The sequence below is a fragment of the Mobula hypostoma genome, chromosome 22 (assembly GCF_963921235.1).
Source record: "Mobula hypostoma chromosome 22, sMobHyp1.1, whole genome shotgun sequence".
NCBI lineage: Eukaryota > Metazoa > Chordata > Chondrichthyes > Myliobatiformes > Myliobatidae > Mobula > Mobula hypostoma.
The window spans coordinates 28,021,931-28,094,019 of NC_086118.1; the positions used below are offsets into that span (position 1 = coordinate 28,021,931).

General features: G+C 40.9%; 2 protein-coding genes across 5 annotated transcripts; both read left to right on the forward strand.

Moving 5' to 3' along the window:
• Positions 1–28,582: 28,582 nt before the first annotated feature.
• On the forward strand, positions 28,583–44,681 carry LOC134360238 (butyrophilin subfamily 1 member A1-like). Of its 3 annotated transcripts, none has more exons than XM_063074338.1 (7): positions 28,583–29,054; positions 34,471–34,549; positions 34,640–34,966; positions 35,970–36,221; positions 38,793–38,933; positions 42,203–42,247; positions 43,965–44,681. In XM_063074338.1, exons 2-7 carry the CDS (start codon positions 34,480–34,482, stop codon positions 43,979–43,981), a joined length of 852 nt encoding a protein of 283 aa, XP_062930408.1. In that variant the 5' UTR covers positions 28,583–29,054; positions 34,471–34,479; the 3' UTR covers positions 43,982–44,681. The 3 variants fall into 3 exon arrangements, with proteins under 3 accessions (XP_062930408.1, XP_062930409.1, XP_062930406.1); XM_063074339.1 differs by lacking the exon at positions 28,583–29,054 and adding an exon at positions 29,136–29,466; XM_063074336.1 differs by lacking the exon at positions 28,583–29,054 and adding an exon at positions 29,484–29,604.
• Positions 44,682–50,496: 5,815 nt separating this feature from the next.
• LOC134360239 (uncharacterized) lies at positions 50,497–59,142 on the forward strand. Of its 2 annotated transcripts, none has more exons than XM_063074341.1 (7): positions 50,497–50,679; positions 51,382–51,467; positions 51,552–51,875; positions 52,764–53,048; positions 54,462–54,608; positions 57,484–57,518; positions 57,620–59,142. In XM_063074341.1, the coding sequence occupies exons 2-7, from the start codon at positions 51,386–51,388 to the stop codon at positions 57,623–57,625; spliced, it is 879 nt and encodes a 292-aa protein (XP_062930411.1). In that variant the 5' UTR covers positions 50,497–50,679; positions 51,382–51,385; the 3' UTR covers positions 57,626–59,142. The 2 variants fall into 2 exon arrangements, with proteins under 2 accessions (XP_062930411.1, XP_062930410.1); XM_063074340.1 differs by lacking the exon at positions 50,497–50,679 and adding an exon at positions 50,692–51,006.
• The last annotated feature ends 12,947 nt before the right edge of the window (positions 59,143–72,089 follow it).

Here is a 72,089-nt window from a genome sequence, read left to right on the forward strand (position 1 = left end):
CAAGGGAAGGGCATTAGGGCCCATATGGCTTGGCACCGGTGTCGTCGCAGAGCAATGTGTGGTTAAGTGCTTTGCTCAAGGACACAACACGCTGCCTCAGCTGAGGCTCGAACTAGCGATCTTCAGATCACTAGACTGACGCCTTAACCACTTGGCCACATGCCAACAAATGACTATATGCTATATATTTATCTCCATTAGTACCTGCAATCAAGATTATTTACTGGCAGCCTGCAGATTATATCCTTTGATTTCTAATTTGAATTCAATTAGTAGTGTCGGTACACAAGCCTCTAGTTGTGCCCCATTTTATTTCCACTTTAACCACTCATCTTTGATCTTTCATCCAGTTCCTACCAGGGGGTGTATGGGGTGTCAGGGAGGGGTAGCACTTCTGGTGGGGGAACATATCGCGTCCTTTTCAGGGCGGTTAGCCCACCTTTGGTTCCCCCCCCCCGGCACTCAGCTCTCACCTGTGGCTCCCTGTAGCTGTTTGCATGTGACAGTTGCCACACCCCGGGCAACGGCTTCAACAAGCCGGCTAAACCAGGTGAGGGTAGCTGACGGGTCTCAAACCCTCGGTGAGATAGGGAGTTGTCTATCCCAGCATGTGAAGACAGACTCCGGCGGCTTGAGCGGACGAGGCCAATGGAAGGTCCAACGGTCAAGAAGGCGGTCTCTGCAAGCGTTGTGGAATATGTAGAACAGGACAAGATACAGAAGACATCCTGGTCATCCACTGCGCCTAGTCCCATCTCCAGTCGTCTCGACACTTGTCTTGCCACTGGATCCAGATGGGAATTGGGAAGAAACAGTGAAGCTGATGCTGAGCAACTCTCCCTCACTTAAATCCAAATCATGAGCTAGTCTCGACACCATCATCATGGTAATGGTGTCGAGGTCCTCATCGACGATGATGATGGACAAACAGCCAAGCTTATGGAAGAGCACTGTGCCTTTATTCTGGCTGTGTTATAACTCTCAGGATTTTACACCAAGTTTACTTTGAACTATGAACTTCGAGCCAGTGAAGACTCAATGGGTCATTTATAACGTAATTGTTGATGCTTTTTCCAAAGTAAAAGGGAAAGAAAATGTGATATTATCCTCAACTATTTTGATCCCATTTATAATTGAGTATAATTTATTAGACTCATTTAAACTGCTCTAATATACAGTTTCCTTTGTGGAACAAGATTAACATCAGGGCCAAGGAATTATACAAATCATTTTTAAGATGCACCGAGATGAATGCCGGAAGTGTTTGACTTCCAGCTGCCAAACTTGAGTGTCATAGCAGGAAAGAACCATGACATAATAAGATTAATTTAAGTATATTGGTCAGAATGGATGAGATGAGTTGATTGTATAATGCCATAAAAGTAAAAGACAAAAATTCAAATAGGAGTTTATATCACAAGCTGTCAAATCAGAATGAGTACACGAACAGAAACGTACAAGAACAGAAATGCATGAGCTGAGATCACAGGACTTCTTTACCTAAATGTGAATGCCCATGTGATTTCATAATTTAGAAATGGAATCCTTCATTGTGTCAAATGCATCTTGGGCTGTGGTTTGCAAAACTTCCAGAATCTATGCTCCAAATGAAATTCAGAAAATGTACGTAATGTGAGTTCTGGCAGAAGCAACATTCATTCGAGCCAATTTTATCTGACCTAAAACTTGACATTGGCTTAGATCTAAATATTGACAATTTTAGGAACTGGGCCATTTATTCTGTAAATGGGAGCTGCAGTGATGATTAAACTAACTCTTCACTTATTCCTTAGCTGATGGAAAACCTTTTCAGATATTCATGACAGATTCAAATATGCAAAAGAATGGAAAGTAGATATAAAAGGAGTCATTTTAAGTGAACAAAGGAGTCAAATGAAGTGAAATGGAAAGTATAAACTCTAAACTGGCACAGGAACTGTAAAAGTTCTGCTGAACCTTCTACTTCTACGCCTCTGGTATCAGATTTCTGCAATGTTCATGAATCCATGGACATTGCTTTAATATTTGTCTTCTGCACTATTCATCCATCTATCTATCTACTTATTTATTATTGTAACTTATAGTTTTGTATGATTTTCTCTGTACTTATGCCATAAAACAAAGGATTATTAAGTATCCATTAGGAAGGAACCCCATCACCCAAGATATGCCCTCTTCTCATTGTTACCATGAGGAAGGAGGTACAGGGCCTGAAGGCATACACTCAGCAATTCAGGAACATCTTCTTCCCCTCTACCATCCAATTTCTAAATGGACATTAAGCCCATTAACACTACCCCACTTTATTTTTTTTAATCATTTTTTTTCTCTTTTTGCACTGCTATTCTTAATTTACCTATTTAAGTTCCATATCTATACTTACTGTAATTCATTTTCTCTCTGTATATCTATTTATCTGAAACTTTGATGAACTTCTATAGTTGCGTGGTGGAGAGTATACTGACTGGTTACATTATGGCCTAGTATGGAAAGACTAATGCCCTTGAATGGAAAATACTACAAAAACTAGTGGTCCCTCCCCACCATTGACCACCAAGGAGTGCTGTCACTTGAAAGCAGCATGCACCTTCAAGAACCCCTGCCATCAAGGCCATGCTCTCCTCTTGCTGCTGCCATTGGTCCGAAGGTAAAGGAACCTTAAGTCCCAGACCATCAGGTTCAGGAACAGTTATTATATCTCAGCCATCGGATACTAAGCAGAGAGATTATTCCAGAAATTTGAACAACACTCTTTAAAAATGCAGCTTTGTTATTTGTACGCCTGTTGCCTCCTTCCCTGCTGGCCAATTGCAGTTTAATCACATTCTTTATATGCCACACCTTCAAAGTTGTGGAACCTAATGTCTCTGCTGTAACTTGGATCCTTTCCCATCTATTTTCCCTAATATCTTTTCTATTCTCTGCTACACAACTAATTAAGTATAGTACCTCCAGCAACTAGACTTCCTTACAAGTACCATTACTTTAGCATGTTATTCTCGGCTTTCTGTTGCACCCTCAATATCCTCTGCTTTCGCGTTTCCATCAACTGTGGTCAGGTCTGGTGCAGCCAGCTGGCGTTCATTTCTTAGGTTCTCTGTAATTACACTGATGTCCCACTCTCTCTGGGTGGGCTACAAGAAGGTGAGTTGTACGGTTTAATTTGAGTCCAGTGTTTTCAATGATTAACTTGCCGAGCCTGCACATAGACTAAGAGTCATTTGTTAAGACTACCGTCTGCGGTCCTAACCATCTGGGAGCAAACCCTGCCTTTACAGGCTGCACCATCACCAGGATTTGGTCACTCAGCTATGAGATGACTACCTCCTTTCTTTCTGGATCTCTCTGATCTGTAATGTGCTACTGTTGTTTTGCTCGGTCTTTCAACACTTTACCCTGATTACAGTGGTCCTTCACATCCCCACGTAATCTTATTAAATTGGTAGTTGCGGTTTCTTTCTATACACTTGTAACTTCTGTTGCTTCTTGCTTGTCTGCTGCCCTCCTCACACAGAGGTCTATCCACTCGCTCGCTTTTGGCTCCTTACTATCTCCTTTCTGGCGAGCCTTTACTGTAATCACCTCAGGCAGCTGCACTACGTCAAACAGCTCCTGACTGTGCTTGGCTCCTCCCCTGGGGACCTCCTGACATGATTCCCTCATATCGCCTTGTCTCTCCGCCCTGCTTGGGGCTGCTCTCTCTCCGTGGGCCATGTTAGCTGCTTTGCAGGTCACACACTTTGCTCTCCCTCTCTTGTCCATGTTATTTCTCCTTTTCCTAAGTCTGTGATCGCACCTGCTTTACTCAGTGCTTTGATTTCCAGGGTGTTGCTTTTAATGTTTGGGCACACCCAGAAATCTACAGCAAGATGCACTCTCTCAATGTCAAGTACCCGGGGCTGACTCCTCTTCACCCTCATTGTTTCGCCTCCTGCACTGGTAATGTAATTCACCTCTCTAGTCGTGGGCAAGGGTAGATCATGTTATTGATACTGACGACCCTGTGTCCACTAATATTTCACGTTGCTAGCCCCCGAATAAATCTCTTGTGTATATCCGTGGATAACCATCACTGGCAACAGAGGCTGTCACCAGCCATTTGTTTGATCTCACCAACTCTATAATCCGGTCAGCAGTCAAATCGAAAAGAGAGCGTGCTGCTATGGATTCTGCCTGCTTCGGTGAGTGATTTTCATACTTACACTGTTCCTCAGAGCCCTACGTCCAACCTTGGTCTGAGAAGCCACAGCTGTAACAAATCATCTCCTTTACCCTCCCACGTCTATTCCAGCAGTTCCCTGCAATGTGCCCTGGCTGCTGGCATTCAAAGCAAGTTCTCAGCAGCTACATTCACTACAGCCACTTTACGACTTCCCCTGCCCCTCCTCTGGTCTCTCCCACTGGTCCATGACACTATTGCTGAGTAGGTCACCACTATCCTGAAATCTAAAACTTCCTGTTGGCTGTGCTCAGACACAGATTTTCCTTCAGTATTTTCAGGAAGACTGGGTTTTCTCTCCCTGGGATTATCCAACCCTGAATCATTCCTCATACATGTACACACACACACACACAAACTTTTATAACTACCAGTTCAACTCCCACCATGTTCATATTACCTAACGATCCTGTAGCCACCAACCTGAACAGTCCAAGCGCGAGTGCTAATTTTAAAAATACTCACCCACTTAGACTGCTGAAATTGCTGATCGTACAATGGGTCATGAAGGCCTTACAGACGAGCCCCCAACATCGCTGTGTGAACAAAGTCACCAGGGAGAAGTACTAATAGCTATGAAGCAGTCACTTTATTCATCAAAATGAGGCACAGCAGGTATCATATGGAGATCCTTTCAGAGGAAAAGACCTGCTCGACCCAACACCTCACAACATTTGATGTGCTGAAGATCAAAGGACAATTCCGTATTTACAATGCATCCACAATGCTTCCTTTCAACTACTCACAAACTTCAAATTTGCCCCTTCGCACCCACACCACTGACATTTAAATGCATTTTAATCAGCATTGTCTGGTCTTCCCATGAACCGTGATTCAGGGTTTTCAGGGACCCATTGTTCAGAACAGCATTTTAAATTTAATCTACAGTCTATGTCCACATTTGAAGATTGGTGGTGGAAATCAGTTGCCGAAGTTAACAGAATCAGAATCAGAATCAGGTTTATTATCAACGGAATGCAACGTGAAATTTGTTAACTTAGCAGCAACAATTCAATGCAATACATAATCTAGCAGAGAGAAAAAAATAAATAAAATAAAACATAATAAATAGACAAGTAAATCAATTATATATATTAAATAGATTTTTAAAACCGTGCAGAAACAGAAATAGTCTATATTAAAATAAGTGAGGTAGTGTGCAAACATTCAATGTCCATTTAGGAATCGGACGGCAGAGGGGAAGAAGCTGTTCCTGAATCGCTGAGTGTGTGCCTTCAGGCTTCTGTACCTCCTACCTGCTGGTAACAGTGAGAAAAAAGCATGCCCTGGGTGCTGGAGGCCCTTAATAATGGACACAAAATATTCTGCAGATGCTGGGGTCAAAGTAACACTCACAACACGCTGGAGGGACTCAGCAGGTCGGGCAGCATCCGTGGAAACGATGAGTCGACGTTTCGGGCCGGAACCCTTCCTCAGGACTGTAGAGGGAAGGAGCAGAGGCCCTATAAAGAAGGTGGGGGGAGGGTGGGAAGGAGAAGGCTGGTAGGTACCAGGTGAAAAACCAGTAAGGGGAAAGATAAAGGGGTGGGGGAGGGGAAGCAGAGAGGTGATAGGCAGGAAAGGTGAAGAAGGAATAGGGGAAAACACAATGGGTAGTAGAAGGAGGCGGAACCATGAGGGAGGTGATAGGCAGCTGGGGGAGGGGGCAGAGTGACATAGAGACAGAGGAAGGGAGGGGGAGGGAATTACCGGAAGTTGGAGAATTCTATGTTCATACCAAGGGGCTGGAGACTACCTAGACGGTATATGAGGTGTTGCTCCTCCAACCTGAGTTTAGCCTCATCATGGCAGTAAAGGCCATGTATGGACATATCTGAATGGCAGTGGGAAGCAGAGTTGAAGTGGGTGGCTACAGGGAGATCCTGTCTGTTTTGGCGGACGGAGTGGAGGTGCTCAACGAAGCGGTCCCCCAATCTGCGTCGGGTTTCACCGATGTAGAGGAGGCCGCACCGGGAGCACCGGATGCAATAGATGACCCCAACAGACTCACAAGTGAAGTGTTGCCTCACCTGGAAGGACTGTTTGGGGCCCTGAGTGGTGGCAAGAGAGGAGGTGTAGGGACAGGTGTAGCACTTACGCTTACAGGGATAAGTGCCAGGTGGGAGATCCGTGGGGAGGGACGTGTGGATCAGGGAGTCGCGGTGGGACCGATCCCTGCGGAAAGCGGAGAGGGGTGGAGAGGGAAAGATGTGCTTGGTGGTAATAATGGACACTACCTTTCTGAGACACTGCTCCCTGAAGATGTCTTATGTGCTAAGTTATATGTGCTAACCGCAAATATATCCTAACAATCACTAAAATATTTGAATTTGAATTTATTTAAATCTTACATCCATCCCACAATGTGAGGGAGTAAAAATCTTTGCGTGATGACTCCGTTGCAATGTACAGGCATGTGAATTTAAAAGTCTAATGGTTTGTAGAAGGAAGCTGTCCTGTAGCCTGTTGGTTCTGGCTTTAATGCTGCGGTACTATTTGCCAGATGGAAGCAGCTGAAACAGTTTATGGTTGGGTTGACTGGTGTCGCCAATGATCTTCCAGGCCTTCTTTCTGCACCTGCTGCCATAAACGTCCTCAATGGAGGGAAGTTCACATCCACAGATCCACTGGATTGTCCGTACCATGTTCTGCAGTGCCCAGCAATCAAGATTAGTGCAGTTCCCATACCAGCTGGTGATACAGCCAGTCAGGATGCTCTCAGTAGGGCCCCTGTGGAAGGATTATGGGGATTTCGGGGATTATGCCAAATTTCTTCAATTGCCTGAGGTGGAAGAGACGCCGCAATGCTTTTTTTTTGCCACAAAGCCTGTGTGTACAGTCCAGTTACGATCTTCAGTGATGCGTACACTGAGGAACTTGAAACTACTCACCCTCTCAACTGCAGCCCCATTGATGTTGATCAGGGGTGAGCCTGTCTCCGTTCCTCCTGTAATCACGATCAGCTTCTTTGTTTTTTGGACACTGAGGAAGAGGTTGTTATCTTGGCGCCACTGTGTCAGCGTGTTAACCACTTATCTGTAGGCTGTCTTGTCACCGCTAGAAATAAGACCAATCGATGTCGTGTCACCTGCAAATTTGATCGGCAGATTGGAGCTGTGTGTGGCAGCACAGTTGTGGGTGTAAAGGGAGTAGAGAAGGGGACTCAGGACACAATCCTGGGGGCATCTGTGTTGAGGGTCAGAGGGGCAGAGGGGCAGAGGTGAGGGAACCCATCCTTACCACCTGTCGGCAATCCAATAGGAAGTCTAGGATCCAGCTGCACACGGCAGGGTGCAGGCCGAGGTCTCCGGGCTTCCTGTCGACTCTGGAGAGAATAATGGCGTCAAGTGCTCAGGAACAGCATTCTAACATGCACATCCCTCTTACCAGGTGAGTGAAGACAGTGTGTAGTGCTGTGGTATGGTGTAATGGGTAGACCGGTTCCGTCAGTAGGCAAATTGTAAGGGGTCCAGTGTAGCTGAGGGCACGCTGCAGATATAATCTTTAAACAGCCTTTCTAAGCACTTGCTTATTGTTGAGGTGAGTGCAACAGGGCTCACTTTAGCGTGAGAGAGCTGGCAATTCTAAAATTTAAGGATAAAGCCACATAATAGACATGGTTTAGTGTGAAATTTCTTATTCTCATTGGTTTGAGTCGTGGTATGGTATGGTCAGGAAAGGGAAGATTTATCTCTCATAATGACTAACTGGAGGTTTGGAAGAGGAGCATTGGATCCTCTTCAGCAGCTGATCGGTGAGTTCAGTGTGTCTGATATAAAAAAGGTATTTTTGAATGGAACATGAAGGTGGAGATGGCCCAATCTGGAATGTTTACCATGCTATCAATTGAATGGGATAAGTATCAATTAGCTTCTAATAGTGCAACCATACAAGGTTGCATTAATAAAAATCTTTCTTATTGTCTACATGCCTTTAAAATCAAGCACGCACGCAAAACTCACACAAATAAAATCATGACAAGCAGGTGACAGCCCGCTTCAGGGCTCTACTGACATACACCCACACATGTCTAACAATCAACTGCAGATTCACACCTTTGCGCAAATGACAATACTCATACAACTAAATAAATATCCTCCATCTCGGAAGAGGGCACCAGACACATCATCCCATTATCGTCTTTGTGCTCATCCTGCACACTTCTGGATTACATAAAATGGTAAATAAATATAAGTAGAGGTCTTGTGTTTAGAAGTAGAGGGACTGGGTTGGGTAAGGAGACCTCTCAAGATAGAATACCGCATGAGGGTCTTTTGTACTGTTGGTCTGTAGGAATGTAACAGAACCCTACTTGAAGCATTGACTATGAATGAAGGAATAAAAAGGCTTTGCATGGTATACTTCTGTAAATACTTTTTATTATGAATAAAGTTTGTATTGACATTAAAATTTCTATCACTCATGAACTTTTCCACTCTCCATAACGTCATGCATGATCCATTCTTCACTCAACAGTCTCCCTTGCTCTACCTGTAACACTCATTGCCATGCTGTAAAAATCTTTTTGCAGTTCATTTGAAAGGTCACTGCTCCAAATGAACGTTTTGCTTGCTTGAAGCTCCAGTTCAGAGAGTTCAAGCAGTAAAAAGGCAAATAAAAAAGTTGCAGATGCTGGGAATCCAGAACAAAAGAAGGAAAAAAAAACAAGACTATTTGATTTGAAGGCAGTTTGTACATGTTTTGTTTGTATTTCTTTCCCCACGTTACCCATGCAGATCTACAGTACTTTGAGCCCTCGAATTGTTTAAGGAAGGAGCTATTCAAAAAATTTACTTTCAAGGTGTGGTACAGTAGTGTTGCCATTAACGTAATGCTTTACAATAGCTGTGACCTGGGTTAAATTTCTGCTACTGTCTATAAGGAGGAGTTCATGCGTTCTCCCTGTGAATGCATGAGTTCCCTCCAGCTGCTGCAGTTTTCTCCCATATTTCAAAGACATACAGGATAGTAGTTTTAAAATGCAAACAACAGGAATTCTGCAGATGCTGAAAATTCAAGCAACACACATAAAAGTTGCTGGTGAATGCAGCAGGCCAGGCAGCATCTCTAGGAAGAGGTCCAGTCGACGTTTCAGGCCGAGACCCTTCGTCAGGACTAACTGAAGGAAGAGTGAGTAAGGGATTTGAAAGTTGGAGGGGGAGGAGGAGATCCAAAATGATAGGAAAAGACAGGAGGGGGAGGGCTGGAGCCGAGAGCTGGACAGGTGATTGGCAAAAAGGATACGAGAGGATCATGGGACAGGAGGTCTGGGAAGAAAGACAGGGGGGGGGAACCCAGGGGACGGGCAAGGGGTATATTCAGAGGGACAGAGGGAGAAAAAGGAGAGTGAGAGAAAGAATGTGTGTATAAAAATAACGGATGGGGTACGAGGGGGAGGTGGGGCATTAGCGGAAGTTAGAGAAGTCGATGTTCATGCCATCAGGTTGGAGGCTACCCAGACAGAATACAAGGTGTTGTTCCTCCAACCTGAGTGTGGCTTCGTCTGTACAGTAGAGGAGGCCTTTTATATATTGGCGAGACCCGACGCAGACTGGAAGACCGCTTTGCTGAACACCTGCGCTCTGTCCGCCAGAGAAAGCAAGATCTCCCAGTGGCCACACATTTTAATTCCACATCTCATTCCCATTCTGACATGTCTATCCACGGCCTCCTCTACTGTAAAGATGAAGCCACACTCAGGTTGGAGGAACAACACCTTATATTCCGTCTGGGTAGCCTCCAACCTGATGGCATGAACATCGACTTCTTTAACTTCCGCTAATGCCCCACCTCTGCCTCGTACCCCATCTGTTACTTATTTTTATACACACATTCTTTCTCTCACTCTCCTTTTTCTCCCTCTGTCCCTCTGAATATACCCCTTGCCCATCCTCTGGGTCCCCCCCCCCACCCCGTCTTTCTTCCCGGACCTCCTGTCCCATGATCCTCTCGTATCCCTTTTGCCTATCACCTGTCCAGCACTTGGCTCCATCCCTCCCCCTCCTGTCTTCTCCTATCATTTTGGATCTCCCACTCCCCCTCCAACTTTCAAATCCCTTACTCACTCTTCCTTCAGTTAGTCCTGACGAAGGGTCTCGGGCTGAAACGTCGACTGCACCTCTTCCTAGAGATGCTGCCTGGTCTGCTGCGTTCACCAGGATAGTAGTTTTATCGGTCACTTGGATGCACTGTGCTATATCTCTAAATAAAAAATAAAATGTCAACACGAGGAAATCTGCAGATGCTGGAAGTTCAAGCAACACACACAAAAAACGCTGATGAATGCAGCAGGCCAGGCAGCATCTATAGAAAGAGGTACAGTCGAAGTTTCAGGCCGAGACCCTTCGTCAGGACGAACTGAAAGAAGAGATAGTTAGAGATTTGAAAGTGGGAGGGGGAGGGGGAGATCCGAAATGATAGGAGAAGACAGGAGGGGAAGGGATGGAGCTAAGAGCTGGAAAGTTGATTGACAAAAGGGATATGAGAAGGGAGAGGATCATGGGACGGGAGGCCTGGGCAGAAAGAAGGGCGGTGGGGGGGGGGGAGACCAGAGGATGAGCAAGGAGCTATAGTGAGAGGACAGAGGGAGAAAAAAAAGGGGGAAATAATTAATTAATTAAATAAATAAGGGATGGGGTATGGAGGGCAGGTGGGGCATTAGCGGAAGTTAGAGAAGTCAATGTTCATGCCATCAGGTTGGAGGCTACCCAGACAGAATATAAGGTGTTGTTCCTCCAACCTGAGTGTGGCTTCATCTTGACAGCAGAGGAGGCCGTGGATAGACATATCAGAATGGGAATGGGACGTGGAATTAAAATGTATGGCCACTGGGAGATCCTGCTTTCTCTGGCGGACAGAGCGTAGGTGTTCAGCGAAATGGTCTCCCAGCCTGCGTTGGGTCTTGCCAATATATAGAAGGCCGCATCGGGAGCACCGGACGCAGTATATCACCCCAGCCGACTCACAGGTGAAGTGACGCCTCATCTGGAACGACTGTCTGGGGCCCTGAATGGTGGTAAGGGAGGAAGTGTAAGGGCATGTGTAGCACTTGTTCTGCTTACAAGGATAAGTGCCAGAAGGGGGATCGGTGGGAAGGGATGGGGGGAACGAATGAATAAGGGAGTCGCGTAGGGAGTGATCCCTGCGGAAAGCAAAAGGAGGGGGCACTGGGAAAGATGTGCTTAGTGGTGGGATCCCGTTGGAGGTGGCGGAAATTACGAAGAATTATATGTTGGACCTGAAGGCTGGTGGGGTGGCAGGTGAGGACAAGGGGAACCCTGTTCCTAGTGGGATGGCAGGAGGATGGGGTGAGGGCAGATGTGTGTGAAATGGGAGAGGTGTGTTTGAGAGCAAAGTCGGTGGTGGAAGAAGGGAAGCCCCTTTCTTTAAAAAAGGAGGACATCTCCTTCGTCCTGGAATGAAAAGCCTCATCCTGAGAGCAGATGCGGCAGAGACGGAGGAATTGCGAGAAGGGGATGGCATTTTTGCAAGAGACAGGGTGAGAAGAGGAATAGTCCAAGTAGCTGTGAGAGTCCGTAGGCTTATAGTAGACATCAGTAGATAAGCTGTCTCCTGAGATAGAGTCAGAAAGATCAAGAAAGGGGAGGGAGGTGTCAGAAGTGGACCAGGTAAACTTGAGGGCAGGGTGAAAGTTGCAGACAAAGTTAATGAAGTCAACGAGCTCAACATATGTGCAGGAAGCAGTGCCAATACAGGTCGTCAATGTAGCGAAGGAAAAGTGGGGGACAGATACCAGAATAGGCTTGGAAGATGGATTGTTCCACAAAGCCAACAAAAAGACAGGTATAGCTAGGACCCATACGGGTACCCATGGCTACACCTTTAGTTTGGAGGAAGTGGGAGGAACCAAAGGAGAAATTATTAAGAGTAAGGACAAATTCCGCTAGACGGAGGAGAGTGGTGGTAGAGGGGAACTGGTTAGGTCTGGAATCCAAAAAGAAGCAGAGAGCTTTGAGACCTTCCTGGTGGGGGATGGAGGTATATAGGGACTGGACATCCATGGTGAAAATAAAGTGGTGGGGGCCAGGGAACTTAAAATCATTGAAAAAATTCAGAGTGTGAGAGGTGTCACGAACATAGGTGGGAAGGGATTCAACAAGGGGGGAGTGTCGAGGTATGCAGAAATGAGTTTGGTGGGGCAGGAGCAAGCTGAGACAATGGGACCACCTGGACAGGCAGGTTTGTAGATCTTGAGTAGGAGGTAGAAACGGGAAGTGCGGGGTGTGGGAACTATAAGGTTGGTAGCAGTGGATGGGAGATCCCCTGAGCTGATAAAGTTGGTGATGGTGTGGGAGACAATGGCCTGATGCTCTTTAGTGGGGTCATGATCAAGGGGTAAATAAGAGGAGGTATCCGCGAGTTGTCATTGTGCCTCAGCAGTACGCCAGACTACAAAAGCACCCCCCTTATCGGCGGGTTTTATAGCAAGGTTAGGATTAGTGCGGAGGGAGTGGAGAGCAGAGCGTTCTGAAAGAGTGAGGTTGGAATGGGAACAAGGTGGTGAAATCGAGACGGTTGATGTCCCATCGGCAGTTAGCAATAAAGAGATCCAGAGCAGGCAGAAGCCCAGAGTTGGGTGTCCATTAAGAGGAGGAGGGTTGAAGACGGGAGAAGGGTTCATCGGTGGGGGTGGGAGAGTCATTGCCAAAGAATTAGGCTTGAAGACGGAGCTGGCGGAAGAAGAGTTCAGCATCATGGCGAACACGGAACTCGCTGAGGTGTGGGCGAAGGGGGACAAAGGTACAGCCCTTATTGAGGATAGAGCACTCTGCATCAGAGAGTTGAAGGTCATAGGGGATGGTAAAGACCCAGCAGAGATGAGAAGTGGGATCAGAGGGGGGAGGGGAGGGAGGCTGGTAGTGTCAGTGGAGAGGGGAGGGTTGGGGTGAGAGGAAGAAGGAGCCTCTGAGGGCCCCCTCCCCCTTTCTTTCTCCCTGGGCCTCCCGTTCCATGATCCTCTCCCTTCTCCAGCCTTGTATCCCTTTTGCCAATCAACTTTCCAGCTCTTAGCTCCATCCCTCCCCCTCCTGTCTTCTCCTATCATTTTGGATCTCCCCCTCCCCCTCCCACTTTCAAATCTCGTACTATCTCTTCTTTCAGTTAGTCCTGACGAAGGGTCTCGGCCCGAAATGTCAACTGTACCTCTTCCTATAATCAGCGACATGTCTGTAATCATGTAAGTCAAGTCAAGTCAAGTCAAGTCACTTTTTATTGTCATTTCAATCATGACTGCTGGTACAGTACACAGTAAAAACAAGACAACATTTTTCAGGACCATGGTGCTACATGAAACAATACAAAAACTACACTAGACTATGTAAAACAACACAAAAACGACACTAGACTACAGACCTACCCAGAACTGCAAAAAGTGCACAAAATAGTGCCGGCATTGCAATAAATAATAAACAAGACAATAGGCACAGTAGAGGGCAGTAGGTTGGTGTCTGTCCAGGCTCTGGGTATTGAGGAGTCTGATGGCTTGGGGGAAGAAACTGTTACATAGTCTGATCGTGACAGCCCGAATACTTTGGTGCCTTTTTCCAGATGGCAGGAGGGAGAAAAGTTTGTATGAGGGGTGTGTGGGGTCCTTCATAATGCTGTTTGCTTTACGGATGCAACGTGTGGAATAAATGTCCGTAATAGCAGGAGGAGAAACCCCGATGATCTTCTCAGCTGACCTCACTATCCGTTGCAGGGTCTTGCGATCCGAGATGGTGCAATTTCCGAACCAGGCCGTGATGCAGCTCAATACAACCTCTGTAGAATGTGGTGAGGATGGGGGGTGGGAGATGGACTGTTCTCAGCCTTCGCAGAAAGTAGAGATGCTACTGGGCTTTCTTTGCTATGGAGCTGGTGTTGAGGGACCAGGTGAGATTCTCCGCCAGGTGAACACCAAGAAATATGATGTTTTTAACAATCCCTGAGGAGGAGTCGTCGACATTCAGCGGAGAGTGGTCACTCCGTGTAAGAGGTTGTCCATAGAGCTCCTTTGTGGTAGGGTTATGGTTGGGCAAGTTAGTTCAATACTCTGTTCGTTGTAGGAAAGAGGCTGTTCAATGAACCTGCTCATGACATTGAACATACTATAAGCACCACCAACTAATCACTTGGCCTTCAAATTTCCACTCACACTAAACAGTTGCAGCTGCTACCATCTGGGAAACAGTACCGCAGCATAAAGTCCATGACCAACAGTCTTCGGGACAGCTTCTTCCACCAGGCTATCGGACTGATTAATTAATGCTGATACAATTGTATTTCTATGCTATATTGACTGTCCTGTTGTACATACTACCTATTATAAATTGCTATAAATTGCACATTGCACGTTTAGACAGAAATGTAAGGATTTTTACTCCCCATGTATATGAAGCATGTAAGTAGTAAAGTCAATTCAAACTTCAGAGTTCTTGATCCAGATTTTTAATCACATGCTCGCTTTTCTCCAAACTCTTGGTTCTTCCACAATTCATGGCCTCCAGTTGACACCAAACCCCCACCCCTCAATGATGATGTGATGGTTCATTTCCCTCCCACAAAACCAAAAAAGATGCTTGGTCTCCAAGCATCCTTTACAGAACACACTGTCTGACTCCACCCTAAAGTTTGGAAAGATCACTATACTCCTCCACTCGTAGCAGTTTGTTGATTCCAATCTCTAAACTTACTGATTGCTTCTCATGGTATTCCTGTGGTTCAGCAGAGAACTGGTAAACTTGTCAGTAGGACTTGCGCGAGGTTAAAATAGATGTGGGAAAAGTGAGTGCATTCATATGACTGGTAAACTCTGTGTTAGAATCTATGCAAATTCTTTCAAAAAAATGTCAAGAACTGATGAAGCATCTCAGCCTGAAACATTGATTCTTTATTTATTTTCATAGATGCTCATTTCCTCCAGCATCTTGTTTGGGTTACTCTGGGTTTACAGCGTCTGAAGAATCTCAATTGTTTATTATTTAAAATATTTGTTTCTGAATTGTTAGTAAACATAATTGTAGTTTATGAATATTTGGAGATGTCAGAGATGTCAGCAGCTTTCACTGTCTTACAGCTGGTAAATTTAAAGCTAGGAATTTGATCAGGCCAGACTACATGATGCTAGATACTAGTGAGAATGCTTTTGTGCCTACTGAATCAAAAAAAAGCTATCTTTTGACGTTCACATGTAGGAACCTAGCCCAGGTAAGAACTGTTTTACTACTAGAGTAGGTTTGCTGTTGAAAATAAAATCAGTTGGGCCCATATACTGCATTCCAAATCCTGTGCACTGTTTCCATAATTTGTTTCATTTAGCTTTATCTCTGCACTAAACCAAAATTGATGCCATCATCTCACCCCAGTGTCCTTATAAGCAATTCACAAGGAGCCCGTGTAATGGTGGTAAATATTGGTAGGTCAGGTTGAGGTGCCTGATGTTGATGTATTTGTCAAGCTTGGCAATTAACTTGCAGACATCCTCAGCGATGTGCACAAAATGTCAGCTCGACCAGTGATGAGACATCTGCAAGCTAATTGCCAAGCTCGGTGAACACCACAACATCAAGTAGATATAATATACTCCCTCATAATTTACCATAGTGTTATGTGTTACCCGTCTCCACTTGTCCTTCCTTCATCCAATGCATGCATTCTTAACATTTCAAAGTGATCCATTTTACACAAGTGTTATCCAAAAACCTTTTTACATACTTTTCTTCGCTATTACATCCTTTCTGTGATTTTGTGTCAAAAGGACTATTTCTCCGAGGCTGCGAAGAATGGTGAAGAAATGTGATTTAAGTGACTTTGATCTTGGAATGCTTGTTGGTGCCAGAAAGGAGGTTTGAGAATCTCAGAAAATGCTGATTGCCTGGCATTTTCATGTACAACACCAAACCCCCACCGCTCAATGATGATGTGATGGTTCATTTCCCTCCCACAAAAACAAAAAAGATGCTTGGTCTCCAAGCATCCTTTACAGAACACACTGTCTGACTCCACCCTAACTCTACAAAGTTTGGAAAGATCACTGTAGAGTTGACAGAGACTGGTGTAAAAAACAAAACAAAAAAATCCAGTGAACAGCAGTTCTGTGGGTAAAAACACTTTGTTAATGAGAGACACACACAAAATGCTGGTGGAATGCAGCAGGCCAGGCAGCATCTATAGGAAGAGCGCAAACAACAGGAATTCTGCAGATGCTGGAAATTCAAGCAACACACATCAAAGTTGCTGGTGAACGCAGCAGGCCAGGCAGCATCTCTAGGAAGAGGTACAGTTGACGTTTCAGGCCGAGACCCTTCATCAGGACTAACTGAAGAAAAAGATAGTAAGAGATTTGAAAGTAGGAGGGGGAGGGGGAGGGGGACTGGGAGATCAGAAATGATAGGAGAAGACAGGAGGGGGAGAGATGGAGCCAAGAGCTGGAAAGTTGATTGGCAAAAGGGATACAAGGGTGGAGAAGGGAGAGGATCATATGATGGGAGGCCTGGGAGAAAGAAAGGGGAAGGGGACTGCCAGAGGAAGATGGAGAGCAGGCAAGGAGTTGTGAGAGAGACAGAGAGAGAAAAAAGAGAGGAAAAAAAAGGAATAAATAAATAAATAAATACATACATACATACATACATACATACATACCTCTGGGATGGGGTAAGAACGGGAGGGGGGCATTAACGGAAGTTAGAGAAGTCAATGTTCATGCCATCAGGTTGGAGGCTACCCAGACAGAATATAAGGTGTTGTTCCTCCAACCTGAGTGTGGCTTTATCTTGACAGTAGAGGAGGCCATGGATAGACATATCAGAATGGGAATGGGACATGGAATTAAAATGTGTGGCCACTGGAAGATCCTGCTCTCTCTGGCAGACAGAGCGTAGATGTTCAGCGAAACGGTCTCCCAGTCTGCGTCGGGTCTCACCAATATATAGAAGGCCTCACCGGGAGCAATATAGCACACCAGATTATTCGCTAGACCCATTCTGATATGTCTATCCATGGCCTCCTCTACAACACCTTATATTCCGTCTGGCTCTCGGCCTGAAACATCGACTGTGCATCTTCCTATGGATGCTGTCTGGCCTGCTGCATTCCACCAGCATTTTACGTGTGTTGCTTGAATTTCCAGCATCTGCAGATTTCCTCGTGTTTGCGTTGTTAATGAGAGAGGTTGAAGTTGACAGGAAGGCGACAGTAACCCAAATAACCACGCATTACAACAATGATGTGCAGAAGCACATCTCTGATGGCACAACATGTTGAACCTTGAAGTGGGTGGCCTACAGCAGCAGAAGACCACACCAGGTTCCTCTCCTGTAGCTAATGAAGTAGACACTGAGTGTATTTCATATCAAAAACTCTTAAAATAAATATCTCCCCAAATGACCTAATGGACAGATAGTGAAAAGGTGACAGATCATTATTCATGTCCAGCTTTCTCATTTGTGGAATGAGACCCACAAAAATATATGTCAGAATGAATTCTTGCCTTGAAGGACGTTGCTGAGTCTGTGAGTCATATGTGAACATAAGAACAGTTGGTGATATTTAGTTATTTTTGCCAATGTATTTAATGTTATGATAGAGCTGTTTCCTGTTCAACATATCTTTGACACAAAAAGATTATGGCCAGAGGTCTAGTCGCAGGGACGTAGGTTCCTTTAGTCAGTAATAGAAAATTCAGGGTCGGAAGAGAAATCTTTACATTTGTACTAATAAGGACACCATGTAGTTGCAATGAGGAAGTGAAATAGCTGTTGTTGAAAGTGCAGAAAAGAAAGCATTTGACTTTTCCACTTGAGAAGGGAGAAATGAAAAGGTTACGAAATCTAGGTGTCAGAATAAGAATTGGAATCAGAAAATTACCAGGAATATGACTTTCGTAATTTCTTCTAGTGTAAGGATGCCATGATCTCACTAGATTGACAGGTTGAAGGGTAATTTGAGATGAATAAAAGGACAGTTGATAGAATAGGGTATTGTGAGGCAACATTTCCTGTAATGATAACATGGCAGTGTAGGTGCAATATTTCCTCACTGCATGGTGCAACAATGACCATTTTGACTGCGAGGTTTACCATTGTGGCCTTGACAACGGGATCTGAAACAGTAAGTTCAGTTAGAACAATGCATTCTCCCTTCAGGACAAGAATAGGTAATGCCACAGTACAGTATCAGGTATTTGTAAATACATGACTATAATTTGTTTCTATAATTGCTGGAGATGAAAAATTGGGCTTTCCATGTGTTTAGAGTAAGAACGTGTATAACTACTTTATTTGCTTTGTGGTTATAAAATCTCTTCCACGACTATTAGTAACATCAGAAGAGAGCCTCAAAGTAACTGATGAAGATGAGAGCATGAATGACACAACTTCTGTCTTTTCTTTTAGATGCTGATAGCCAAGAGACAGGAATGAAGGTAGATGAAGGCAACATCACACATCTCCTTTTGTTCTCGGAAAGCTTCACCCAGCCAGCCTGGAATCTTTCACCATCACCTATCAGCTCAAGAGACTATGATTGATCTCAGAGAATGAATCAGAGTCAGGTTTAATATCTCTGGCTTATGTCATGAAATTTGCAGTTTTGTGATGGCAGTACATATAATTAAAATAAATTAGTAGTGCAAGAAGGGAGCAAAAATACTGAGGAAGAGTATATGGGGTCATTGCCCATTCAGAAATCTGATGGTGGAGTGAAGAAGCTGTAGACATTTGCTAGAATCTTAGGTAACATGCCAAATTTCCTCAAACTCCTAGTGAAATATAGCTACTCTTGTGCCTTCTTTGTCATCAGTATGTTGGTCCCAGGATAAATCTTCAGAGATATTGACACCCAGGAACTTGAAACTGCTCACCCTTTTCATTACTAATCCCTCAGTGAGAACTGGTGTGAGATCTTCAACTTCTCCTTCCTGAAGTCCACAATCAATTTTTGATTTTACTGGCATTGAGTGCAGGGCTGTTGTTATGACAGCACTCAGCCAACTGACCTATCTCACTTCTGAACACCTCCTTGCCACCTGCCATAGTTGTGTCATTGGCAAATTTATAGGTAGTGTTTGATCGTGGGTGTAGGGAGAGTAGAGCAGTGGGCTAAACACTCATCCTTGAGGTACACCAGGGTTGACTGTCAGCAAGAAGGAGATGTTATTTCTTTTTTGCAGGGCAATTAATAGACAGTAGTACAGCATCAGCCAGATCTACAGGGCTTCATTTATTGTGTGATACAATGGCTAACGTAATGGCAAAGTCTTTGTCTAGAGTGCATTTATTTTAATGTTCCATTTATTGCTGGCTAGCTTTCAATAGTGGTTAGTTATTGGGTCATCAATCAATATGGGTTCATTTAGCCCCTCTTCCTCACCACCACCTGCCATCCCTCCACTGCAACTCTAATTGATATTCTCAGCAAGCAAAACATCTATTGATTTCTGTTGCCATGTGATTCTTGGAATGATATCTACTAATGTTTTATGAAGGTTCCGAGCATATAATTTAAGTCAATGCCTGGTATGACTAAGGATCTTATCCCCTCCACTGAGCAACATGAAAACTTTGGCTAATCCTCCCAGAGTCATGCTTCTCATGGGATAAGGTCAGTTTACCTACTGATTCCTCTTAACCAGTACTTTTCCGGAAGCTGTCATCTAGGTCTTTCAAAATGCTTCTCCTCAGAGCAACTCCATGCTATTCTCCTACTTAACCATAGTTTGTGTTACGGAGGGCCTTAATTTTGGAGAAGCAATACCTGATTTTAAATTTTACATTGCAAAACTTTTCCAATTACTGTGGCAAATCTAAATATATTTAATAGTGCTAGCTCCAAAGTTTAAATCTTAACTTGGCATTGGAGCCAATACATTTGAACTGTTTATTTAGAAATTCACACAGGAAATGTGTATCTTTTGTCACAAAACATACACTCAGAAGCCATTTTATTAGGTAAACCTGTACACTGCTCATTAATGCAAATATCTAATCAGTCAATCATGTGGCAGCAAGCAACTCAGTGCTAAAAGCATGCAGATATGATCAAGAGGTTTAGTTGCTATTCAGACCAAACATCAGAATGGGGAAGAAATGTGATCGAAGTGGTTGACTGTGGAATGATTGTTGGTGCCAGATGGGGTGGTTTTGAGTATCTCAGAAACTGCTGATCTCCTGTGATTTTCATGTACAACAGTCGCTAGAGTTTACAGAGAATGTTGAGGAAAACAAAAAAAAAATCCAGTGAATAGCTGTTCTGTGAGTGAATGAGAGACGTCAGAGGAATATGACCAGACTGGTTTAAACTGACAGAAAAATGACATGTTGTGGGTCTTTTGTCACATATAAATACAGAAAAAGATGTCAACTCTCCTTTAATAAAAGATGCAAATGAGCCAGATAATTTCACTTGTACCAGCACATTACTAACTTTTTATTTAATGAATTGCAATTAATTTTTTCCAATTCCTTCAGTGGGATATAATCTTATGCCCCCCCTTTTATTAGACCATGGCTCTAGAATGATATTGCAATCATTTAATTTTATGCCCTTTGCTTCCTGATGATTGAAGCTTCTAAGAGTTATTTCCTGTTTTAGTGAGATAGAGCTGATGATTTTATCAGGAGTATTTTCATTTGTGCATGTGTTTTGGAAATCGTTTTTTAAAATCTACGTATGTTTGCTTCCTGCAAACCATACTAAGAAAAGAAATAAGAACAGCGACTTGTAACCACGGTATGTTATAGACACAAGAGATCCTGCAGATGGTGGAAATTTTGAAAATTTTGAGCAACATGCATAATATGCTGGAGGAACTCAGCAAGTCAAGCAGCATCTATAGAGAGAAATAAACAGTCAACATTTTGGGCAAAGACCGTTCATCAGGACTCCTGATAAAGTATCTTTTGGATTGAAACATCGACAGTTTATTTCCCTGCACAGATGCTGCCTGACTTGCTGAGTTCCTCCAGCACTTGTCTGTCTTACTTTTAACTATATTCATCTTCTAACATATTGAAGTGACTCTAGCTTCCCCCACAACAGTGTTACTAAACAAAACTTAACACCTTTTCATACAAAAACATCTTACAACAACAGACTAATATTTTCTGCAAATATGCAGGTTTGCAACAGACTTTTCTAGAAGACAAAAAAGGAAAGATTAGTTAAAGGAGGGAATTCAAGAGCTACTGAAGCAATTAAAAGTGGAGTATGCGAGAATCTAGAATTGGAGAATCTTGAAAGGTCATTATACTGAAGGATTTATGTAATTTAAGTAAGTCCAGACTAAGTAGAGATTTTAAAATATGTTAGCAGGATTTGAGATAAAGCTATGTTTGCCTATTAGGTGGCATTAGGGATATCAACCAAGAAGCACAGTATAAAAGCAATAAAGGTGGAAATTTCAATGTGTGGTTTAAGCAGACTGGAAGCAGGCATGGCAACAGAGGTGAAGGTAATGATGGAGTTAATATTTGATGTGCAACATGCGGTACGTATTAAGTATGATGCAAGGCCATGAACAACTTGGTTCAAACGGTCGTGAAAGTAAAATTGGTTTTTAAGTTATTTAATCTTACCATTTCAGTTTTGATCATTTGTATATGTATGCATTAACTATTGTTAAATAGTAATTTTCCTAACATTAGTGGATTTCAAAGAAATTAATATTCTTTGTCTGAAGTTTTGTTATTCCATGAAGTGAAGTAAAATTCCAAAAAGTTATGCCTTTTTGATAAGAATTTTTATTCACCATGTAGCAAAGCTGAATTTATATTACAATCTGTATTTACAACCAGTATAAATGACTATCAGTAAATTCATTTTGATATTCATACCCACTCAGAGAATGATAGCAATGTTTTGTAACCAGCATTACATGAATTTATTAGAGGAACGTAAAACAGAAGCATCAGATCAGATCTTTGGAAAGAATGATAATATTTCCATAAGCTAAGTGCCTAGACTTGTTTAGCAGTAGTATCTTAAGCACATACGTGTTCACAATTTCAGAAAGGAATGGTAAATATTGTTGAATGAAACTGATCTGGAAGTCATCTACAAACACTAAAGACTGATAAAACATAGAATGTATAACAAACAAACAGGTCAAACAGTTGACTTTGCTGGTAAAGATTTTAGCAATCAGTCCTGCATTTGTTCCCATCAAAAACTACAGATAACACATTCTCTATTTGTTTTAAATCTATGAATAAAAGGGGTCCAAATCTAATTTATTTCCAATCATTTGTCTCCTGTTACCTACACTAAAGTCAAGTCAAATTTGAGTTTATTGTCATCAATATCCATAGTAGAAGTGCAATCACTTGAGTTGAATATGATGTTCTCCTAAGGGGTTGCCTACTGGTGGGTCCTCAGATGGTTGTAGAGGCTGATAAAGGAACCACATATTCTGGTGCAACGTGGGCAAGAGTAAATGGCGGCTGTGGTTTGTGGTTAGGTATTTTCATTGCTCATTCTTTCCTTTCACAGCTGCCACTTGTTCTCTGTGGCACCACAGAGATTATTCTCATGTAGCACAGCTCCCTCTTGAACATATTTCCAGATAGAGCCACTCTATCACAGGCACAACCCTCCTAGCTGTTGAGGACATCTTCAAAAGGTGGTTATTTAAGAAGGTGGCATCCATCACTCACCATCTGGGCATGCCATTTTCTCCTCACTAACATCAGGGAGGAGCTACAGATGTCTGAAGACCTATAACAAAGTAGTCACCTTCCTGTTCTTCACATATGTGTAGATGCCTTGGGTTTTTTCTTGATCCTTTTCATCAAGGCTTTCTCATGTCCCTTTTTAGCTCTCTTATGTTTCTTATGTTCTTTTCTTGTTACCTTATAACTCTCAAGACTCTTGTCTGATCCTTGCTTGCTAAAATTCTTGACTAGATGTTCCACCTCTCATGTCAATTATAGTTCCTTTTCCCTACCAATCTTTCCCTGTCTCAATGACAAAACCAATCCAGAATCCCATGCAAATACTCCCTAAACAAGCTACATATTTCCAATATAAATTTTCCTGAGTACATCTGTCCCCAATTACTGTTCTCAAAAATTTATCAGCTTTACAGGAAATACTAAGCCCGCTGCTCTTTGACCTGCTTTGATAGTCATCTCTCCAGTGACTGATCCAGTTGAGGTGCTGATCAGAAAACAATCTGCCGATGAACTCATGGGGTCAAGCAGTTTCACTCACTGACTTCCTCCAGAAGTTTGTTTTTGCTTAAGATACCAGCACCTGCTGCGTCTTAAATCTCTGGTCTTCTGGTCAGTGTTGACAGTAAAGCACTTGGAATTATTGAAAGGATCTCTGCGGGAGGCTATGTGGTGTGAATGTCACGTTTGGTTTTCAGCCTGGGTGCTGATATTAACTCAGACCCTATTGACGAAGAAGCAAGGATGGAAAGATCATTTACAAGAATGGAAAAGTCTGCAAGAAGTGGTGGATATATCACAGGCAAGGTTCTCCCCACCACCAAGCATATTTACAAGTAGTACTGCCACAGAAAAGCTGCATCCATCATTAATCATCTGTACCATCCAGCCTATGCTCACTTCTTTATGTTGACAATGGGAAGGAGGTACAAGAGCTATAGGTCCAACACCAACAGGTTCAGGAATAGTTATTACCCTACAACCATCAGGCTCCTGAACCTATAGGGATGACTTCTCTCAACCTATGGGTGCACTTTCAAGAACTCTCCAACTCATATTCTCAGTATTATTTATTCATTATAATTTTTTAATTTTTGCCATTTGTCTTCTTTTGCACATTTGTTGTTTATAAGTCTTTATGTGTAGTTTTTCATTGAACCTATTATACAGCAGTTTTTGTTTTAATGCCTTCAAGAAAATGAAGCTCAAGGCAGTATATGGTGACATAAAGTAATTTGATAATAAATGTATTTTGAAACTTGAACTATTTTTAAAACTTACTTGTGATGCTTCATTTCAACTGAAACCTCTGAGAACTTTAAGTCGAATATAACTAACAATTGCAATGTCCATAATCTCAGCTTCATGAATTCGCAAGTCTAATCATCTTCATCCAGGACTTTCCCTTAACCAATAACTTGGAAGGGTGTTTACTTAAGTTTTCAGTTTCGTTCAAAGTTACTCAGTGAAATAGTTATGTGCTCTGGGACCGAGAGGATGTTATGAGTCAAGAATTGTGGCTCCACACTGGCGATTCACATTCCCTTTTGGTTTAGGGTAAATTATCTATAAGTCTTAGCACAAGGTCACTGATCCCACTTTGCAGAGTGAATATTTTAACATTACCCGGGTCAGGTGTACATCTTTAAGGAAAACGTGTGCCCTCCTTTGAGATAAGTAGAGGGTCATCAGATGGTTGAGGTGACAACAAATTTTCATGCCACAAAAGCCAATGATAATGAATCTGATTCTGATTTTGACTAACCCAGCTATCAATTATTCACTGTGAAGGCAATCAAGTGGAGTTTATTGTCCGAGAGTCACTTTTCCTCTAAGCTGTGCAGGGACACAGCTGTGCAGTAGCATAAATGCTCCCATGAACATAGCCCTCATTGCTGTGCGTCTCTAATTTTCTTTTATATAATGGTTTACTAAGGTATCACACTGTTTTCAGGCCAAGTAAAAATTTCCATCTTAGAGCAATTGTTGGTCTGCACAGCTGTAAAAAAATAAGGAAACATTGCTGAGAGTTTTCTTCTGCACAGTACACTTAACAGCTGATGTGTTCATGGCAAGTCCTATGTAATGCAGTTGAAATACGCCTGAGCTCCCAATCAATTTTTGTCCAACCTTGAGGATTCCAGCAAATCTCCTGTTAAGGGTCCTCACTAACAAACACATGAACTACAGTGAACACAGGAAAAGCTTACAAAAAATAATAGGCTATATGTTCCTCCAGTGTGTTCCCTTAATCAGTAAGATCACAGATGAATTCCCTACATCCCACTTCCTCCACAACACAGCCTTGACCGATGCATTTCATTTGCTGTGATCCACATGGAGCATAGAGACATAGAAAACTGCAGCACAGAAACAGGCCCTTCAGTCCATCTAGTCCATGCTGAGCTATTAGTCTCCCTAGTCCCATTGACCTACAGTCCTCCATACGCCTTCCATCCACGTACTTATCCAAATTTATGTTAAATTGTGTAATCAACACCCCCCCCCCCATCCATCACTTGCACAGGCAGCTCACTCCACAATCTCACCACCCTCTGAGTGAAGCAGCTCCCTCTCATGTTCCCCTTAAACATTTCACCTTTCACCCTTAACCCATGTTCTTTAGTTCTCATCTCACCCCAACTTCAGTTGAAAAAGCCTGCTTGTATTTATCCTAGCTGTACACCTCATAATTTTGTATACCTTTATCAAATCTCCTCTCAACCTTCTATGTTCTAAGGAATAAAATCCTAACCTAGTCAACCTTTCCATATAACTCAAGTCCTCAAGTCCTGGGAACATCTATGTAAATTTTCTCTGCACTCTTTCAGTCTTATTTACAGCTTTCCTTTGAGTATGTGACCAAATCTACACACAACACACCAAATTAAGGCCTCACCAACATCTTATACAATTTCAACATTACATCCCAACTCCTGCACTAATCCGTTGATTTATGAAGGGCAACGTGCCAAAATCTTTCTTTATGACCCTATCAACCTTGGAAAAGGAATTCAAGGAATTAGGAATCTGTATTCCCAAATCTCACTGCTTTATTATACTCCTACCACTCACTGTATAAGACCTACACTGCTTGAACCTCCCAAAGTGCAACACCTCACACTTGTCTGCATTAAATTCCATCTGCCATTTTGCAACCCACTTTTCCAGCTGGTCCTTGGCCCGCTCCAAGCTTTGATAGTATTTGTCTCTCTCCACTACTGTCCTGGTCTGGTCCGTGAAGTCTGCATTCTGGTTCACGGTCTGGTCCGTGGATTCCGTACTCCAGTTATTCAAATTTTTTCCCTTGTTCCGTTGGGTGTCTTAATTAAGGCATCTGATTCTGGTTTTGGGGTGGCAACATAAATAGCTCTGGGGTCCAGTGATTCCTTGCAGGACTATCCCCATCAGAATCCACGCCTAGTAACCTCGGCAGTAACCTAGTCAGTAACCTCATCAAGTAACCTTGTCCGTGTTCCGTGTCCTTGTGTCGAAGAAGAGTCCCGGCTCTGTGTCCTGTGTCAAAGGAGGAGCCCCGGCTCAGAGTTCCATGTCCTGTGTCGAAGAAGAGTCCTAGCTCTGTGTCCTGTGTCAAAGGAGGAGCCCTGGATCAGTGTTCTGAGTCCTGTGTCTAAGTCAAGTCTGAGCCTAGTCCAAGTCAAGAGCCAAGTTCCAAGTCCAGTCCAAGCCAAGTCCCAGTTCTAGTCAAGAAGCCAAGTCTAGACCCAGTTACCGAGTCCCTGCCAAGACCCAAGTCCCGCGTCATGACCTGAGTTCCCTGTCAAGTTCAAGTCCCACATCCAAGTCCAGGTTTTCCGGTTTGTCGCTCTTTGTTTACTTTCGTGTTATCATTTCATCCTCACTCCTTGACTTCCGTAGCACTCTTAATAAACATAGTCCAGTTCCTAGTACTTCAGTGTCTGTGTCTGCATTTGTGTCCGCTACCAACGTCCCCGTGTAACAACTACACCTGCAATTTTGGTGTTATCGTAAATTTTCTGATCCAATTTGCCACATTATCATTCAGTTCATTGATATAGGTGACAAACAACAATGGGCCTAGCACTAGTCCCAGTGGCAGTCCACTGGTCACAGGCCTCGAGTCAAAGAGGCAACCATCTATCACCACTCTCTGACTTCTCCTGCGAAGACAATGTCAAATCCAATTTACTACCTCATCTTGAATAGCAAGCAATTCAACCTTCTTGACCATCCTCCTATGTAGGACCTTGTCAAAGGCCTTGCTAAACTCCATGCAGCCAACATCCACTGCTTTACCTTCAACTTTCCCGGTAATTTCCTCAAAAAACTCTTTAAGCACGATTGGTTATACATGACCTGCCATGCACAAAGCCATGCTGGCTATCCCTAATCAGTCCCTGCCTATCCAAATACTTAAACATCTGATCCCTCAGAATACCTTCCAATAACTCCTACTACTGATGTCAGGCTTGCCAGTCTTTAGTTTCCTTTCTTATTCTTAGAATACTTTCTTAAACAACAGAACAACATTAGCTATTATCCAATCCTCTGGCATCTCACCTGTGACTAAGGATGTTTTAAATGTCTCTGCTAGGGCCCTGAAATTTCTGCACTGGCCTCCCTTGTCAGGCCCTGGGGATTCATCCACCTTCTTTGCCTCATGCCACCTCCTCCTCTGTTACCTGTATAGCATGCATAGCCTTGCAGCTGCATTGATTAACATATATAGATCTCGTGTCCCTCTCCTGAATACAGTTGCAAAAACTCCATTTACAATCTCCCTCATCCCTTTCAGCTCCATACATAGATTGCCATTCTGATCTTCCAGAAGACCATTGTTGTTCCTTGCTGTCTTTTTGCTCTTAATATATCTATAGACACCCTCAGGATTGTCCTTCACCTTGTATGCTAGAGCAATCTCATGTCCTTTTTAGCCCTCTGATTTCCTTCTTAGTGTTCTCTTGCATTTCCTATACTCCTCAAGTATCTCCCTTGTTCCTGCCTGCCTATGTCTGTTATGCATCTCCTTATTTTTCTTTACCAGGGCCTCAATATCTCAAGAAAATCAAGGTTTCCTAAAGCTGTTATCCTTGCCTTTTATTCTGACAGGAACATACAATCTCTGTACTCTCAAATTTTCATTTTCTGAAGGCCACTCACTTACCAAGTACACTTTTGTCAGAAAACAACCTGCCCCTTTCCACACTTGCCAGATTCTTTCTGATATCATCAAAATTGGCCTTTCTCCAGTTTGGAATCTCAATCCAAGGAGCAGACCTATCCTTTTCCATAATTACCTTGAAACTGATGTCATTGTGAACACTAGATACAACGTGTTTCCCTACACAAATTTCTGTCACCTGCACTGCTCACTCCCTAATAGGTGATCCAGTAACGCACTGTCTCTAGTTGGGACTTCGATGTATTGATTAAATATGTGGTAAGTTTAAATTACCTATTATCACACCCTTGTTTCTTGCAACTGTCTGCGACCTCTCTACAAATTTGTTCCTCTAAATCCCGCGGACTGTTGAGCGTTCTATAATAAAGTCCCATAAATGTGGTCATACCATCTGCCTGAGCAGTTCGTATGAAAGGAATACTGCGCTATTTCTGATATCAGAGACACATCCTTCTCGCGTTTAATTAGCGACATCAGGACCGCTGAGCTGCGCTGGTCCGCACTGTGTGAAGTAGATCGGGTAGCGGGGGTTACCCAACCCAATAAATGATTGCTGAGCCCTAATGCAATGTGATTAATAGGCTGCTGAGAACTTTGTGTTCGATTAGATTACTTCATATTTAATAAGTTAGAAGTAGGTATGCTTCTTTGAAATGATTCCTCATTTAATACTGTTTCAGTAGTTTGGATTGTTCAAAACTTTTACTTTCAACAAGGCAGTTTACCAAGTCTCTCAGCGACGGAACACAAATTGCGCCGAGAATGATTTGCTTTCCTTTGCAAGAAATTATAATTACAGTACAACCTGTTCCCGATTCTCTAGAGTGAAACAGAAACTACGGCGGCGCTAGTTTAGCGAGTGGTGTAGGAGAGTTAAAGTGTCCTCCCGTGCCCCGGTTTTAATGGGAACGTAAAGTCCCTTCAACATCAGTCAGAATGGATATTGTCAACGAGCATTAACAGCGTTCAGGACTGCAGGACGACAGGACACACCATCTCCTTATTGACGGTTAGTGGTCATTTCTCTCTCGGCAACTCTTCGACAAAAATAAACTACTCGTTTCAGGCACAAGAAAGTGTTAACGCTGGGCGCTTAATCAACAAGCAAACTGCTGGAGGAACTTCGGTGGTCGGGTCGGAGGGGAAGGAATTGTCAACGTTTCGGCTCGAAACTAACTTGTTGGATTTGGGACAGGGTTCATAATAGACTTAAATGAAGCGCGTAGTAGCTACAACGCACTTAATGGCGCTTGGTGCGTTCTCCGAACATAGCCCCGACGTCAGCTTTTAGGGTCACCTCTCCAGATGACCCAGCGCTCAGCGAAACGGACAGCGCAACAGAAGGGGGACCATTTGTTTCTACCCAGTGGAGCTTTTCTTTTCAGGCAAGATCCCGGCTGCTGTGTGTATTTTTAGTCCAGGTGTGTGGTTTAAAGATCACCCCGCTAATCTAACTTCACCAAATTGTTCGCCTGTGAGTAATAAGAGCGGCATAGGAGCTTCCAGGAGATACGTGCTGACTAACTAAACTGGGAATGGCAGGACAAGAGGAATGCGAGGTAGGAAACAATGGTAGAGTGGTATCCTCTTAGGGAGAACAAGAAGTTGAAAGAGAAACATTTTGTAAATCCAGGGAGATGGAAAGCCGTTGATGCTCAGAGGAATCAGATTATCCACAAAGTACGTATATGTCACCATACAACCCTGAGAGCGTTTTGAGGGCATACACAATAACTCCATAATAGAATAATAACCATAATAGAATCAATGAAAGACTTATCAACTGAGCGTCAACTGGTGTGCAAAATACAACAAACTGTGCAAATACAAAAATAAATTAATAATATAATATATAAATAAGCAATAAGTATCAAGAGCATGAGATGAAGAGTCCTTGAAAACGAGTCCATAGGTTGTGGGAACATTTCAGTGATGGAGCAAGTGAAGTTGAGTTAAGATATCCTCTTTGGTTCAAGAGCTTTGATGTAACAATAACTGTTCCTGAACTTGCTGGTGTGAGACCTAAGGATCCTGTACCCTCTCTCCCGATGGCACCAGTGAGAAGGATGCATGACCTGGGTGGTAGTGATCCCTGATGATGGATACTACTTTCCTGCAACAATGCTCCACGAAGATGTGCTCAATGGTTGGGAGGGCTTTACCCATGATGTACTGGGGATTATCCATTACTTTTCGTAGGATTTTCCATTCGAAGGCATTGATGTTCTGTATAGGCTGTGCTGCAGCCTGTTCACATACTATTGACCACACGTCTATCAATGCTTGACCAAGTTTTAGGTGTCATGCTGAATCTTCACAAAACCCCTAAGGAAGTAGAGGCACAGCTGTGGTTTCTTTGTAATTCAGGGGTTCATCCATCTCACTGCAATTACTAAGGGCCCTGAGGAAGTGCACTGGAATATTATGTATAATTCTGGTCTCCCTACCCAAGATAGAGGAATTGGTACAAGGGTTAATATCTGGAGGTGGGTTTTGTTGGTGGTGGACTGATCAGTTTGAGGGTACAGAAACAATATGGGTGATATCATAGAAAAGTATACTGTCGAATCCCTATGGAGTTTGACAAGGATGATAATTGCAGGATGAAGATTTCTCTGGATGGGAAACCAGGTGTCACTGCCCTTAGCATGAAGAGTCAATGGTTCAGGACCACTATGAATGTAAAAGTCTTCTCGCAAAGGGGAGAAAATCTTAGGAATTCTCTGTCCAAGAGGGACATACTGTAGAATCTTTGTTGCTGAGTATGTTCAATGCAGAAACTTATGTTTTTTTTTGGAATTAAGGAATATCAAGGGATATTTAAGGTTTAGTGCAGGAAAGTGGTACTAAAGTAAATGATCAGCCACAATCTGGTGGGATGGTCGATCATGCAAGCGGGGTCAAATGGCCTGTTCCTCATATTTCCCATGCTCTTATATTGGTCTTAGAAAGTACTATGTGAAGCTCAGTGTCTTATCTTCCTTCACTGAACATTTAAAATCTGCTCATTAATATTCAGCATTGGATGAAATTATGATTTATTAGTAAAGGGAGTGCCCGTTCAAATAATTTCCTCATGACAGACTGCAATCAATTTGGATCTCCAATGAAGGCCAGCATTGTTTCTCTTGGGTGATTTGAGAGCAAATGGTGTGATAGCATCACTCAACTTAGAACCAACCACTCTGGTACTTGGGTCAGGAAATTCATTAATAAAAACAAGCATGCTCTAGGTATTGTGCTATCAATTTTCTATTCATGGCACTTTTTTTTATTGCAGGGCTATTGAGAATCCTTCTACTCACTTTACCCTTCTCACTCCCTGTCTCTAGAACTGCACTTACTCCTTCAGATCTTTTACATAGTTCTAGATGTTGTATTCTATGCTTCTTGGTTGAAACATTACTTAACTCCATTCACTCACTTTGGTCTCATTACTCTTCATACTCTTGTCTGAAAAAAAAATCTATTAATGTCAATTTTGAAATCACCATCTGAACTAACTTCAGAAATTCTCTGGATAGAGAATTTTACATTATCTCCAAGCTTGAATGAGAGATGCTTTCTGGCCCATGTTTTGCTTTTAAGTTCATGTTTCAAATATTCCCACCAAATAAATTCATTTCAGGCTATGCTGTCAATGGCTTTCCTCATTTAGAATACTTTTATTAAATCTCCACTTAATTTTCAATAATCAGAGGAATTTTAATAAGGTGATACAGACTGGCATCACATGTTATTTAGCCACTTACCCCACCACCCCACCACCCCACCTTCAAAGGCAATATTTGCTAACTAAATTGTGGCACTCTGCAATGATTTGTTTGTTCTGACCACAAGTTTGTATAACTGTAAGGTAATTTCAGCCCTGTTGACATGGAGTCATGGAGACATGAAACTTGCCTTTCAGCCAACATGTCAATTCTCATCTATTTATTGAACAAACCTTATTCCATTTGTCTGCATCATGACTGTATCCTTCTTTGCCTTGTCTGTTTAAATGTCTGCTAAGCATAGTAATTGTATCTGATTGCACCATCTCCTCTGGCAACACATTCTAGAAATCAACCACTCTGTAAAAAAACTCACCCTTTAGATTCTTTTTTTTAAAAAAAGCTATTCTCCTGATCTTAATTCTATGCCATCATGCAAAAGAGATCTCATCCTTTAGCCTCTTTTCCTCTAGGGATAAAAGACCAACCTATAGAGTCTTACCCCAAACTAAAGTTCTCCAACCCAGTCAATATTTTGATAAATCTCTTTTGCACACTTCACAATGCAGTCACATCTTTCCTGCACTATGATGAAAAGAACTACACACAATATTCCAAGTGTGGCTTACACAGAGCATAGTCATAGTCATACTTTATTGATCCCGGGGGAAAACAGTGCAGCATGGGAGCAGGGCTTTCAGCCCATGATATCTGCTGAAGCTGAAATAAGTGAAACCTCTGAGCGTGTCTGTATATAACCCATATCTCTTTATTGCCCACATATCCATGTGTCTATCTAACGAACCCTTAACACCATTACCATTTCTGCTTTGGCTATGAACCCAGGCACCTCAGTCCAGGCACGTACCATAATCTTTGTTTAAAAAAATGCCTAGCACATCTCCTTTAAACCTTCCCTTTCTCATATTAAATGCACTTTCTCCAGTACTTGACATTGCTACCGTGGGAAAAAAGAGAGTCTCTCTATGTCTATTATCTATCTCCTCTTGTATCCCTAAGTCTCTGTTCACTCAGTGTCCTACAATTTACTGCATATATCCTATCAACATGTCACTTCCCAAAGTGTATCACCTTGCATTGTCTGGGATTAAGTTCCATTTTCCAATGCTCTGCCCCAGCATTCCATCTGAACTATATCTTTCTGTACGCTTAGGTAACCTCCTTGCTCTACACAACACTGCCATCTGCAACCTTACAAACCATACCTCGTATGTTCACAAACAAGTCAGTGATTTATACTACAAGCAAAGTTTCCAATGATATCTTTATGGCCACAAATATCCAGTCAGAAAAATATACTCCCATCACTCCCCTCAGTGTTGTTTCATTTAGCCAGCTTTGGATCCAATTAGCCAGCTCGGCTTGAATTTCAAATAGCTTAACTTCTACACCAGTTTACTTAAGCAGGATCTTGTCAAGTATCTAGCTAAGGTAGATACAGACATTATCTCTCACCCTACCTTCACTGATCTCCTTTGCTACCTCCTAAAATCTCAATCAAATTACTAGGACAGTATTTACCCCCTCACAATGCTATAGTGATTATTTCTCACCAGTTCCTGCTTTTCCAACTGTACATAAATTCTGTGCCAGTATTTTCTCCAGTAATTTCCCTACCACAGGCTTGTAGCTATCTGATTTATCTCTGCACTTCTTAAACAAAGGAACAGTATCAGCTATACATAAATCTTCTGATTGATGGCGAACAGAGATGCAAAAATCTCCATCTGTGCCCCAGCAATCTTGTCCTTTATTTCTTAAAGCATTCTGAAATGGATCTCATATCGTCCTGGAGATTTATCCACCCTTACATGTTTCAAGGAATTCAACACCTCCACGTTTTTAACACCTATATGCTCCAAGCAACTCATCTCACCGCAAACTTGCTAGGCTCCACCTCCTTGTCCTTGGTGAACAAAGGTGATAAGTATTTATTTAGAATATTGCCCTCTTGGTTGCATGCATAAATTACCCTTTGGGCCCTAACTTGTTGCTTGTGACTTACAGAAGGACTTAAGATTCTGTTTAATCTTATTTGCTAAGAATATTTCATAGCCTCATTTTTGTCCTCTTAATTTCTTTTTACATACTCTCATAAAACTTCTATATTCCTCAAATGTCCCTTTTGATTGTAGATGCCTATACCTGCCATATGCTTCTTCTTTTTTCTGATCAAACCTTGTATTCCACTACTTTTCAGAAAAAAAAATCAGCATATCATCAGGTTTTAAATTATGACGTGGAGGCTTCTGCATTCAGACTCCAGGATTTTAGCCATGGTTGCTAGCTGCTTTTTTTTCACTACATCTCACTTCTGCCTGTAGTTCAGCAGCCATGAATGTTGCTGCTCAGGCTAAGATGGTGAAATTTGCAATTATATGTTCTCTATCCACTTCCCCGCTGGAGATAAGCATTCTTCCCAAGCCACAAGGGAAACATCTTTTGGAGACACTTGCAGAAGGAAAGTCATGTAAAAGAGACACTGAGATTATGTAGAGGAGTGGTGATTTTACTGTTAAATTATTGCACATGATCAATTTAATATATTTTTGAAATATGAAACTCTATTCACTTACATTTTCATGACTAAAGTACAAGTAATTTTCAGACAATGCTGACTTAATGATACAAAAGTGGAATGGGTTTTATAAGATTCCTGTGACTTTAGCTGTTTATCTGTATTATCTGCAGGTGAATCAAATGACAGAAATGGGGTTATGCTTGAACTTTTTTTATTTGATCATGTACCTGAGCATGCACTATGCAGAACGTAAGTACTGAAATGTTTTTCAATAAATAGCTCATTCAACATTGATTGTTAAACTTGTTTCTGAAGTTATTGGAAATTAATGATTTCTAGCATTTGTGAAGCTGAATTGTGTGGAGTCAGTAACAGGAATATTTAACGAAGACACCGTACTACCATGCAGTATGGAAGGAGCAGGGATGAAAATACTAACTCTAACAAAACTAAATGAAGATGGATCGAATGGTAAAATTGTCTTTAAGTCTAACTCAAGTGCAAGTGACAGTGGAGTTCAGGGTCGAATTAAATTACGTCATCAAGATCCACCGGATGTGTCTCTGATAATCCAGAAAATACAAGCATCTGATAACGGAAAATATCAATACCTTGTGGAAACGGATCATGGATATGACTATAAAATCATCAATTTGATATTTAGAGGTGGGTAATATAATACTTTCTCTGCTTTTAATTTTCTTTATGAATATTGGTTACGTCTAATTGGTAATAAATTGCAGTTAATACTGTATCTCTCAAAGTGCCTTGATTTGTGAGTTAGTTTGACATATGCAATATTGATAGTTATATTTGTACAGGGAAGAATGACTGAATTTATGTCATCGTTACAAGTCATATCACTGCACCAAATTGTTTTGAATTCTACCAACTTGAGTGAAGCTCTTTTCCATCAAACACTGAATAAATGTGCATGAATAAAATAAGTGATTTTTAGTTTGTGGATTAAATACATAATTTACATTTGAGAATATGGAAGTTTCTAATGAAGCAAGACATCAGAGATTCGTAAATTGTAGACCATTGTGGGTGACAAGAAAAAATACTTGAGTGAATAGTATATAAAGTACATAGGCTTTCTGACATTTGAAGAAGGCAAGAGATAGTAATATATTCGATTAGTCATGATAGCAATAAAGGAGCAAGCTACAACACTTGTAATTTCTGCCCTAGTGCATTAATAATCTCCTAAGGTTATTGGGACATAAAAAGAAGATTTAGTACCTTTAATGATGTATTTGTATACAGTATCTGCAATTGGCAGTAATGCATACAAAATACATTTGGCAAGAAATCATTTTACTGGAAGTATGTACTTTAGATCTTTGGTTTTGAGGCTCTATTAGTTGAAGATCCGCATCTTTTTTTCCTGGATTTAGTTATAGATCTCTTGCACTAAGTAACGGAGAACTCCTACCTCATATCTCACTATGTTCCAGCTTTGATCTGGCTATGCCCTAATAGTTTGATTAGTCAAATAGTTTCAGATTTGAATTACGCAGTGAGTTATATGAATATAAGCTGTTCTATAAAGAAGACTGGGAAATGGCATTCATAATGTTAATATGGGTGTTAGTGCTAATTCTATTAGACATTGTGCATCCAATGCTATGGTCACATGGCTAAAGATGTAAAGCATGTCTTTCAGCTCCATATACTGGGCCACACATCAGCAAAAAAGAAGAAAATGGCAGAACGTTTCTTGTGTGCACAACAGTTGGATATCCACTGGCACAACTTTATTGGAAGACTGACAAAGAAACCAACTTGAATTATAGTGTTGACATCACGCGACTGGGTGTACTGTACAACATCACCAGCTGCATTCCAGTAGTTTATGACTGGTGCTCTGTAAACTATATTTGTTCTGTTTGCATTGAAAATGGTTGCATATCTAAAGGTAAGTTTGAATCTTATTTATCATTAAATGCAAGCACTGCAACTTCTGAGCCTTTATTGTGAATTGGCTGTTTATAAAATACAAGGCCTCCATGTATGCTGTAACAATTTCAATCAATGATTCAAGGAAAAGAAACACATGTACTTATTCACTACTGACACTTAATCAACATTGCGACTTGGAGTACAGTATGTGGCAGTTGTCTTGAGCAAAGCAGGCACATCTGCACGCCAATGTGATAATGATGAAGCAATGTGCTGAAGAGAGGAAATAGAAGACCCTAATGGCTGTGACTAGAGCTGTGTAGACAATGTGGATATCAGGACAAGATCTGAAGCTGGATAGAGGAAGAAAGTTGGGAAGTTTGCAGCTGCTTAATGGAACTTGATAATCAGTTTGAACTAAATACATGATCAAGAATGTCAAAGATCATGAAGCTCCCTTGTGTGATTCATTGTAATGGGGTTTTGAATCATACATCAAAATCATATTTATAGTGGGCAGAAATAGTGAACCCAACAATTATAACTCCCCTCAGTTCTGCGTTGTCACAAATTACCAAAATATGCACATTCAATGAGTGTATGTTTGTAGTCTTTACCTGCTGTAGCTCATCCACTTTAAGGTTTGCCATGTTGTACATTCAGAGATGCTCTTCTGCACCCTACTGTTGTAACATAAGATTATTTGAGTTCCTGATGCCTTCCTGTCAGGATGAACCAACCTGTACTTCGGGACTTTCTGGACTTTCTCCTCTAACCGCTCTCATTGATAAGGGTTTTTCACCTACAAAACTGTCACTCAGTGGATGTGCTTTGTTTTTTGCACCGTCCTCTGTGAACTCTAGAGACTGCTGTGCATGAAAATGCCAGCTCAGCAGTTTCAGAGATACTCCAACCACTACACCTGACACCAACAATCATTCCACAGTCAGGCATACAGCAGGTGTAGAGTTTCGAATGAAATGGCAACTGAGTGTAGATCAGCATGATCTACTGCATATAATTATATTTTCCATTCCTTATAACATGTGGAATAATTTTAATAGCATTTTTCTTCTTATTTTGTAATCATATTTAAAATGTTTGCATTATTTCTGCTCCACCTGTGTTCCAGGGAACACTCTTCAGTTTAACGGTAAAATAGAAACTACTGCAGTGAGCTGAACTAAGACCATTTCACCATGGCTGATCCATTTCCTTCTCAGCACTATTCTCCTGGCTTCTCCCCATAAGCTTTCACGCCCTGACTAATGAAGAGCTTATCAACTTATGCCTTAAATACACCCAGTGATCTGGCTTCCACAGCCACCTATGGCAACAAATTGCCCAGATTCAACAACCATTCTAAATGGACATCCCACTATTCTGAGGCTGGGTCTCTGGTCATAGACTCACCACAATAGGAAGTATATACTCTACAGCCTCTCTATCTAGGCTTGTCAACATTCGATAGGTTTCAATGAGATCACCCCTGATTCTTCTAAATTCCAGTGAGTACAGGCAAGCAAACACTCCTCATAGGATAACCCTATCATTCCTGGAAACATTCTCATGAACATCCTCTGAACCCTCCCCAATGTCAACACATTGATTCTCATATAAGGAGCCCAAAACTGCTCACAATTTTCCAAGTGAGGCCTCACCAGTGCCTTATAAAGACTCAGCATTACATCCTTGTTTTTATATTCTAGTCCCCTGGAAATGAATGCTAACATTACACTTGCCTTCCTCACCACAAACTTAACCTGCAAATTATTCTTTAGGGAATCCTGCATGAGGTCTCCCAAGTCCCTTTGCTCCTTGGATTTTTGAATTTTTCGCCTGTTTAGAAAATAGTCGGTGCTTTTATTCCTTTTATCAAAAAGCATGACCATGCACTTCCTGACACTGTATTCTGATTACAATATCTTTGCCCTTTCTCCAGATCTGTCTAAGTCCTACTGCAGACTCCCTGCTTCCTGAACACTACCTACCCCTCCACCTATCTTGCTATCATGTGCAAACTTGGCCAGTTTTGTGCTTTCTACCGAGCTCCCTAAATCCTTTCTTAAGGACTTCCTCTCTTTCCCTTCCTATGTTATTGGTGCCAATAGATACCAAGACTTCTGCCTGCTCACCTACCCTCTTTAGAATGTTGTGTATCTGATCATTCCAGGTGTCCCTATCATCTCTATACTCCCGACTTGTGAGGACCTTTTTGAAAGCAGTGTTCTATGATTTAGTTCTCTTTAAATTATAATTACATTGAAACCCTCCAAAGCTGAAATTCTCTTCAAGTTGAATCGCTATTAATATGGTTCATGTTTCCTGTGCCTCAAAGAATCATATGCAATAAGTGTGGGCAAGTTGCAGCTGAGCATGAGCATATCTGGCTTGTCTTAAAGTTCCTATTCAGTGTAACCTATGTATCCTAAGACTAGCACACAGTTCACTTGGCCCAGCGCAGTTATCTCATAAATTGATATTCTACATAGTCAATTACAAAATTAAATATTAAGTTTACATTTTTGTGCTACAGAATGTAAATTCTACATTTTGAGAAAAGTTAATTATTCATTTTCCATTGCAGAATTGGATTGTCTAAAAGTTGAAGCAATTTCTGAGCAACCATTGGATGACAATAGAACACGTGTTGGTGTTCTTCTCTGCTTGGGGTTCTTAATGCTGCTGTGCACAGCAGCTTTTTACTGCAGAAAGCAATTTTCTAAAGGTAGAGTATTAATTCTGGTCAGTGAAAGGGAAGGATATAAAACATCGAACACTACAGCACAGTACCATGATATTGTGTTCACCTTTCAGCACAGTCCCATGATATTGTGTTCACTTTTCAGCCTACCCCAAGATCAATCTAACTCTTCCCTCCCACAGAGCCCTCTAATTTTCTTTCATGCAATGGACATCTAAGAGTCCCTTTCATTTTTCTAACGTATCTGCCTCTACCACTATCACTGGCAGTGTGTTTGTTCCATACATTTACCACTTCGTGTGTAAATAAAACCTACCACCAACAGACAACCCTCTACAATTTCCTACAATCATTAAAATGTATGCTGTCTCATATTAGCCATTGATGCCCTGGGAAAAAGGTGCGGGCTGTCTACTTGATCTACACCACTTTTCACCTTATACACCTCTATCAAGTTCAAAGTTCAAAGTAAATGTATTATCAAAGTACATATATGTCTCATGTACAACCTTGAGATCAATTTCTTCCGGGCATACAGAGTAAATCCAAGAAACACAATAGAATCATTGAAACATCATATCCAACAAGGTGGACAAACAACCAATATGCAAAAGACAAAAACTGTGCAAACAGAAATGAAATATATAAATACATAAATAAAGTTGAGAACAAGAGATGAAGAGTCTTTGAAAGTGACTCCATAGAATGTGGAACAGTTCAGTGATGGTGCAAGTGAAGCTGTAAGGAAATAGAGGTACTGCTGTGCTTTCGTTGTAATTGTATTTACCTGCTGGGTCAAGGACAGGACATCTGAAATGATAACACTGAGGAATTTAAAGTTGCTGACACTCATTCTCATGAATAAAGTCATCTCTCTTTCTTCTTTGCTCCAAAGTGAAAAGTCTTAGCTTGCTCCACTTTTTCTTATAAGGTCTGCACTCTAGAATAGTCAACATCCTGGTAAGTCTACTCTGCACCCTCTCTAAAGCTTCCAATCCCCCAAATAATGAAGGCCAACACACTGTACACCTTAACCACCCTATCAACTTGCATGATAACTCTAAAGGATCTATGTATGTGCACCACAAGATCCCTCTGTTCCTCAACACTGTTAAAAATGCTGCCATTAGCGCTGTACCTTACCTTCAAGTTTGACCTTCCCAAGTGAATCACTTGACACTTTTCTGAACTGAATTCCATCTGCCACTTCTCAGTCCATCAGTCCAGCCCTATATTCTGTCAATGTCCCATTGTAATCTACGACAACCTTCTACACTAACCACAGCACCACCAATCTTTGTGTAATCTGAAAACTTACTAACCCACCCTTCCATTTCCTCATCCAAGTCATCTATAAAAATTACAAAGAATAGGGGTCCCATAACAGGTCCCTGGGAATTCCACTCGTCATCAATCTCCAGGCAGAAGACATTCCATCTACAACCACCATCTGACTTTTATAGGGAAGCTAATTCAGAATCCATACAGGCAGGTTTTCCTAGATCACTTCTCTGCTTGCTTTTCTAAGTGAGCTTACCATGGGGAATCTTTTTTGGTGCCTTACTAAATCTATAAGTGCCAAATCTATCACTCCATCTTCACCAATTTGTTTTGTCACTTCCTCAGAAAAGTCACTCAGGCTCAAGAAGCACGACCTCCCCCTCACAAAGCCACACTGATTGTTCCAAGTCAGACTATGCTACTTCAAAGACTCCAAAACTGGTGTTACATAGCAGTTTTTGAAGGTTCTGTTCTCCATTCCATTCAATAAAGACCCATTCACACTTTTACCAATCCATCTTTCTCTACTCCAACTTTAGCTAGGGTAAGACTGCAGCACCCACCACACTTAACTGAGTGACCATTTTTCATAAAAGAGTCTAAAGAGCATCAATCATAAGCAATATAAAGTAAAAGTGGCCATTGCTGACCTCAGTCTTTTTCTCGCTCAATACCATCACATATTCACTACAGAAAATAAGCAATTTAACAGCAAAACATCTCAACATGGACAGAATTATAATGAAATCTGACACTGATCTTAAGAAGGAGATAATATCCCATGCAAAGAAATAACTGGTCCAAAGTGGTGGATATTGAGAGGTACTTGAAGGAGAGAAGGAGAGAGGATTAAGAGGTGGAAAATTAAAATCTGCAATAAATGTTTACTGGAAGCCAAGTGTGGAGGAAGCAAAAAGTTTCCAGCAAGTTGCAGGGTCTTAAAATGAGAGAAACACAGGTTCAGGAAACTACTTAAATGCATGGATAACAAATGTAAGGCATTGCTTAAAAATGAACTATTCAGATCAGCAAGGTGTAATGACTGAATGGATTTGGTCCATTTAACATGAAAACTTTAAAACGTAGAACATAGGGGACAAATATGCCATTTGGCCTTGAGTCACCATTTAACGTGATCATGGATGATCATTCACTTCAGTATTCCTGCCTTCCCTTTTCTCTTGATCCTTCTAAGCCAGGGGTTCCCAACCTGGAGTCCACAACCTCCTTGGTTAATGGTAGGTGTCCCTGGCATAAAAAGAGTTGGGAACCCCTGCTCGAAACATCTAGCTACCCTCTTGAATATATTTAATGTTTTGGCCTCTACTCCCTACTGTGTGTATAATTTTTCCGATCTCGGTATGGTATACACCATACCTTGAGCCATGACCCCTTCTTCTGCACTCCTCAGCCTCTATTTAGTCCTCTTAGATTTTTTGTGTGTGTGGCTTTTAGGAAATCCACCTTCATTCTTCTAAATTAATGTCGATATTTGTCTAACTGACCCAATCTCTCTGCATAGAATAGTCATTCCATCTCAGGGATCTCTCTGTTAAACACTTGTTCACTCCACCCATGACAAGCAGATTCTTTCTCACATAAGGAGACCAAAAGTCCAGTTGGGCTTTCACCAAGATGACAACATTGCTTTTGCAATGAAAATCATCTAATATGAATACTTGCTTGCTTCAACTATCAACGTACAAAAGCACCCACTTGAAACACATTTCCTTTTCCCAATTTGTCATTGCTTAGATAATAATCTGCCTTTCAGTTTTCAGAAACAAAACAGATACCTTCACATTGATTCACATCAAAATGCATTAGCCATGCATTTGCCCACTGAGCACATTTTGAAGTTAAAAAATGAAGAGAAGTTCTGCAGCAAACTAAGTCTGAAATGGTTCATGGTTAAGTATTAAATCACCTGAGGCTGTTTCAAGAAACATCTTTTCAGATTCAATGTAATGCTATTTTTACTTGAAATATTAATGTTGTCATTTTCTCAAAAGCATACACCAGGAAACAATCTGCATCAGCGCTGGTATATTTTGTGGGTATGTAACTTTTAAGAATATCTTTACAATTTCTAAAAGGAAGGGTTATCTTACCTTTAATTAGAACATAGAACAGTATAGTGTGGGATCAGGCACTTTGACCTACAATGGCCATAATGAAAACAAAGAATTTCCATCTGCCTGTACATGGTCTATAACCCTCCAGTTCCTGTCTGTTTATGTGACTGTATAAATGCCTCTTGAACATTGCCATTCTGTTTTTTCCAAGTTCCTGCCACACACTGTGTAAAAAAAAAGCCTTGTAAATCTCCTTTAAATTTTTCCGTCTCACCTTAAAGCTATGCCGTTTCGTATTTGATATTTCCACCTGGAGCAAGATTCTATCAACTATGTCTGTGCCTCTCATAATGTACGATGCTCCTATCTGGTCACTCCTCAGCCTCCTGTGCTCAGGCAAAACAATCCAAGTTTGTCCAACGTCTCCTTACAGTGAATACTCTTTAATTCAGGAAATATACTAGCAGACCTTCTTCAAAGCCCTCACGTCCTTTCTATAATACAGCAACATGAACTGCTAACTGTACTCCAAATGTGGCCTTACCAAAGTTTAATACAACTGCAATATGACTTCCCAATGTTTATACTCAACACCCCAAAAGCTGAAAGCATGTATGCCAAATCCCTTCCTTACCACCTTGACTTGTGTTGCAGCTTTCAATGAGCTATTGACTTCTTCCTCAGTATCCCTAAGTACAATAATGCTCCTCACTTCCTGCTATTTACGGAACAAATTCCTTGTGCATTTGACCTCCCAAGGTACAACACCTCACATGTATTCAGATTAAACTCCATCTGCAATTTCTCTGCTCGTATTTCCAATTGGTGTATATCCTACTGATTCCTTCCGCACTATTCACAACTCCCCCAGTTTTTGCATTGTTTACAAACTCAGCCACTTACTTCCATCCAAATCATTTATATAAATCACAAGCAACAGAGGTCCCAGCTTTGACCCTTGTGGAACGTCACTGGCCACAGACCTCCAGCCAGATTAACACCCCTGCGTAATTATACTCTGTCTTTTATGGCCAAGCCAATTTTGCATCCAACCTATCAAGTCTCCATGGATCTGTTGGGCCTTAGTAGTCTCGATTAACCTACCACAAGTAACCTTATCCACAGCTTTAATACAGCATTTACTGCCTTGCCATTATCAATCACCTCAAAAGGCACAATCAAGTTTGTGATATATGTCCTCCTCCAAAGGAAGGAATGATGGAGTAGACTCGATGTGCCAGTTGGCCTAATTCTGCTTCTGTGCCTTATGGTCTTTGCTTTTCCAGATACGAGTAGATCCTGTCCATAACAATTCTCTCCAATAATTTTGTGTAAGGCTCACAGGCCTGTAATTTGCTGGTTTGTCTCAAAAATAGAGGAACAGCATTGACTATTCTCCATTCCCCTGGGACCTGTCAATATACAAAGATATCTGTCAAGGCCCCAGCGATCTCCTGCCTTGCCTCTCTCGGTAACCTGGGATAGATCACATTAAGCTCTGGGGATTTACTCAGCATAATACTCTTCAGCAGCCCCAAGTTCTCCTGCTGTTTAGTATCAACATGATCTAGAATATCAGCATAACACACTCAGATCTCACGATCCTTCGTGTACTTATCTTTGAATGCAAAATATTTGTTTCCTCTGAGGTTCCTTGAATTCCATCCTTCAACTGACGAGTTATTTTTTTCTCCAACAGATGGTGAAGAAAATTGAATATGTATATCAAGTTAATTCTCAAAAAAAGAACCAGTTTCTGTCATCAATCTACTCCTGTCAATCAACATAATTATTCATGTTAATTAGCAAAATCACTCCTGTCAATATATTTTCACTAGATTCCTGTGTTGATAACTCATAGTTTAATCAGCTAATCATGTTGTTCTTTCTGCATCCAAATAAATGGACTGAAATCTGAACTGAGAGATATCAAAAGAAAAAATTAAGAGAATTTTCCGAGAAGCAGGCAGGATGAAGCCTGACTTTCTGAAGGTTATGATCAAGGCACAGAACAGCTGAACTCAATAAGAAAAATAAATCCTTTCTGTTTGATTACTTAACTTCGTGGAAATGTAATAAATCTTTAGTAATCGACTTTTAAAATAAATATACTCCAGATTTTAGACAGTATTCAGAATGATTTTATTGTAATGGCAAGTTAATCAATTTTTCAGTCAGAAAATTAATGTGAAAGTTATTTCCTAATTCCAAAACCATGTTCCAGACATCCCACCCTGCAAAAACTCATTACAGGGAGGAAGCATCCCTGCCCCCCGCAACCCCATATCCCCCCACCCCCCCCACCGGTCGACCTCCAAGGGTGTATGTAATACTTTGTTTAGTGCTTTTGTCTAATCTGTAAACCAAGTTGGATATATGCAGAAAATGTGACATTAAAATATGTATTTATATTATATTATCATGTTTATTCTATTACAACTTTAAGCAAGTCTACAGGGAGTTTGGCCTCATTAATAGCGTAGCTCCTTAGCAGCCAGCCAGCTAGTTTAAGTAACGTTAGCTATGCTAATGAACGAATGACAGCTGTTAAACTCACCTCAACACGTCTTTTACATTTTAACCCACCAAGGGCAATAGAAAAGTCACTGTTGCAAATAGTGCAGTGAGCAACACTGTCATTATTTTTGAGGTCGACTGTAAAGCCCACCCACAGAGAAAACTGATAGGTCTACTTCGCAGGGGTCCCCAACCTTTTTTGCACCCCGGACCGGTTTAATGTTGACAATATTCTTGCAGACCGGCCGACTGTGGGGGGGGGGGGTGGGGGCAGTGTTAATCACGGCCAGAACATAAGTGATAAGTCAACTATAAGTCACTTATAAGTGGCTAATACACTCAATTTCGTTTCTAAAAGGGTTTATCTAACAAATTTAATATTAAACACACAGCGCACATTTTCCTCGCATGAATATGATGATAAGTCAATTATAAGTCAATAGCATCATAACATGTTAAGTAACGTTTGGATATTAAACACACAGCACATATTTTCCTCGTATGAACATATAAAATCATTGCAATACACAAATATTGCTGAATCAGTGGGAGCCCTGGGCTTGTTTTCCTGCAACAAGACGGTCCTATTGAGGGGTGATGGGAGACAGCGATACTTGAAGGGGGTTCCTTATGTCCAGTCTATTCTGCAATTTAGTTTTCGTTGCATTCATTGCAGAAAAGCCTGCTTCACAGAGATATGTCGGAAATGGAAGCAATGTTTTCAGTGCTTCCATGGCTATTTCAGGATATTCAGCCTTGACTTTGATCCAGAATGCCGGCAGAGATGGTATGTCAAACATACTTTTCAGTCCGCTGTCATTTGCAAGCTCGAGGAGTTGATCTTCTTCCCGCACTGATATGGATGACGCATGCGTAATAACCTCGCGTGCGTTCAGTTCAACAGTGGGCGTGACAGGGAATGAGGAAAGGTGCAGCTGACTCATATCGTTTCATATCATCAAATCACATTGTTTCCTCATGGCCCGGTGGTTGGGGACCACTCTTAGCACGAAGAGAGACCAATCAGGATGCTCGCTCTCCCTCTCTCCCTCCCTCTCCCACTCTTTCTCAAAAAAAATCAATTTCCAGGATATTGTATATAATTTCCGGGTGTCAGGGAGCCACTATCAATATGCGGGAGACTCCTGGAACTTCCGGGAGAGGTGGGATGTCTGACGTTCAGACCCATCCTACAATCCATGTAAGCTTAGACTCTTAGATGTGGAAGCCCAGAGCACAATACCAAGAATTGCTTCATTCAATGCTTACAATGTGTTAGGACTGTTAGGGTTGATGAATAAGGCAACGGTTCAGGTATACAGTATAGAAAGTGGGCAAGTAGATGCACAGACTATACGGGCAATAGTCTTCTACCATAATATGTGTCATGTAAGGTTAATGATGTGTACACTGTGTTACGTACCCCGTAACTGGGTTGCCAAACCAGCAGAAATGGATCACTCAGTTGGAGTCTGGATTACTAGAACTAAGAAAGTTTTATTAAAGAAACAAGCAACACAGTAATCGAAAGGATAATAAATGCAACAGTTCAGTGATGATAAACACACATGTGCACAGAATTAAGATAACAGCATCAATCAAGCTCTATCGTTGTCTAGGAGTAAATGACCAATTTCAAAATGACTCAAAGTTCAGTCCAGTTAGTAGTTCAGTTCGCAGTAATCTTTGCCATGGCGATGGACAAGGTGGGGGAAGAGAGACAGAGAGAACAGGAACAACTCATCATTCAGCACAGCTTCACTCACAGACCAGCAAGATGGCTCACAGACCAGCGAGATGGCTCACAAACAGCTTTTTGGGCGGGTCCTTGGTGATGTCACCTGAGGTCACCGACTGTGACCCCTCCTCCAGATGCGGTCGATCCTCTGCAGTGAACCCGGCACCCAGGCAAGGGCGGACACACACCGGGTTCCCGCTGATCGTACCTTTCCACCCTGGTCGTTGTCTGGTACTTCTCACCCACTCGTGAGAAGCGTACCGCTTCCAGGGTCTCGTTACCTCGGGTGGCGTGTGTGTCTGTCTTAGCGAACCTGTCCCTTTTTATCCCCCTGCTGGGGTATCACCTGTCCATCACTTCAAACAGTTCAGGGTTCAAAGGGGGAGCCCCTCCAGGCAGCTCTCCCTCCCACATCCCTTCATTACACATCTCCAGACGCTGCTCCATTGTTCCTTATCTCTCCTTCCCCTGAGGGCAGGTGGCAGACCAACTGCTGATGCCACTGATGCTAGCCCAGGCCAGCAAACATCTTAATTTTATGTGTATTCTCGTAACAACTGGTATAGAATGGTGGGTAAGACAGCACCTGGAATTTTGTTTGAAGGTCTGGTTGGCACATGATAGAGAAGAATTAGAATTGGAATCAGTTTACTGTTATCACGTGTACAGTGAAAAATTTGCCTTGCACAAAATTCATACAGATCAGTTGATTACAGAAGTGCATTGAGGTCTTACAATGTAAAACAGTAACAGTGTGCATAATAAAGTGTTACAGAGAAAGTGCAGTGCTGTAGACTACAAGATGCAAAGTCATAATGAGGCCGACTGTGAGGTCAGGAGTTCATCTTATCATACTGGGGAAACATGCAATTGTCTTATAACAGCAGGGCAGAAGTTGTCCTTGAGCCTGGTAGTAAGTGCTTTCAGGCTTTTTTATTTTTTGCCTGATGGAAGGGGGAGAAGAAAGATTCTCCATAGTGGCCAGAGCCATCAATGCTATTCATTAACCCTTTCATTCCCAAGAACATTTTCACGAACCTCCCCTGAACCCTCTCCAGTACCAGTGTATTCTTTCTTAGAAAAGAGATGCAAAAATGTTCACAGTGCTCCAAATGCAGTCTGACCAATTCCTTAAAAAGTTTCAGCATTATACCTTTGCTTTTATTCTCTTCCTCTGAAAATTTAATTTGCCTTCCTTACCACCAACTTGAACAACAAGTTAACCTTTTGGGAATCCTGCTCAAGGACTCCCAAGTCCCTTTGCACCTGAGCGTTCTGAAATTTTTCTGTTTAGAAAATAGTCTACAGCTTTATTCCTTCTACTAAAATGCAAGAAAATACCATTCCCTACACTGTACTCCATTTGCCACTTCTTCACCCATTCTCCTAACCTGTACAAATTCTTCTGCAGACTCAGTACTTCCTCAACATATCCTTTCCCTCCACCTACCTTTGTACCATCAATTGGCCACAAAGCCATCAATTCCATCATCTAAATCATTGCCATATATTGTGACAAAAAGCAGTCCCAAAACCAAATATTGCAGAACACCAGTAATCAATGGCAGCCAATCAGAAAAGGTCTCTTTTATCCCCCCTTTTTTCCTCCTGGCAGGGAGCCAATCTTCTTCACACTGTACTTCAATCAATAAATAAACAAACAAACAAACAAAAAAAAACACATTAAGCTTTCCCACTTAAATGTCAGTCACCTGGTCAGGCTAGCTTCCCAATATATGGTCCCTCCTGTAGTTAAACTACGTTTCAAGAAATCGTCACGGATGCAGCTTACTATGTTTAAGCCTTTTTACACTGAGGAAGTCCAAGTCAATATTGAGGAAGTTAAGATCACCCTCTACAACAACCCTGTTGTTTTTAGGTATTTCCATAATTTGCCTACATACCTGTTCCTCTACCTTCTGCTGGCTATTAAGCAAATTATTTCTCACTAGTCTCCAATGCATATCACTTCCCCTTTACCAATCATTTTCTCTTACTATGTTTACATTAAACCTGCAGGTTTAACATCTCTGCTAAATCCCCTTGTTTTATAACCTTATATTCTCTTTCAAATTCATTTTGTATCCCAATACTACCTTTTCTAGCTCTCTCAGTCAACTGTATTTCCGCTTTACCGTGTATTTGACTTCTTATGTAGCCTTCTCTTACTTTATTTGTTGACATTTATCATTGATAAGGGCAAGCCACTGTTTTGCTTGGAGTGAGAGAGGATGAGAAGTGACCTGATAGAGGTGTATAAGATGATGAGAGGCATTGATCATATGGATAGTCAGAGGCTTTTTCCCCAGGGCTGAAATGGCTAGCATGAGAGGGCACAGTTTTAAGGTGCTTGGAAGTGGGTACAGAGGCGATGTCAGGGCTAAGTTTTTTACACAGAGAGTGGTGAGTGCGTGGAATGGGCAGCCAGTGATGGTGGTGGAGGTGGATATGATAGGTTCTTTTAAGAGACTCCTGGATAGGTACATGGAGCTTAGAAAAATAGAGGGCTATGGGTAACCCTAGGTAATTTCTAAAGTAAGTACATGTTCGGCACAGCCTTGTGGGCCGAAGGGCCTGTATTGTGCTGTAGGTTTTCCATGTTTTTCTATGTTAACCATGTGAGTATCCAATGTTATATTGGTGGAGCAACACACATCAAAGTTGCTGGTGAACGCAGCAGGCCAAGCAGCATCTATAGGAAGAGGCGCAGTCGACGTTTCAGGCCGAGACCCTTCGTCAGGACAGTCCTGATGAAGGGTCTCGGCCTGAAACGTCGACTGCGCCTCTTCCTATAGATGCTGCTTGGCCTGCTGCGTTCACCAGCAACTTTGATGTGTGTTGCTTGAATTTCCAGCATCTGCAGAATTCCTGTTGTTTATATTGGTGGATTTAGGGAGGGATAGGCTTCTATGGAAGTCTGGGCACAGAAACATTCATTCAATAGGTCTCAATAGGTACATTTAATGTCAGAGATATGTATACAATATACATCCTGAAATTCTTTTTTATGCCAACATCCACAAAAACAGAGGAGTGCCCCGAAGAATGAATGAATGAAGACAAAATGCATTTTGTGTCTGCACTTCTCTTGACCTGTCCCCATCGTCCATCCCATACATTGTTGAGGAGTAGCAAGTGAGAATGCAGGGGTACATACATGGTGCAGTTGACTTTGTCTTGATGAAGGTGTTTGAATTTTCAAAGCTAGACATCAATTGGGATGTGTACACATAGAACTATACCGAACTATCTGTTCACACCCAATATAGTGACATACACTTAATGACCCCTTTATTAGGTACACCTGCGCATTAATGTAAATGTTTTATCAGCCAATTGTGTGACTGCAATGCAATGCAAAGTTCCTGTTCAGACCGAATGTTAAAATGGAGAAGAAATGTGATCTAAGTGCCTTTGAGCATGGAATGATGGCTGGTGCTAGATGGAGTGGCTTTGAGTATCTCAGAAACCACTAGTCCCCTGGGAGCAGCAGTTTTGTGGGTGAAAATGCTTTGTTAGTGATAGACGTCGGAGGAGAATGGCCAGACTGTTTCAAGTTGACAGGAAGGTGACAGTAAACAATGCAGATCTACTGATCACACAGCACCAATCTGATTACACAACACATCAAACCTTGAAGCTGATGGGCTAGAGCAGCAAAAGGCCACTAACATAGTAGTCACTATATTATGCACAGGAGGTTCCTTATAAAGTGGCAACGGTGAGTTAATCTTGTATGTTGATTGTTGATATTGATCAACTGCTCTCGTTGTAGTAACTTAAAACAAAATTAAAAGCTATTTTTTTTGGTTTTTGAGAGATTCTCCCACCAGCCCCCTCCCTGTATGTTTGCTAGAAGCGAACATAAAGCCTGCAAAGTCTACAGCTTCGTTTGTTTGTTTGTGGCTCACTTAACCACAAAACAGGTTTCCTTGCCAGTGCAATCCAAACCAACGCTCAGAATGCGGAAGTGATTATTTTGTGCTCGTTATGAATGCAAATATTTGCGATGTCAGACCACAATATTAATTAACGTTCACGAAGAAAACTAAAATAAAAATTGGAAGACGGTCTTTAGACAATGTCCCTGGAATAAATGCCGGAGCAGTGCAATAAGGAGAAAGTCCGGCTGGGGACAGTATATTTCTTACAAGAAAGGGTAGGGTTTTCTGAAATTACAGTCCCGGGTAATTCCCGCTTTAGTTTCGGTTTTCGCAGCAGGCATTGACCTTCATTTCGTAAGACGCTTCTCCGAGCGGGCTGTTGGTGATTAGACTGCGGGTTACCTGCAAGTTTAACAGCCGTACAACTTAACAAAGTTGCATGTCAGGCATAAATCTTCGGTAGTTATTTTTCGAATTGAAACTCGGTATCGCCACTGAAACAGAAAGCAAGAAAATTGAAAGTCCAGGAAACAGAGTGTCCCCAGTCCGCCGAATCGAACGCGAGTTTTGGGGGCTCTCGGGAGACAGCGTTCAGCGCGTTGGTAAGCTTGGCTCCGCGATTTCTCCACAGCTCATCGCAGACTCTTGCAGCTTTCTCAAGTGGATCGAAATGGCAAATCCGGTTGCCCTCTGTAGATTCCTCCACTTGCCTGTTGCTTTAGCTCTTCTGATTTTCTGTGTTTGCATTAACACTTTGATCCAGGCAGCGAATGTCCGCAGTCGCGAAGAGTCTGCTGAATGTAGAGCAAACTAGAAAACCAGCAGGTTACCAGGTTTTCTGATTGATCAACAATATGTAGTTGATGCAATTTACCTTTTTAATGACCTACTTGGAATTTACATTATATGAAATTCCTGACAAATATTCGATTTCTGATCTTTAAACTTTTTTTTCTATATTGTGTTTCAATCGGCAGGCAAATGAAGGGAATTCTGGAAATGGATTTAAACCTACAAATATATTTTTATTTTGTGCTGTTTGCAAACCTTTACTCTGCACAAGGTAAGTAGTAAATCGTTTTTCGGTCACTAGCTCATTCAACGTGATGATAGTAATGGAAGATGATGGGATGTATTTTTTTTGCAGAGTTCATGACTTTGAAGTGCGAGGAGACGGTGACGGGAATATTTGAGGAGGACACGATATTGCCATGCAACCTGACAATAACAAAGCCAAGTAAAATCACAATTGAATTGAGCAAAGATGATGGAAATTCTAGAATTGTTTTTAAGTTTGATAGAAATCATAATGCCAGAGAAGCTCAGAATCGAATTAAATTACTTCGTTCGGATCTACAAAATGTATCGCTGCTACTTCAAAAAACAAAACTTTCAGATAGTGGGAAATATACTTACTATATGGAAACAGATGTGGGATATAAGCAAGTTAACATCGTTTTAGTGGTTAAAGGTGAGTAACAGTGTGCTTTCCCTGTTTTTTCATTTCAAAACCTGGTTAATTCTAACTGACTTCAAATGCAGTTTTACTTACCCAAACACCTTTGTTTTGCTTTTATTATTTCAAATATAGACTTCATTTATGAAAAAAAGATAGAAAGTTACAGTAGGTAAATAAACACTATGAGAATTTTATCTGTAAAACAAAGAATACTTTTGCATTTATATAACAGGTTTCAAATCTCCAGACTGTCCCCAATCATATCACTTTCATTGCAACCAAGCCCCACTTATATTAGTAAACTCACCAGGTAACTGGTAGGGTGAAAGTATCCACTCATGCTGGATGACTGTACTACTGAGTAGATTACCCACTTTTGGTGTTTTTGCATCAACCTATGCTGGCAAGAATCCCTTGGCATTAATGCTGAGAATGAACTGCTATCTCTCCTGAGTAGTGACGTACCCCACAGGCAGCGGTTGCACCAAGAGTATCCTCCAGGAATCTGTACCCAGGGCTTTGCAGCTTAAAGATGGTGTAAGCATAGCAGTACCCATTCAAAGGAATGGAAAATGTCTCCTGGAACTATTTTCCTTAAATAGTTATATAGCATAGATAAGAGTTTGTTTTTCAATGCAAAAATATTTACAGCTCGATGAATGTTCATGAAAGTGAAAGCCTCTGACGCAGAGCTCAGGGTCTCACTGGTTGCTGCATCTATTCAGTGGGTCCTGCTGATTACCTGAGCTGCGATAGCAATTGGGTGGCGTTCAGCCATTATTAAGTGTTAAGAGTTTTGATTTTCAGGGGCCACGCTGGAATACCATGACAGGGATGGCAGATTTTGGAATAATGAAAGATTGGCCAATATTATCAAATAATACAATGCTCTCTTTTTAGCTCCCTACAGTTTGCCAAAACTGGCCTTAGTTAATTTGACAGAAACGACCAAGGTGGTCAGTTGTGAAACAACTGGATATCCTTCTGCTCAGATTCATTGGACCGTCAATGGGAAAAACCTCACATCTAGGTCAAAAAACAAAGAAAGTGAAACTGCTCAAGGACTGATCTCTATTACCAGCACACTTCCAATTATAAAGTCAGAAACTGACCAGGAGCATATCTACACCTGTGCTGTATGGAATGAGGCAGAGCATAAATATGAAGCCAAGAACAGTATCTCAAGTATGTTCATAATCTTCTTTTTCATGATTAGGAAAATGATTGTTTAACTAATTGCTACAATATTTCTGCTTCTCAATGCTGCCAACTTGGTATATTTGGATTTCCAGAAGAACTTTGAGTGGGTGTAACAAAACAAATTTCAGCATATGTCACAAGGTGCAATATACTGGCCAAGTCTGAACATTGGGATATGGACAAAAAAATTAGAAATAGGCTGGTGATTTTCAATCTGGGAGGCATGACAAGTGGGGTGCTGCAGTGATCAGTCTTAGCTAGAAAAAACTAGAAGAAGTTAATGGTTCAGGTAGCATTTGTAAGAAAAATGGCCAGTTGATACCTTGGGTTTAGCCCCTCCATCTGGACTGAAAGAGGAGAGATATAAACCATTAGAGGGTGAAGAGAAGGGCTGGAACAAGAGCTAGCAGGTGATAGGTGAATTCAGGTAAGACTGGGTTAGTCAGATGTGGAATCAAAGGGGGAAGGTACAGAGAGAAGATGGGAGTAGTGGGGGAGGGAAACAATTGAATATATGAACATAAAAAATAGAAACATGATGATGCCATCTGGCCTGTCAAACCTGCTCCACCATTAAATAGTGATAAATTGAAAGCTGTTGGTGTTCAGAGGAATGTACACATCATTTGACACAAATCACTGGAATTTCATATCCATTTGATGCAATAAATAGGAAGCCAGATTATTTATTAGGTTTTAATTGCACAATGATTTGACTTCAAGAATAGGGCCATCTTGCTCCAATTATTTAGGGCCCTGGAGAGCCAACATTTGGAATACTATTTGCCTATGGATTTGCAGTGGAGAGACTGGAGCAATGGGTAACTAGGTTAATTCCCAGAATAGGGGTTTTGACCTCTGCTCCCTTAAATTTAAAAGAATCAGTGTTGATCTCATTGGAAGGTACAAAATTATCACAGTTCTTCCCTGGCTGAAGTGTCTGGACACAGCATCAGTTTCAAAATTCAGGATTGTCCTTTCGTGACCCAGATGAGAAGAAGGTTTTTCATCAGAAGCTGGTCAATCTACCCATGGAGACTGCAGAGACTGAATCGCCAAATATTTCCGTGATTGAGATAAATAGAAGTTTGGATATTTAGAGATATGGGGAAGTGTTTGAAAATATAGCTGAGAAAAAAAGCACAATCTCATTGAATGATAGGGAAGTTGTTATATTTTAGTTGTTCCAATCATTCTTTTTCTTACATTTGTTATGCTCCAGAGGCTATATTTAGCTCTCTAGGGTGTTTTTTTCCGGGGTGGTTATGGGATTATACAGTTTTGCTTGGAGATCAACATGACTGATTTTTAAAAATTGTGGAGTGTATAAGCATATGACGTCAGTGTTCTTATAAAGATTGATGATGAAATTTACAGCTCTTCTGTTGTTTTTTTTAGTTTCAAATGTATATCAGCTAAATAATAAAAAACACACTGAAGAAAAAAGGAGAAAAGCCCTCACAGCAGTAGGTATCGTTATTGGAGGTCTTGCAGTTGGAATACTCATCCTGGGTCTTCTGAAATTCAGGAGAAGGCACCATCCAGGTACACTATTTCAGCAAATGATTTTAATTCCAAGTAAAACTTCTGAATCCTTGTAACTCAAAGTATTAATTATTGGTGTAAAATTATGCATAGATAACCAATGATCAATATAAAATATAATTTCATAATCTGTGAAAGATTTAAAACTTTAATGGTTGCCAAATTGTTATGATCTACAGCTGGCTGGTTGAAATCATTAGCAGGGCTGTATTTGTGCATTTGCCTTCCAAAAACAAGCAGATTTGAAATCCTGTCTACAGTGGATGTTTACGGTGATAGGTAGATAAAGTATCAATATACACCATAATAAATTACACTGGACAATAAAGATTTTGCTTCCTGAATACCTTTAGGTGTATCTTATGAATTCTGGGCTACTGACCATGAAAATCATCATGAAATTTCCCTATCATGTACCATTTTGAAAAATAAACTTACGTTTAGTATTTCAATTCATAATTCAAGTCACTTAAAATGTTACCTACAACGTAAGCTGGAAAGTTTCCTATCTTGTCCAGGCGTGCTTAGGCGGCGCGGCTGCCGCATGACACGACAGGTTTTAGTAATAATTATTGAGTTCAGGACTGTAAGGATGGAATTTGCTATCACCAGGCACAAATATTTCTATGAAGGATTTTGATATTTGAGACAGATGCTTCCCAGACTAACTGATGCCAAGATTAAGGAAAGCATTTTTGTTGGTCCACAAATCAAACAGGTCATCAATGACAGGCAGTTTGAAGAATTTCTAGTGGGATTGGAGAAAATCACATGGAAGGCATTCAAGGAAGTTGTTGAAATTTTTCTCAGCATCAGCAGAGCACCAAACTACATGCAGCTGGTTGAAAGCATGCTTCAAGCATGTAAAACCACAAAGTCCAACATGTCACTAAAGATTCATTGCCTGCCTTCCCATTTAGACTTCTTCCCTGCAAATCTTGGTGCTGTTAGTGATGAGCATGGTGAAAGGTTTCACCATGGAGAAAAGATACCAGACCAACTGGAATCTATCAATACTGGCGAACTGTTGTGGACACTTAAGCGAGAAGCTTCAGACACTGAGTACAAATGAAAATCGTTAACAAAATATTTTCAACTTAGTTGAACTATTGGAAAGCATCAGCACCATTATGCAATTAAACACATTATATTCAATAAAAGTTAATTTGTTGTTTCTCCAAATTCCTACGTGGTAAAAGTAGCCTGAAGTTATATTTGTGTTCATCTTCAAGCAGTCTACCATAAACAAAAAAAAAATTCTGAGGAAGCAACACTTCTGAAAAATTTGTTGTCCAGTGTTTTATAATCGATTATTCCAAATCCTGGCCTCAGAATGTGCAGAACTTTTCACCAAACTCCCACTTGCACCTAAAGACTCACCAGGTGAGTCACCCTGGAAAGTTCTGATTTACCTTCTGCAGGGTCTGATTCTGTTATCAAACTACCACCATTTACAGTGCACCAAGTATTGGTGTAGTATTAGGTAAAGCAAATGGTGCTGGAGAGAGCATTCCATAAAAAAGAACAGAAGCTTTTAAAAACATAATTTATGTGTGAAATTATGGAGCCATTTGTCCCACACTACCAGGCTCAGGAACAATTATTACCCTTGAACCATCAAACTCCTGAGCAGTGTGGATATCTTCACACACCTCGACACTGAACTGATTCCACAACTCACTTTAGACAACTCTACAACTCATCTTCTTAATATTATTTACTACATTCTTTTTGCATTTGCAAAGTTTGCCTTCTTTTGAACATTGGTTGTTTGACCAGCTTTCTGTGTAGTTTTTACTGATTCCATTGTATTTCTTTGTGTCTACTGTGAATATCCACAGGAAAAATGAATCTCATGGTAGTAGTACATATGGTGATATGTACGTACTTTAATAATAAATTGTTAACTTTTGAACTTTGAAGTGCATTGAGTAAGTCTTTGTGTGTGTTTTTAGCAGTTAGTTGAGTGACTTGCCAGTGTATAGGATAGTTGAGATAGCAACGTAGGAATTTTCTCAGATTTTAAAAAAGCCAGACCAATTAAGAGTAGTGTGTTTTCTTTGTTAAAGGACATGAATAAGCAATTGGTTTGTTTTCTACAATATTCTAAAGAGAATGAATCTTAAGCAAACACACAGAACGCTGGAAGAACTCAGCAAGTCAGGCAGCATATGTGGAAAAGAGTAAACAGTTGACATTTTGGGCTGAGACCATTCTTTAGGACTGTGAAAGAAGGGGGTAAGATGCCAGAAAAAAATGTGGGAGGTGGGGGAGGTGAAAGAGGCTCGCTGGAAAGTGATAGGTGAAGCGAGGTGGGTTGGAAAGGTCAAGGGCTGGAGAAGAAAGAATCTGATAGAGGAAAATGGACCACATGGAGAAAGCGGAGGAGGAATGGAGCCAGGATAACAATAGGCAGGTGGGAAGAAGTGAAAGAACAGGATGGGGAATAGATAGAGTTAAATCTTTATGCTTACAGTTACTGGCAGCAGGCAATTGATTAAACTGCGCTCAACTACCCATATTGTGAGGCTAGGATTTGAATTAATTTCACCTGGATTATTTATAACTTGAGACAATTAAACTGATCGATTGGTAACATAATTTCCTATTGAAAAGGAGTGACATATTATTTGTAGCCTGGTCCCAGTCTAAAAATTGGATCAATTTTGCATTCCATTATTGTTGGAAATACCTGAATATTACAGAAAATGTAAGAATTCATTATTACTGTCATTGTTACTACTCTTAGTATACGTGATTAGGACTTTAAGAACAATAAGGAAAATAATTTGCATTATTTTTACATCAAGAAATATTAATTTACTTAAAATTAATGTGACATAAATAATAATAATTCACTTTCTTTTGTTTTTAGTTCAACAGTCCAAGGAAGAATCAGAACATCAAGTGGTAGGTTTGATTTCAAACATTGACTTATTTTTAGCCCCACACATCACGATTTTCAAAGTTTATTTGTTCTTGTTTAATAGCTTAAGTAATTTCTTATTCAGCTTTGAAGACTGCCCCGCTAACTTCAAACTTACATGGAGGAACCATCATTTTGTGACGTGATGTCTGATCTGCCTGATGTTCTGTTGTGCAACTGTGAAACTTCAACATCCTTCACAAAGAACTAAGACATTCCTCTGTAATAACTTGAAAGCAGGAATTGTGCTTTCAAAAATCTCAGCTCTTGGGTAAAATAACAATTCCAGTTTTAACTTTGGCACTTTGTTGAACTCTTCACCATTGCTTTTATCTGAAGTTAATGACTTCACATATTGATAAATCTCATCAGTGAGATCAAACTTAAGTGTCAAGGAATGACCCTGTTTTATACCTGAAATACTAAGTCTGTGTACGAAATCACCATAAGGCAATGAAAAGAGAATAAGCTCTTAAGCTTAGTTGCACTTTGAAAGTTTGCTTCCTGTTGAATGAATCCATTAAGCTATTTTTCCGCTGAGCTGTACTTCTCAGGAACTAAAAAAGTGAAATGTGGTATGTAGTCAGCTTCAGTCGAAAACAGAAGCAGAAGGAGCATTATGTAAGTGGAATACTACATGTATTTGCCACTTGTAATGTATGTATGGAGAAGGAAATCTCTGATTTTAAATCTCCGCTGCCTTGCGGCCATACCCACCCGTGGGAAAGGCTTCGGGAGTAAACCCAGAGGAAGAAATCCGGAACCAGGGTCCCTAAGGCAGTTTAATAATGTTTGCAACTTCACTCTGGCAACCTCTGCTACAACACTGGTGACAAGCTGTATTGGCACTTGCCCTTCCCTTGGACTACATCAGTGACATGGAGAGGGGGAACACGCTGCGTGGGCAACAGCCGGTTCTTCAAATCTTCCTGCCCAGGCTTGCACCCTGGAGAGGACACAGACCAGCAGAGGTGCAAACCCACGGCTGTCTATTATTATAACAAATGTATGTGTTGTAATTTTTTGTGCTTTGTCTTTTGAGTCAAATGCAGTGAGCACATGTGCAATATTATAGATTATAGTTTGATCAGTTGTCTTTTCTCTGTTTTAAGGATTAGAATATCAAAATTAACTTCTATAAAATTTCTGTTTATTTTATGTATTTCTACTTTAATTTGTTTTATGTACATAGCCCAGTTATAAAGCTCATTTGATATTTTATACATATTTTATACTAATTATTTTGTAAATCTTATATTGTTCTTTTCCTCCTAAAAGTACTTAGATACATTAACCATTTCTATTATCTTACTCTCCTACACTATTGCTTATGTGAGCCATGCCAATGAATGTGAGCTGGCTGTACAAATGTAAGTTTTAAAATCAAGCCCTAACATTTGGTGACAGCAACCTTAAAATATATCAGGTCCTCCAGTGGATCCTCATAAAAATACTATTCAGTTCAAGTGAGTAATTCAAACAAAATGAAAATTGAGTGTCATTTGCTTTATGTTTTATTACAGAAGAGTGAAAAGGTGTGGGATTTAAAAAAAATTGTTTTGTGAAGTGATTAGAAACGTTGCTGACTTAATTTGGGAAATAAACATAACCTTTCACTTCTTTTTCTCCGTGGTGTGATTCCTTTGCCAACAGATTGAACCACATGATCTTCTGTGAGTCCCAGCCCAAAGGGTTTCAGCCCATTCATCTGTGGACCCATGATGTAAAGTGGTAGTTGTATAATCAATAGAATTCAGTTCTCAAGCATCCACTGTGGGATTTGTATTCAGTGACTCTAGATTAATAATCTTGGCTTTTGCATTATTAGCCCGGTGGCTAAGTGGTTAAGGCATCGGTCTAGTGATCTGAAGGTCATTAGTTTGAGCCTCAGCTGAGGCAGCGTGTTGTGTCCTTGAGCAAGGCACTTAACCACATATTGCTCTGCGACAACACCGGTGCCAAGCTGTATGGGTCCTAGTGGCCCTCCCTTGGACAACTTCGGTGATGTGGAAAGGGGAGACTTGCAGCATGGGAAACTGCCAGTCTTCCATACAACCTTGCCCAGGCCTCAGTCAACATCGAAAATCGATGGACAACGGAAAAAGAAAATTAGCCCGGAATCATCACTGACTAACTGGATTCTGACAACTCACTCTCATTCCTCAATCACACTTTATTTAATTGTGCACAAGAAGAACAGTTCAGCTCTTGTCATCGAACTGTTCTGAAGTTGGAATGAGGAAATGCCATTTTTATACACAGATTGACTCACTGGCAGATATTGATTCAATAGAAACTTAGTGTACCTCTGAATTCTACCATTTGCGTATTTAGGTACCAATAATAATATATATTTCAGGTATTAATAACCAATTAAATCCATGTGCTAAAGGCCAATAATACTTGAGATATTAGTAAAATAACTGTGCAATATTCAGTGCGTCCTGTGTTTGCATCTTTGTCTCGTTTTGGTAATCTTGGTTCCCCAGCTTGAACAAAAAATCTGTGCAAACGAGAGTTAGACTTTCAAGGGACATGTTCAGTCTGGGTGACTGCAGTTTGTGTCAGTTGATCAGATTAATTCTTACCTTTCTGAACTTCCACATTCTGTTCTATCAGTGCACCATTTTAACCCTTGCCTTGCTGCAATTTCCACACTGAACTATCCACAATGGGAGTTGTATTCAGTGACTCCAGATTAATAATCCAGGCTTTTGGATTACTCCTCTAGTGATACAACCATATTATATTCCATTACTATTGATTACCTTTCTGATGATACACTTCACAGCAGAAAAGTGACATTCTTTCCAAAAAAATCTTAAGTTTGCGCCGAAGGTAGAAGGGGATGAGTTATACAGCTCTCATTACATGCACGTGCAGTTCAACTCTTTCAGTGATTATGCAGAAAGTTTGAAGTTAATAATTCATCTCCTGCTACCTTAGGCCATGAACTTATCAATCACCCTGTTGTGGTCCACATTCTGGAGGTCCAAGATGCTGACTTCTACAAAGAAGGGATCCATACGCTCCACACCGCTGGACTAAGTGTGTGAATATAGTAGGGGACAATGTTGAAGAATAAATGTGCTAGGTTTTCTAAAATTGACTCCTTCTATCTTAGGCCATGAACTTATCAATCACTCTGTGTGTGGTGTGTGTGTGTGTGTGTGTGTGTGTGTGTGTGTATAGTATGATTTTGCAATATTGACAGCGATTCAGACTTACTGTACAAAAACAGGCATTAATCGCCACTGCGGAGATCAGGGCTTCAGCTATTCAGACTTATAACAATGTTTTTGATGAGAAAGCCATTTGTATTATTTCCCTGAAGTGACACACACAAGTGCTGGAGGAACTCAAGCAGGTCATCAGGACTAATGAAGGATCTTGGCTTGAAGCTGTTATTTCCTTCCACAGATGCTGCCTAACCTGCTGAGTTCCTTCAGTATTCTGTGCGTGTTGCTCAAGATTTCCAGATGGCTGTTGATTTTGCAATTCAGAAATTGGAGATTTTGAAAGATTTCCAGTATCTGCAGAACCTCTTTGTATCTGTAATATTTCTCTGTTTCTTGAGAACATAATGGCAGGTGGGAGTGTGAGCACATCCTCCCCCGAATCCTTGTTCAGCCACTCTCAGAAACAACCTACTCTCCATTAATGCAAGTGATCACTATTCACTGGACAGAGCAACAAAATGCTTATTCTGGCAAGAATATTGCAAACCTCAATCTCTAAATATAAAAGAAATCCCGGTAGAGCTCAAATCAACCACCTTTGTCCACCTGCAGCTGCAAGATAAAGGAAAATATTACCACAAAGATATACAACAGATACAGAAACTGCAATGTCAACAATGCCACATCAAGACAATTAGTAAAGATAAATATAGAACAACTTTAAAGATAGAAGGAAGTAGAAGAGGGAGTGAGTGAGAAGACACAATATTTATTTGTTTTTGATTATTGTATTTGATTTGCATTGTTAGCTGGAGATAATTCCTCTTTGGAAGGCAGAAGAGACCCACTGCTCAGAGTAGTGATAATTAGCGATAACCCTTTCAGAAGAGAGACTACAGTAGTTCAGCAAACTAGTCTTTGAAATATAACTTAATATTGTGTCACCTCTCTTGAATGACATGCCAGTAGATAACGACCAGGTAAAATTTAAGATCTTAACATGATATAGAACGAATAGAACTGCATATCATCACACTTCTCTATCAACTAGGCTCTAATGCCCTCTGATTTTTATGCCTCGTTCCCTGATGTTTGCTTTCTTTGATCTCTACTCCCAAGGTCTTCCCTTCTATTGCTTCGCTTTGCCCTCCACTCCCCATTTCTACCCTTCAATCCCTTCTTCTCTGCTCTCCACTCCTCCCCCTCCCCTTTGATTCCTTCTGTCCTTCCACTTGCAATACCGCCCCATCATCTCCCCCCTTAATCTCCTGTGCTCTTCTCATCAATCTCCTTTCCACTCCTCACCAGTTCCCTCTTTCTCATCTGACACTTTCTCCTTTCCCCTCTCATTCTTTCGCTCTCCAGTCCAATTCTCATTCACTTCCCTCTGATTCCAGTTCCTCATTTCTCCACTCCTCTCATCCCTTCTTCTCTGCTTCAGATCATTTGAACTTTCTTCCACACAGCCCATTGCTTCTCCCTCCTCTTCCCACATCACATTTCCCTTTCTGTTTTCAATTAAGTAACAAGCTGACGAAATCGTGACATTAGAAAATACACTCTGGCTACCTCACCCATTCATGCATTGTGCACAGATTGGATTGCAGTTCGGTCCTGTAGGATTCTGACCTTCCAATAAAGTCATCTGTAAATCTGCTTACTGCCATGGGAAAATTTTGTTGGTTGGCTGTGACATGGGTTTATTGTACCACTGGTTTATTCAGCTGCACCGATCTCTCACTCCACCTAGTGGGCAGAATCATATTCCTCAATATGAGGAAATGTCCCCTTGCTGAAATTAAAAGGAAGTGCTGAATTAAATATACAAATGCTGTTAATTCATGGTTCAGAGTTAGAAGTTCGCATTACAGACAGCAGAAAACGTACAACACTGTCCTGGTGGTGCTTTCAGCTCCTTGTTCAAACTATTTGTTGGGAGTCAGAGATACAGACCAGTCTATGAGCAACACAAAAGTTACCGGTGGAACTCCGTAGGTCAGGCAGCATCAATGGAGGGGAATAAACAGTCAACATTCTGGACTGAGACTCGTCATCAGGACTGGAAAGAAAAGGGGAAGAGGTCAGAATAAGAAGAAGGGGAGAAGAAACAGCACAAGCTGGCAGGTGATAGGTGAAGCCAGGAGAGGGGGAAAGAACTGTGAAGCTGGGAGGTGATAGGTAGAAAACATAACGGGCTGAAAAAGAAGGAATTTCATAGGAGAGATCCAAGGGAGAAAGGGAAGAAAAGGGGCACCAGAGAGGGGTGTTGAGCAAGTGAGGAGACACAAAGTGGTAAGAGGGAACCAGAATGGGAATAGAATAAGACAGAAGGAGGAGGGGGAAGAAATTACCAGAAGTTAGAGAAATGGTGTTTATGTCATCAGGTTGGAGGCTACCTAGATGGAATATGGGGAGCTGCTCTTCCAACCTGACAGTGGCCTCATTGTCATAGTAGAGGAGGCCATGGACTGATATGTTGGAATGTGAATAGGAAGTAGAATGTAGATATATGGCCAATGGGAAATCCTGCCAGATGATGACGTGTTGCCTCACCTGGACGGACTGTTTGGGGCCCTGAATGTTGGTGATGGAAGAAGTGAAGGGGCAGGTGTAGCACTTGTGCCACTTGCAGGGATAAGTGCCTGGAGGGAGATCAGTGGGGAAGGATGAGTGGACAATGGAGTCACCTAGAGATGGAAATCTGTGCCCTACAGAAAACAGAGAATGGGGGGTGGTAGGGAAAGATGTGCTTAGTGAAGATGGCAGATGTTAAAGAGAATGATGTTCTGGATGTGGAGGCTCGTGGGATTATAGGTAATGGTTAGGCGAGCATGGATATCCAGGAAATAAAGGAGATACGGGTAAGGGCGGTATCAATTGTAGAGGAAATGAAACTGCATTCTTTGAAGGAAGCGGACATCTCAGATGTTCTGGAATGGAAAGCCTTATCCTGAGAACAGAGGAAGCAGAGTTAAGGGAATTGAGAGAAGGGAAAAGCATTTTTACAAGTGACAGAGTGAAAAAAGGGCTACACAAGATATCTGTGAGATTCGATAGGTTTATATAAAAAAAATCAGTAAACAGTGTGCTTTCAGAGAGATTGAGAAAGGGGAGAGAACTGTCAACAATTCACCAAGTAAATCTGAGAGTGGAGTAGAAGTTGGGGGCAAAGTTGATGAAATTGATAAAGCAGTGCCAAGTTGTAAATGTGGTGCAGAAAGTATTGGAGAGCATTACCAGTGTAGGCTTGGAGCATGGACTGTTCCAAGCAGCTGATGAAAAGGTAGGCATAGTGCCAGGTCCAGCATTGGGAAAGTGGTCCTATCATTATACCATTTGTGGGGTTGAACACACAGATTCTGCATATACAGCACATTGAGATTACTGACTTAGATTAATAACGCAGAGAGAAGATAAGGATTCCTCTCATATTTGAGCACAGGAAGAATGTGGTAACAACGGAAAGAGTGCAGAAGAAAGTCACCATGATGTTGCTTGGAATAGAGTGCTGTAGTGCAATAGTGAGACTGGATAGAGATTTACCAAATTAACAGGGATACAAATGGATAAAGTGTCACGAATCTTTGGTTTCTCAAGGCAGGAGACTCTAGAACTAGTAGGACACATTTTAGGTGAGAGGGGTTGAAATTTAAATGAGTTTGAAAGGGTAAGCTTTCACACAGAGTGTGGTGATTATCTGGACTGAGCTGCTGGAGGAAGTGGCAGAGGAATATATAATGGTTAAAAGGGCTTTAGAAAGGTATTTGGATTGCAAAGGCATCCAGGGAGAAGGGCCTAATGCGGGGAAAAAAGGGTTTGCTTAGATGGGCACCACAATCATTGCAGATCAAGTCCATTTTAGAGCTACAACTCTACAGTTCCAAACCAGACACACACAATAGACGTACTTTCTTTCAGCTGTGTTGCCTAACTAAAGCCCCATTTGCTCTCTCTAGTGGGTACGAAACTTCCAAAAAGAGAAACATGTAGGCCTGGTAGTTTCCTGCCCTTCTTTGAGAAAAAAAAAGCTGTACCTAACATACTTAGCATTCACTGTGTAATTTATAGACAACATCTTGTAACAAAATATCTAAGTGACCGGCCAGAGAAATCATTAAACACTTATTTCAGCGGTAAATAAAATAATGTCCCATATTCTCAATTCTAGAAATTTAGAGAGCTTTGTATTGAGAATAATGAACAGTTTGAAGGCCTGCTGTTGCACACAGAAGTCAAATGGCTCTCAAAAGGAACCTGCTAGAGACGCTTTTATGGGCTTTTTGAAATTGTGATAAAATTCTTTGAGCACTTGAAAGCTTCATTCAGTAATAAACATAAGAATATTAGGCATGACATTTCTTATTATTTGCAAAGCTTTCTGAAATAACTCTTCAATTGCAATGAAATGATGTGAATCTTATCAAAGTCAAATCAGTGGTCTCCATGTTTTTGTCCATGTTATCTCTATTGAAGTACAACATTGGTCATTGCAACCTTTTCCAATTTCCAAGCCTCTATGAGTTGGGCATGAGAACATTAGTTTTTTGACAACAACAAGCTATTCGGCCCAATTATGCTTGCTAAATTCCTATTCAAATAGTGTGTTGAAATAACTTATCGAGTTTAGATTTAGAAGTTACTAAGGTACTACTCTCAACTACACAAGTGGGTAGTTTGTTCCATGTATCCACTTGCTCTGTAAAGAAATGCTTCCTGATGTTAATCTGAAATCTCCCTTTAACCAGTTAAGGGCCTGTGCCCTTGATGATGGATTAATTTTGAAATAATAACTGGCACCCACTTTACTTATACCCTTAATGATGTGGAACACCTATATCATGTCTCCTTTCATTCTACATCTACTTAGGCTAAAAATATTCAATTCTTTCAATCTTTCTTCAGAGTTCAAATCCTGCAGACCTGGAATGAATCTAGTTGCCCTTCTCTGAACTTTCTTCACATTCCTCACAAAATATGGAGCCAAAATTGTACACAGAACTCAAGGTGACCTCACAGGAGCATTAAACAGCTTAAGGAGAATGTATTTTGACTTGAACTCCACTGAACATATGCAAGTGATATCAACCACTCTATTGTTATCATAAACTTTAGTTGCTTCTTCATAGAACTCCAGCACATTAGTAAAACATGGTTTCCTCTTTCCGAACTCATGCTGGGATTCTGGTAACACACCTGTTCTAGTCAGCTTCTTTTCCATCTCATTTGTTATTATTGTTTCCATTATCTTGCCTGCGACAAATGTCAAGCTTACTGGATTATAGTTACCAGTGTCAGTGTGGTCACCCTTCTTATATGGTTGGTTAGTTGTTCGTCCATCTTTGACGTCGATGAGGACCTCGACACCATTATGATGGTGTCAAGACTAGCGCGTGATTTGGATTTAAGTGAGGGAGAGTTGCACAGCGTCAGCATCACTCTCTCTTCCCAATTCCCATCTGGATCCAGTGGCAAGACAGAGTCTAGACGGCTGGAGATGGGACTAGGTGCAGTGGATGACCAGGACGTCTTCTGTGTCTTGTCCTGCTCTACACGTTCCACGACGCTTGCAGAGACCACCTTCTTGACCGTTGGACCTTCCATAGGTCTCGTCCGCTCAATCTGCCGGAGTCTGTCTTCACATGCTGGGACAGACATCTCCCTATCTCACCGAGGGTTTGAGACCCGTCGGCTATCCTCACCTGGTTTAGCCGGCTTGTCGAAGCCGTTGCCTGGGGTGTGGCCGCTGTCACATGCAAACAGCTACGGGGAGCCACAGGTGAGAGCTGAGCGCCAGGTGGGGACCAAAGGTGGACTAACCGCCCTGAAAAGGACGCGACATGTTTCCCCACCAGAGGTGCTACCCCTCCCTGTCACCCCATACACCCTTCTTATATACTGGAACAACGTTAGCCCATTCCAGTCCTTGGGGATTTCAACAGTTTTTAATGACTTCTGTAAAATACATGTATGTACATTTCATCACAGACTTCTTTAAATACCCTTGGATATATGTCCTCTGGTCCTGAAGATTTATTAACTTTGAGTCTTTTCAGCTAAAGCAGGGCCTCACTTTCTGAGATCACTAAGTCGCTTAAAATAATCTTATTTTTCTCTACATTTACTGGCATATTGCTAACATCTTCACAGGTGAATACTTCAATGAAGTATGAGTTAAGAGTATCCATTATGTCCTTCTCTCCATAATTTAACATCCCTTTATTATTCCGTATACTCTTAACTTCCTCCTTGATGTTTCTTTTACTAAAGTATTGGAAAAACCTCTTAGGATCAATCTTAGCATTATCAGCAATATTTTTCTCAACTTGCCTTTCGGTAATCCGATTTTCCCTCTTCCCTATAACTTTCATATTTTCATATGCCCTATGGTTAACATCATATCTATTTTTTTGTATTCCTTATACAGCTGTTCTTTCTTCAATATTTTTATGTATATCTTTGTTCATCCACGACATTGACCTATTGTTTTTATTGTTTCTCCCAACCTTGGTTATGAACACTTCCTGCACCGAAAGTATTACCTCAAAAATCGACCACATTGTTCCTCAACTGACTCAATGTCAAGCATTTCCTTCCAGTTTTCACCAACTTTGCCTTTCTGAAAATCAATTTAATGGCTTTGGTGTTTACTGATATACTCTCCCAAAAAATTTTGAGACCAACAATATCAGTCATTCTTAAAAACTCAACACTTAGTAGTCAAAATCCTATCCTGATTGTTACAGAATAGCAAATCTAGACAGGCCTCCCCTCTTGTTGGTGCATTAACATACTGGGTTAAAAACACAATCATTCACGAACTAATGAATTCACTTTTCTGTAATCCATTTGATACTGGGTTCTCCCACACAGTATTTGGGAAATTGAAGTCACCTATAACTATACCATCACCCTCAGAACTTGCTTTTTTTAATATTCTGATACAGTAGTTTATTAAAATCACTATCAGCATTAGGGGGTCTATAACATAGACCTAATGTTATTCCTTTATCCTTTATCCTTTCAATTCTCACCCAGATACCTTCACTAAGTCTTGATTCATTTCTTATCATAAACAACCTCATGTTTAAATTCTTCTTTATGTATATAGCTAATCTTCCACCTTTATGATCTTTCCTATCTTTCCTAAGTATATTCTTTAATATTACATTCATCACCATCCTTTGAGGTCAGCCATATTGCTATTACATCATACTTATATGATCTTGCATATAATTCCAGCTTGTTTATTTTATTCTTAATATTTCTTGCATTTATACAGGCCATCCTTAGTCTATTATTGATTTTTTTTTATCCTATTCCAACTCATTTTTATATTTTTGAAGCCTATAATCGATTTATGCCCTAAAATGTTTTTCTCTACTAAGATGTTTAAACAGTTGAGCCTGGCCTGTTCTAAGTTCCCTGCTCCCCATTCCCTGGTTTAAACTAACTGAAGCATATGCCTGCCCAGTACATTAGTGCCTCTTTGGTTCAAATGCTACCCATCACAGTGATTTAGGTTCCATCTGCCCCAAAAGGCGCCCCAATGTCCCATAAACATATGTCCCTCCAACCTACAACATGATTTCAGCCTCTAATTAAATCCTCTAATCTCCTCCATCTTACCTAGACTGACGCATGGCACCGGCAGAATGTCCGAGAAGACCACAATATCAGTTCTGTGCCTAACCTTCCGACCTAACTCTTTAAATTGGTCTTGCAGAACTGACAGCTTACAATTACTTACAGTATGTTATTTGTTGCAATGTGGACAATTACTGCTGGATCCACCCCAGCTCTGGCCAGTATCTTATCTACTCATCCAGGGAAGTCTCCCAGCTGTGTACCTGGTAGGGAACATACTGTACAGGTCTCCTTGTCAACTGATTCTCAACACCTCCCCCCGATAATTAAGTCTCCTGCTACAAGTACTTCTTTTTTACAGGGCTTAGGTTTAGAATTGGAGGACCTCTGAGGCTCCTCTGTCCTGTCTACCACCTCAGAGGTTTCATGGTAGTCATCAAGCATTGTTAATTGTTCAAAATGGTTGGACACTTCCAACACTGTCTTTTTCTTTCTGGTCTGGAGTCTCAACCTGTGCTTACCTTGGGGTGAACACCATCTCCCTGAAGGACAGCTGGAGCATATATACCAATTCTGTACAACCTCGCAGGTCAGCTACCTCCTCAAGTTCAGCCACCTTGTTCCCGAAGTGTTGGATTAGCTGAAATTGCTTGCACATGTACACTCCACTGGAGCAAGTTTCCATGAATCTGAACATAAAGCAAGACTGACATTGCAGAGGCTGCATTATTATACTTTTAGGGGCAAAGAACTACTGATCTACTGAAGATTAAGTGACTGCATTTATGTGAATTCTTAAAAGTAAACTACTATTTATACTACCATTCCTACTTTGCTTCCGATGTACCAGATAGTGCCAGATGCCTAATGTGTGCTTGGACCTTCCTCAGACTTTTAAAATTTGAGTTCCTGATTAATTTCTTATCTCTGCTGGTAAACTATACCACGAAGTGTCCTTTGGACCCACTGTGTTAGACCTATAATTTCACCACCATCTAATTATCGGCTAGTTTTTTTGTTGAAAACACTTTAAGCATCTCTTTTACCACTGCCCAAAACAAGGGATGAGAAAAAAATACCAGATGATGATCTTCAGGTATACTTTACCCTCCTAGGTGAGGTATATAAAGACATTTCTGAGAGACTTTAAGATCTTCTCTCGATCCAAATTCCAGATTGGTTAATAAATTCATTCCTGAACACTTTATTGAGAAATTGACAGGAAGAATGGAGGAAGAACTGATCTCACTTCAAAATGACTGAGGTGAAGCCACGTTTCAAAAAAAATCATAAAGATTTTTGATTCCAGAAAGAAATTTCCAAATGTTACCCTGCACTGTGGAAAAAGGTCAAGATGTTCTTTAATGCCTTTCTAACATCATATTTTGTGGAGTATGGTTTCAGTGCAGTCACCCAGATTCTTTCAAAGTAATGAAACAGTCTCCAAGTTACTGAACATGGGATCTGAGATTCCTGCTGAGTGACGTTTAGCCTGAAAAGCTGATGTCACTGCAGCAAGCCCATCCATCCCGTTGAAAGGTGAAAGAGCAATGAACAGTTGGACTACCAACGTACACTCTAAAATTATTGATGAAAATAGTTTTCTCTGCAATTAAGTAAAGAAATAATTTTGTTTGCAGCTTTAAATAGGTTTTAATAATTTTTCATTGATTTGTCACTACTTTGAATTTGAAGTTCCTATTTTCTTTTACTATGCCACGTAAGTCAAAATACTTTATAGATTTTAAGTAATGTCAGGAAAGGGAGAAGGGGGCATTGGGGTCTGGGAACCAAGGGGGTGGCAAACCAAAAAAGTTTGGGAACCACTGTTTTAAATGAAAAACAACTTAGCATTTGATTGTTAGAAGATTTGAAGTTTTTTTTTAATATAAGGCTGTAATTGAGGCCAAATCAAAAAGCTTACAAGTTTGTTTCTGAGGGGGAAATTAATAAGTCACATTTCTGGTCTATTAAAGTTCTGTGGACCCACCATTTTAGCAGTTGGGGTAATGAAAATTCATCCTTACAGATTTTACAAATCATCAAAAATTCTGAGAATAAAAATTCACTCTTAGAGAATTTATGTGCAAGTAAAAAATAAACACACAATATACACAGAGAACAGAACTAGTTTACTAAGGGCAATTGCAGGCTTACAGTTCACACTGGGGGACACTTAAAGAAGGCAGTGTTACTTCCTGCTGACAACGAGGTTTAAAACCCTTTATTTTATTTTTAATGATATACATTTTAAATTAGAAATGTGTTATTAACACATTTAAAACACAGAGGATCTCTGATTTATAAAAGATTTCCAAGTTGCAAAATATTTATAAACAATGACAAGTATACACCGTCCCCCCGGACATTTTTATGTTTTATTGTTTTACAACATTGAATCACAGTGAATTTAATTTGGCTTTTTTGATACTGATTAACAGAAAAAAAGACTCTTTCGTGTCAAAGGGGAAACAGGTCTCTACAAAGTGATTTAAATTAATTACAAATAAACACAAAATAATTGATTGCATAAGTATTCAACCTCCTTCAATTCAGTATTTAGTAAATGCAACTTTGGCAGCAATTACAGCCTTGATTGAGTCTGTGTCGATAGGTCTCTACCAGTTTTGCACATCTGCGCACTGCAACTTTTTCCCATTCTTTTTTTCCAAAACTATTCAAGCTAGGAGAGACTGCATGGGGATCGTGAGTGAACAGTCCTTTTCAAGTCCAGCCACAAATGTTCGATTGGATTGAGATCTGGATTCTGACCCACATAGACACCCAAGGATATTTAATGCCCCTTTATATTTGTCAATTATCTTACTGATATGGTGCTTCCATGTCAGCATATTATCCAGCCACATGCCAAGAAATCTTACCACTGACACTTCCAGAGTTTGACTATGCAATATCAAATTGAGTGCAGGTCTATTGATCCTCTTTGTAGAACATATAAATTGTGTTTTAGCTACTGAAAGCTTAAAGCCCCATCTACTTGCCCATTATTCAGACTTATTAATTGCTAATTGCATCCTACATACAGATAAATTGCATTTATTTCCTCTGATCCATAAAGCTCCATCATCTGCAAAGAGTAATTTACCCTCCCCAGTCCATCTCGGAGAAAATAATGTTAATCAGACTATTAAACAATAAAGAGCTGCAAATACTGCCTTGTGGAATCCCATTCTCTAGCCCATAGAAGCCTGAATATACTTACCTACCCTTACCTGCATTGACTGTCCAAATTAGAAACTCAGAAAAAATTTATATAGCCTTCCTCCTACTCTTAATTTCCTCCCTCCATAACATATCATATGATTTTTCTATATCAAAAATACTGCTATTACAACTTCTTTATTTACCTGTGCTTTCCTAAAATCATCTTCCAAACAGAAATCTGAATCCAATGTCTTTCTACCCTTCTGAAATTTGCTTTGATAAAACACAACATCATCTCTTTATTTCCAAAATATAATTCAACTGTTGAATTACCATACGTTCCATAAGTTTACACAAATCGGACCTTAATGCTATTGGTCTATAACTAGAAGGATCCGATGGGGGTTTTCCGGGTTTTAGAATAGGCACTACTGCTGCCATTTACCATGAGGAAGGAAGCTGGCCTAAATTCCAAATATGATTCATAAATTTTAATATTATCTTAAAAGAGTTGTCAGCCATATGTTTAAAACATACAGTAACATATATTAGATTATTAGGTTAGATTAGGTTATGAGGACACGCAGTCCTCTTTTATTGTCATTTAGTAATGCATGCATTAAGAAA

What these genes read in the sequence shown, in the direction of transcription:
- LOC134360239 (XM_063074341.1), top strand. Translation starts at nt 51,386, where the DNA reads ATGAAGGGAATTCTGGAAATGGATTTAAACCTACAAATATATTTTTAT. An exon ending in AAACCTTTACTCTGCACAAG is followed by an intron (nt 51,468 to 51,551) that starts GTAAGTAGTAAA and finishes TTTTTTTTGCAG; the next exon opens with AGTTCATGACTTTGAAGTGC. An exon ending in CAGGAGAAGGCACCATCCAG is followed by an intron (nt 54,609 to 57,483) that starts GTACACTATTTC and finishes TTTTGTTTTTAG; the next exon opens with TTCAACAGTCCAAGGAAGAA.
- LOC134360238 (XM_063074336.1), top strand. Translation starts at nt 29,581, where the DNA reads ATGGCAGGACAAGAGGAATGCGAG. An exon ending in GAGCATGCACTATGCAGAAC is followed by an intron (nt 34,550 to 34,639) that starts GTAAGTACTGAA and finishes AATGATTTCTAG; the next exon opens with CATTTGTGAAGCTGAATTGT. An exon ending in AAATGGTTGCATATCTAAAG is followed by an intron (nt 36,222 to 38,792) that starts GTAAGTTTGAAT and finishes TTTCCATTGCAG; the next exon opens with AATTGGATTGTCTAAAAGTT.